This window comes from Phoenix dactylifera, chromosome 13 (genome assembly GCF_051530095.1).
Source record: "Phoenix dactylifera cultivar Ajwa chromosome 13, Ajwa_hap1_PhDact_Kaust_v1.1, whole genome shotgun sequence".
Taxonomy (NCBI): domain Eukaryota; kingdom Viridiplantae; phylum Streptophyta; class Magnoliopsida; order Arecales; family Arecaceae; genus Phoenix; species Phoenix dactylifera.
The window spans coordinates 17,733,946-17,806,034 of record NC_143202.1 but is presented as its reverse complement, the minus strand read 5'-3'; the positions used below and the strand labels follow the sequence as shown (position 1 = coordinate 17,806,034).

At 42.6% G+C, this 72,089-nt stretch overlaps 1 protein-coding gene across 8 annotated transcripts; it reads right to left on the bottom strand.

Annotated features, from left to right (window-relative positions):
* Nucleotides 1-22,870: 22,870 nt before the first annotated feature.
* On the bottom strand, nucleotides 22,871-68,241 carry LOC103707132 (putative magnesium transporter NIPA2). 8 transcript variants are annotated; one of them, XM_089926888.1, is made up of 10 exons: nucleotides 67,959-68,241; nucleotides 67,748-67,876; nucleotides 67,464-67,520; nucleotides 60,502-60,552; nucleotides 57,548-57,638; nucleotides 57,307-57,467; nucleotides 56,890-57,017; nucleotides 56,677-56,814; nucleotides 55,620-55,712; nucleotides 22,871-23,552 (listed from the first exon to the last, which is right to left on the bottom strand). In XM_089926888.1, the coding sequence occupies exons 2-10, from the start codon at nucleotides 67,872-67,874 to the stop codon at nucleotides 23,394-23,396; spliced, it is 1,005 nt and encodes a 334-aa protein (XP_089783014.1). In that variant the 5' UTR covers nucleotides 67,875-67,876; nucleotides 67,959-68,241; the 3' UTR covers nucleotides 22,871-23,393. The 8 variants fall into 8 exon arrangements, with proteins under 8 accessions (XP_089783014.1, XP_089783012.1, XP_089783015.1 ...); XM_089926886.1 differs by having other exon boundaries at nucleotides 67,748-67,913; nucleotides 68,018-68,241; XM_088709537.2 differs by lacking the exon at nucleotides 22,871-23,552 and adding an exon at nucleotides 45,380-55,545 and having other exon boundaries at nucleotides 67,748-67,913; nucleotides 68,018-68,241.
* Nucleotides 68,242-72,089: the final 3,848 nt, after the last annotated feature.

The following is a 72,089-nucleotide window of genomic DNA, read 5'->3' as shown; positions in this document are numbered from 1 at the left end:
TTGATATCAGGCACTATGGATATTGCTTCTAGTTGAAGTTAATTATTTTGGTGGCAAATTAAGATTCATCTATAAAAAATGTTTAAAGTTTGGACTAGAAAATATTTATTGAAATCTGTATGTGGATCATGCATGGAACTCGTATATAGAAGGAAAATATACTTGGGGATGAGACTTAAGAATTTTTATTTGGCCCTAACCCTTGAGACTTGAAACAATTAAGATTGATATTTTGATGGATCTCAATGTAAAATCATAGAGCTTATATCTTGGAGGAATTTCTTGTAAATCTTTGAACCAGATTATTTGATTTTTGTGAGTTAAATATTTATTAATCAAGGCTATGAGTTGATTGTGGATTTTGTATCACCATATGAGAAATGCAAGTGGGATTTAATGAGAGGCCCAAATAAGTTTAGCCTAAAAGAAAAGATTCGGAACGATTGAGTAAGCTCCTGAGTAAGTTAATCTAGAATCTTTTAATTATCAAAGCTTAGAATAAATATCAACTTGTATAATGGAATTGCCAAGGAAAAATAGAATTGGCTTAGTTCAAATTTGGATCTAGAATATGATTACTTGATCATATGATAGTATAAGTACGACAACTATCTCAAGGGTTAATCATGATCTAGTGTACTTGGAAAGCAAGGATAAAATTTTGTTTGGATATTAAAAAGAAAAAAAAATTGCTGATGATGTGGGATCAATAAGAAAGTTTGGAAAATATTGATCTGAGTTGTGCAGCAGAAATTTGATGAACTGAGTAAATTCAAACTGGTCAAAAATATTGACTGTGTTTTGGTAACATGTTATGATGAAAGACTATATTGTTCAATAATGAAAGATTTTGTTAATAAAGGAAGGTGAATACTATTGATTCTCAGATCAATCCTGATATGATTATGTTATTTCTTGAATAGACTTTGCTATTTTTGGGTATGCTAAGAAAATAATAATAATAATAATAATTTGAACGTATCATGACTCAGGTTAGTTGATTGTTGATCAAATATGGTCTAACTTGTTAAGTATCTGAATAAACCATGCATTATTTGCTCCCATCTTATAATTTATAAGTTTAAGTTAAAAGCTTTGTGGCATATTGAATCATGGTATCAATACTTTGCCTTTTTAGACCTGCTTTTGTGATTTGATGCAAATCATTTTTGAGATAAATCGTTGCTATCTAATGATCATTAGTACATGTTCATTTTGTGAATCATATTCTTAGCAATATAATGATTTAACTCTAAGGTTGGTCATTATCATTTGAGGGATCAGCACACTACCTTGATAAGTGTATGAGATCCATTTCATTTCAAGTTTTATCTTAAACGCAACTAATTTTAATCAATCCTACTGTGAATCGATCCTGATCCGATTTCGAGTGAACATGCATCAAGATGATAATTTCAATCTGAGATTTTAGTTAGTCACTTATCTAGTGTTAATCTTGCGAGTTTATATGAAGGTTTTGATAATTGATTCAAAGTTATCTATCACACTGATTTTGATCGAGGAGAATGAGATCTTGGATTTATATTACTCAATAGGCTGAGCATTTCTAAATTTGAAAGACATAGATCTCTTAAATTTCGAGGACGAAATTTTTTTTTAAGGGGGAGAGAATGTGAGATTCGGGCTGAAGTCGGCAGCCCCAACCGACTTCAGCCCCGTCTTCCTCTTTTGGAAGGGGCGTAGCAGGGGATCGCAGACGCGATCCCCTCCATCTTCTTCGGGCACAGAGGGGCATCCCGCGGCTGCACCGCGGTCATCCCGCGTCCACCTCGCGGCCGCACGCACGGCCGCTGATTTCGCCTCCTCCGCAATTCCCGCGGCGGAGAGCCGTTACAATGAGGCTATAAAACCCCCGTTCCTCCTCCTTCGGAGATCACCCGAGCCCTCCTCCCTCTCCTCCGTCTCCTCCTCTTCCTCTCCTCCCTCTCCTCCCCCGGCTCTTGCCTCTCGAGTGGTCGGTGCCGCCCGATCGCCGTCCGAATCCCCTCCGCAAGCCTTCCCCTGTTTTGGAGATTTGCTTCCTCTCGGTTCCAAGTGCCGCCGCCGCCGCTTGACTGCCGGATCGAGCCACCGGCAGCCGGGATCTTCCTCCCACCGCCTCTGCCACCGTCGGTAAGCCCTCTCTTGCCTTGATTCCATGCCAAATAGCATGTTTTCCTCCTTTGCATCGGCCCACACCGAGACCATTCTCGGTTCTTCTTCAACGCCGGCCGTCGCAGCAGCCACCGGCTGCCACCGTGGCCGGCTGACCGTCGACTGGACGACGGCCTCCGACCACCCAGGCCGGCCACCCCGCCGATCCTCTCTCTCTTCCATCTCTCCTTCTTCCCCTGTTCGTGGAGGGGGGTTTGGGGAAGGAAGAAAGCCCATTGTGGGCCGTGGGCACTTTGTTGGGCCGTTGGGCCCAGTCCCCTGCGGGCCCAACTTGGGCCCAGTCCAGTCCGGTTGGGCCCAGTAGGGCAGTACCCATGTGGGCCCAACTTGGGCCAGTTCAGACCCAAGCCTAGAACCTGAACCCGAAACCCAGAACCCGAAACCCGAACCCGTTTGGCCAATAAATGGAATTTTACAGTGAAGCCCTTGACAGTATATTATTTCACAAAAGGGACTCCTGTAATTTGTATTTGATCCCTATAGGAAAGATTTATTACATAAAGGTCCCCAACTATATTTATTTAGTCCCCTCACTCAAGTTTTATTATAGAATAGTACCCTGTAATTAAGTATTAGCCCCTGCAATGCATAAATAATCCATTAGAGACCAACTTTGGGGGCCCTATTGGGCTGGATCTATGCGGGCCAATTGGGCCGTGTCCGATATGGGCCCTATCGGGCCATGCCCATTATGGGCTAATTCTGAGCCCTGTTGGGCCATGTCCAATAGTATTACTTTTGGTTTTGCTTAGCTCTGAAATTTACAAAGAAATTAATTAAATGTTAACAGGTGAACCTGATCCGCCTACCTAAAGTAGGTATTAAGCGAGAAGAGGTAAGTAACTTAATACTTCAAGTGTGATTTCTAAATTATTTGATAAACTGATTATGTTTTTGACATATATTTTGTATTCAGTAAAATGGGTCAGGCATGTTAAATTTTATTTGAAAATTTTGTTATATGCTCTGAAATCCGCAAAATATAACTGGATAATTTAAGAAATCTATTTTTCTGTATATATGCATTCTCAGCATGGCTATGATCTGTTCTGTTCTGTTCTGGCCCCGCCAATGGGGATTATACGTTGGCCCTGTCGACTTGTAATCTGTGAGGAACCGGTTTCGACACCGTACCACCGGTGATTAGAATAGTGGTATTTGGACACCGTACCACCGGTGCTTAATAATAGTGGTGTTTGGCACCTTGTGCAACCCATGCCACTGGGTTACGTGGCCGTAGCCTATTATGTTGAGATTCTGGTATAAGAGTTTTTTTGAAAAATGATAATAAGTTTTGAAAACAACAAATGATGTTACTTATGATTTATTCCAGATATTATCCTGCATTTGATCTGATATGTTCTGACCCCACTTTGGGGTATTTTGTTGCTTACTGGGCTAGTGTAGCTCATTATTCTGTTTTCTTCATTTTTCAAATCCAGAGGCTTGATCGCACGGGATTGGGGAGTGCGTTAGATTTTACGACGATTTCTTCAGTTATTAGTCCTTTAGTTAGATTGATTAAAGTATTTGACTTACGTAAGCATTTGTTATTAGAAATTTTGTAAAACCGCTTTTGAACAATTTAAATAATTATGTCAGTTTTGAATATTTGTAACTGCTTTGATATGATCCGATGCCTTGCACGCCTGTGCGGCCCGCCGTGCGGGCGTGCGGCGTCTGCCGCGCCTCGGGCTCGGGGCGTGACAGATTTGGTGGTATCAGAGCTCAGGTTTCAAATTCCTAGGGATTGTGTTTGAAATAGTCAGATGGAGATTAAGTTTTAGGATCTTTAGGATTCGTCGGAAAGTTTGAGAGATGGGTAGACATTAGGCCATTAGACGAAGGTATTTATTTGCTTTTATTATTGATAAATTTGTGTTATTTTATCAGAATTTTGAAATGCTAAAATTAGAATGCAACCTAATTATGGTCGTTACCAAAGTGTGAATAAGCTACTATGAGAGTTTTCTTGGTGGAGCAATTTGTATTTCAAGTGTTGATTAATTAGATTTTGACTAAATTAAGTGAAGGAATATTAATCATGAGATATTATCGTGCAATGTAATTATTTTGGAAGTTTAACTTGATATCAGGCACTATGGATATTGCTTCTAGTTGAAGTTAATTATTTTGGTGGCAAATTAAGATTCATCTATAAAAAATGTTTAAAGTTTGGACTAGAAAATATTTATTGAAATCTGTATGTGGATCATGCATGGAACTCGTATATAGAAGGAAAATATACTTGGGGATGAGACTTAAGAATTTTTATTTGGCCCTAACCCTTGAGACTTGAAACAATTAAGATTGATATTTTGATGGATCTCAATGTAAAATCATAGAGCTTATATCTTGGAGGAATTTCTTGTAAATCTTTGAACCAGATTATTTGATTTTTGTGAGTTAAATATTTATTAATCAAGGCTATGAGTTGATTGTGGATTTTGTATCACCATATGAGAAATGCAAGTGGGATTTAATGAGAGGCCCAAATAAGTTTAGCCTAAAAGAAAAGATTCGGAACGATTGAGTAAGCTCCTGAGTAAGTTAATCTAGAATCTTTTAATTATCAAAGCTTAGAATAAATATCAACTTGTATAATGGAATTGCCAAGGAAAAATAGAATTGGCTTAGTTCAAATTTGGATCTAGAATATGATTACTTGATCATATGATAGTATAAGTACGACAACTATCTCAAGGGTTAATCATGATCTAGTGTACTTGGGAAGCAAGGATAAAATTTTGTTTGGATATTAAAAAGAAAAAAAAATTGCTGATGATGTGGGATCAATAAGAAAGTTTGGAAAATATTGATCTGAGTTGTGCAGCAGAAATTTGATGAACTGAGTAAATTCAAACTGGTCAAAAATATTGACTGTGTTTTGGTAACATGTTATGATGAAAGACTATATTGTTCAATAATGAAAGATTTTGTTAATAAAGGAAGGTGAATACTATTGATTCTCAGATCAATCCTGATATGATTATGTTATTTCTTGAATAGACTTTGCTATTTTTGGGTATGCTAAGAAAATAATAATAATAATAATAATTTGAACGTATCATGACTCAGGTTAGTTGATTGTTGATCAAATATGGTCTAACTTGTTAAGTATCTGAATAAACCATGCATTATTTGCTCCCATCTTATAATTTATAAGTTTAAGTTAAAAGCTTTGTGGCATATTGAATCATGGTATCAATACTTTGCCTTTTTAGACCTGCTTTTGTGATTTGATGCAAATCATTTTTGAGATAAATCGTTGCTATCTAATGATCATTAGTACATGTTCATTTTGTGAATCATATTCTTAGCAATATAATGATTTAACTCTAAGGTTGGTCATTATCATTTGAGGGATCAGCACACTACCTTGATAAGTGTATGAGATCCATTTCATTTCAAGTTTTATCTTAAACGCAACTAATTTTAATCAATCCTACTGTGAATCGATCCTGATCCGATTTCGAGTGAACATGCATCAAGATGATAATTTCAATCTGAGATTTTAGTTAGTCACTTATCTAGTGTTAATCTTGCGAGTTTATATGAAGGTTTTGATAATTGATTCAAAGTTATCTATCACACTGATTTTGATCGAGGAGAATGAGATCTTGGATTTATATTACTCAATAGGCTGAGCATTTCTAAATTTGAAAGACATAGATCTCTTAAATTTCGAGGACGAAATTTTTTTTTAAGGGGGAGAGAATGTGAGATTCGGGCTGAAGTCGGCAGCCCCAACCGACTTCAGCCCCGTCTTCCTCTTTTGGAAGGGGCGTAGCAGGGGATCGCAGACGCGATCCCCTCCATCTTCTTCGGGCACAGAGGGGCATCCCGCGGCTGCACCGCGGTCATCCCGCGTCCACCTCGCGGCCGCACGCACGGCCGCTGATTTCGCCTCCTCCGCAATTCCCGCGGCGGAGAGCCGTTACAATGAGGCTATAAAACCCCCGTTCCTCCTCCTTCGGAGATCACCCGAGCCCTCCTCCCTCTCCTCCGTCTCCTCCTCTTCCTCTCCTCCCTCTCCTCCCCCGGCTCTTGCCTCTCGAGTGGTCGGTGCCGCCCGATCGCCGTCCGAATCCCCTCCGCAAGCCTTCCCCTGTTTTGGAGATTTGCTTCCTCTCGGTTCCAAGTGCCGCCGCCGCCGCTTGACTGCCGGATCGAGCCACCGGCAGCCGGGATCTTCCTCCCACCGCCTCTGCCACCGTCGGTAAGCCCTCTCTTGCCTTGATTCCATGCCAAATAGCATGTTTTCCTCCTTTGCATCGGCCCACACCGAGACCATTCTCGGTTCTTCTTCAACGCCGGCCGTCGCAGCAGCCACCGGCTGCCACCGTGGCCGGCTGACCGTCGACTGGACGACGGCCTCCGACCACCCAGGCCGGCCACCCCGCCGATCCTCTCTCTCTTCCATCTCTCCTTCTTCCCCTGTTCGTGGAGGGGGGTTTGGGGAAGGAAGAAAGCCCATTGTGGGCCGTGGGCACTTTGTTGGGCCGTTGGGCCCAGTCCCCTGCGGGCCCAACTTGGGCCCAGTCCAGTCCGGTTGGGCCCAGTAGGGCAGTACCCATGTGGGCCCAACTTGGGCCAGTTCAGACCCAAGCCTAGAACCTGAACCCGAAACCCAGAACCCGAAACCCGAACCCGTTTGGCCAATAAATGGAATTTTACAGTGAAGCCCTTGACAGTATATTATTTCACAAAAGGGACTCCTGTAATTTGTATTTGATCCCTATAGGAAAGATTTATTACATAAAGGTCCCCAACTATATTTATTTAGTCCCCTCACTCAAGTTTTATTATAGAATAGTACCCTGTAATTAAGTATTAGCCCCTGCAATGCATAAATAATCCATTAGAGACCAACTTTGGGGGCCCTATTGGGCTGGATCTATGCGGGCCAATTGGGTCGTGTCCGATATGGGCCCTATCGGGCCATGCCCATTATGGGCTAATTCTGAGCCCTGTTGGGCCATGTCCAATAGTATTACTTTTGGTTTTGCTTAGCTCTGAAATTTACAAAGAAATTAATTAAATGTTAACAGGTGAACCTGATCCGCCTACCTAAAGTAGGTATTAAGCGAGAAGAGGTAAGTAACTTAATACTTCAAGTGTGATTTCTAAATTATTTGATAAACTGATTATGTTTTTGACATATATTTTGTATTCAGTAAAATGGGTCAGGCATGTTAAATTTTATTTGAAAATTTTGTTATATGCTCTGAAATCCGCAAAATATAACTGGATAATTTAAGAAATCTATTTTTCTGTATATATGCATTCTCAGCATGGCTATGATCTGTTCTGTTCTGTTCTGGCCCCGCCAATGGGGATTATACGTTGGCCCTGTCGACTTGTAATCTGTGAGGAACCGGTTTCGACACCGTACCACCGGTGATTAGAATAGTGGTATTTGGACACCGTACCACCGGTGCTTAATAATAGTGGTGTTTGGCACCTTGTGCAACCCATGCCACTGGGTTACGTGGCCGTAGCCTATTATGTTGAGATTCTGGTATAAGAGTTTTTTTGAAAAATGATAATAAGTTTTGAAAACAACAAATGATGTTACTTATGATTTATTCCAGATATTATCCTGCATTTGATCTGATATGTTCTGACCCCACTTTGGGGTATTTTGTTGCTTACTGGGCTAGTGTAGCTCATTATTCTGTTTTCTTCATTTTTCAGATCCAGAGGCTTGATCGCACGGGATTGGGGAGTGCGTTAGATTTTACGACGATTCCTTCAGTTATTAGTCCTTTAGTTAGATTGATTAAAGTATTTGACTTACGTAAGCATTTGTTATTAGAAATTTTGTAAAACCGCTTTTGAACAATTTAAATAATTATGTCAGTTTTGAATATTTGTAACTGCTTTGATATGATCCGATGCCTTGCACGCCTGTGCGGCCCGCCGTGCGGGCGTGCGGCGTCTGCCGCGCCTCGGGCTCGGGGCGTGACAGATTTGGGTGTGAGGCCCAATAGTCCCACACCGGAAAGACTCGTTCCAGAGCCTGGGCATATGAGGCGGGTGTCTCCTAATCCTGCAGACGCGTTTTGGGTGGAAAACAAAACCGGGGAGGGGTGAAGGACGCTTGCGTGAAGCTCCAGAACCGGACAATATCTGGCAGGGGAGCCCCGTGTTCCCCCCTCATGTGGCCCCCACGTGGGCACTGGGTGCCTCACGTGCCTCGCGCAGGCGGGGGCGTGACATTTGGTATCAGAGCCGAGGACGGCTCTTGTCCGATGGTGGGAAGGGTGTGAGGCCCAATAGTCCCACACCGGAAAGACTCGTTCCAGAGCCTGGGCATATGAGGCGGGTGTCTCCTAATCCTGCAGACGCGTTTTGGGTGGAAAACAAAACCGGGGAGGGGTGAAGGACGCTTGCGTGAAGCTCCAGAACCGGACAATATCTGGCAGGGGAGCCCCGTGTTCCCCCCTCATGTGGCCCCCACGTGGGCACTGGGTGCCTCACGTGCCTCGCGCAGGCGGGGGCGTGACAAAGTTAATTATTTTGGTAGCAATTTAAGATTCATCTATAAAAAGATGTTTAAAGCTTGGACTAGAAAATATTCATTGAAATCTGTATGTGGATCATGCATGGAGCTCGTATATAGAAGGAAAATATACTTGGGGATGAAACTTAAGAGTTCTTACTTGGCTCTACTTGAGACTTGAAACAATTAAGATTGATATTTTGATGGAAAGTCAATTAGTAAATCTTGAGAATATTGGTGGATTAAAATATTTTTGGGTTGGTCGAAAATAGGACTTGTTTGATTTGGAAAAGTTCTTGATGCTTTTCCTTGTTAAAAATAATATAAAAAAAGATTATTGGAAAGTATAATACTTTTGATTTTGATCGATATGGATATCATTGTGTTATTAGTAGATTCTCTAAGTCTAGTCGATTTACAAGATTCCGAAATGTTTGCAGTACTGCAAATAAAAATATTTTACTTATTTAAGGAGTTGATCTCAATGTAAAATCATAGAGCTTATATCTTGGTGGAATTTCTTGTAAATCTTTGAACCATATTATTAGATTCTTGTGAGTTAAAAATTTATAAATCAAGGCCATAAGTTGATTGTGGATTTTGTATCACCATATGAGAAATGCAAGTGGGATTTCATGAGAGGCCAAATGAGTTTAGCCTAAAAGAAAAGATTCAGGATGATTGAGTAAGCTCCTGAGTAAGTTAATCTAGAATCTTTTAATCGAAGCTTGGAATAAATATCAACTTGTATAATGGAATTGTCAAGGGAAACTAGAATTGGCTTAGTTCAAATTTGGATCTAGAATATGATTACTTGATTGTATGATGGTACAAATACGACAACTATCTCAAGGGTTAATAATGACCTAGTGTACTTGGAAAGCAAGGATAAAATTTTGCTTGGATATTATTAAAAATGAAAATAAAAATGTTGATGATCTGGGATCATTAAGAAATTTTGGAGAATATTGATCAGAGTTGCGCAGCGAAAGTATGATGGATTAAGTCAATCTAAACTGGTCAAAAATATTGACTGTGTTTTGGTAACATGTTATTATGAAAGATTATGTTGTTCAATAATGAAAGATTTTGTTGATTCTCAGGTCAATCATGATATGATTATGTTATCCCTTGGATAGAATTTGCTATTTTTGGGTATGCTAAGAAAATAATAATAATAATAATAATAATTTGAGCGTATCTTGACTCGGGTTAGTTGATTGTTGACCAAATATGGTCTAATTTGATAAGTATCTGAACAAACCATGCATTATTTGCTCCCATCTTATGATTCATGAGTTTAAGTTCAAAGCTTTGTGGCACATTGAATCATGGTATCAATACTTTGCCTTCTCAGACCTGCTTTTGTGATTTGATGCAAATCATTTTTGGGATAGACCGTTGCTAACTAATGATCATCAGTACATGTTCATTTTGTGAATTACATTCCTAGCCATATAATGATTTGACTTTAAGGTTGGTCATTATCCTTTGAGTGATCAGCACACTACCATGATAAGTGTATGAGAACTAGTTGAAAGATGATAATTTCAATTCTATTGTGAATCGATCCTGATCCGATCTCGAGTGAACATGCATCAAGATGATAATTTCAATCTGAGATTTTAGTTAGTCACTTATCTAGTGTTAATCTTGCGAGTTTATATGAAAGTTTTGATAATTGATTCAAGGTTATCTATCACACTGATTTTTAACGAGAAGAATACGATCCTGAATTTATATTACTCAATGGGCTGAGTATCTTTAAATTTGAAAGGCCTAGATCTCTCAAATTTCGAGGACGAAATTTTCTTAAGGGAGAGAGAATGTGAGATACTGGACTGAAGCCGGCAGCCCCAGCCGACTTCAGCCCAACACCCCTTTTGGAAGGGGCAGAACAGGAGATCGCAGACGCGATCCCCTCCGACATCTCCGGGCACGAGGACGCCGCTACACCGCGGCGGCACCACGGAGGGTCCGCGTCCACCCCGCGGCCGCAAGAGAGGCCATTGATCTCGCCCCACCGTCGTGAAAATCGCGGCGGGGAGCCGTTGAAATGGGGCGATAAAACCCCTATCTTCCTCTTTGTAAGAGCACCTCCGAGCCCTCCTCCCTCTCATCCTTCTCCTCCGCTTCCTCTCCCTTCTTCCTCTTCCTCTCCTCCCTCTGTTCTTGCCTCCCAAGTGACCGGCGAGCTCTCCCGGCCGAGTACCGTCCGAATCCCCTCACGGCCTTCCCCTGTTTCTGGATCTACCTCCTCTTCGGAAAGCACCGCCGCCACCGCCGCTTGACCACCGGATCGAGCACCGTCGGCCGAGATCTTCCTCCCACTGCCTCTGCCACCACCGGTAAGCCCTCTCTTGCCTTGATTCCATGCCAAATAGCATGTTTTTTTCTCCTCTGCATCGGCCCACACCGAGACCATTCTCGGTTCTTCCTCAACGCCAGCCGCCGCAGCAGCCACCGGCTGCCACCATGGCAGGCTGACCGTCGACTGGACGACGGCCTCCGACCACCCAGGTCGGCCACCCCGCCGGCCCTCTCTCTCTCTCTTCCGTCTCTCCTTCTTCCCCTGTCTGTGGCGGGGGGTTTTGGGGAAGGAGGCCCATCACGGACCAAACTGGGCCCGTTGGGCCCTATCCATTGCAGGCCCAACTTGGGCCCAGTCCAGTCCGGTTGAGCCCAGTTGGGCAGTACCTTTGTGGGCCCAACTTGGGCCCAGTTCAGATCCAAACCCGAAACAAAAAAAAAAAAAAAATTCGAAACCCAGTTCAGACCCGAAACCCGAAATTCAGAATCCAGTTCAGATCCGAAATCCGATCGGAAACCCAGTTCAACTCTGAACCCGAACCCGGAGCCCGAACCCAAAATCCGAACCCGAAACCCGAAATCCGAACCCAAAACCCGAAACCCGAAACCCAAAACCCGAAACCTGAAATCCGAAATCCAGAATCCGAAATCCGAAACCCAGTTCAGACCCGAAATTCGAAATCCAGAATCCGAAACTTGAAACCCAGAACCCGAAATTCGAACCCGTTTGGCCAATAAATGAAATTTTACAGTTAAGCCCTTGATAGTATACTATTGCACAAAAGAGCCTTCTGTAATTTATGTTTGATCCCTAAGAAAGATTTATTACATAAAGGTCCCCAACTATATTTATTTAGTCCATTCAAGCTTTATAGAATAGTATTCTGTAATTAAGTATTAGTCCCTGCAATAAATTTTATTGCATAAATGAACCAATTAGAAGCCAACCTTGGGGGCCCTATTTAGCTGGGTCTATGCGGGCCCATTGGGTCGTGTTCGATATGGGCCCTATTGGGCCATGCCCATTATGGGCCAACTCTGGGCCCTTTTGGGCTGTGTCCAATAGAATTATTTTTGGATTTTGCTTAGTTCTGAAATTAACAAGAAATTAATTAAATTTAAACAGATGAACCTGATCCGCCTATCTGAAGCAGGGGTTAAGCGAGAAGAGGTAAGTAATTTAATGCTTCAAAGTGCATTTCTCCAAATTATTTGGTAAAGTAATTTATTACTGGATTAAATTTTGAAATATGTTTTGTGTTTAGTAAAATAGGTCTGGCATATTTAATTTTATTTGAAAATTTTATTATATGCTCTGAATTCCGTGAAACATGCTTGTACAGTTTATGAAATCTATTTTTATATTTATGCATTCTCAGCATGGCTATGATCTATTCTGCTCTGGCCCCGCCAATGGGGATTATACGTTGGACCTGTCGACTTGTATTCTGTGAGGAACCGGTTTCGACACCGCGCCACCGGTGATTAGAATAGTGGTTTCTGGACACCGTTTCCACCGGTGACTAACAATAGTGGTTTCTGGCACTCTGTGCAACCCATGCCACTGGGTTACGTGGCCGTAGCCTATCATGTTGAGATTATGATATCAGAGTTTTATAAAAACAAAAATGATATTATTTATGATTTGTTTCAAACATTATCCTATATTTTGATCTGATATGCTCTGACCCCACTCTGGGGTATTTTGTTGCTTACTGGGCTAGTGTAGCTCATTATTCTGTTTTCTTCATTTTTCAGATCCAGAGGCTTGATCGCACGGGATTGGGGAGTGCGTTAGATTTTACGATGATTCCTTCAGTTATTAGCATTTTAGATTAGTCTGAACATTTGGATCATGTTGGCATATGTTATTTTGAAATTTTGTAAGACTGCTTTTGAACAATTTAAATAATTATGTTATCTTTGAAAAGCTGTATCTGCTTTGGTATGATCTGCTGCCTTGCACGCCTGTGCGGCCCGCCGTGCGGGCGTGCGGCGTCTGCCGCGCCTCGGGCTTGGGGCGTGACAGTTTTACCAAAAAAAAAAAAATGGACACAATCATGGGCCACAACGAAATCAATCAGGAATGAAACCAATCTGGATGTAGATGCTGTCTCTTAGCTCATTCTTGACGAGAAGACATGATGATGCAGCTCAGAATATTCAGGACTTCTATTGGATCTTATTTGGAGTTTGAAGAAGGCTCAGAATGTGGGCAAGTTGATATCTAATAAAACCAATAAATATTTAGAAATTAGGTTTTTCTTTTTAATTGGGAGGGGTTGTGGGGAGGTGTCAATCAACTGTCTAATTATAAGAATTCATTTTTGTTTTTTTTTTTACTTTTTTTTTAACAATAACAAACATAAAATAAGTCATATTTGTGACCAATGTTGTACAAGCTGGTTTCAGTTTCAATCATCTAGTTAGGGTTTTGGTTTCGGTCCCCCAAGTAGAGTCTCGATTTCAGCAATTTCGGTTTTTGTTTCAGTTCTCTCCAAGCTTCAGAAGTTTGGTAAGAAAAGTCAACCTAAAATGAAGAAAATCCGTGGAAGGTTATTTCACTTTATTGATTCTATATAGAGTTGTTTAGGGTAATGACTTGTAACTTGGGTAGATCAGGTTGAAACTAAAGTTACTAAATTGTTTCAAAGCTTGATGCATTAGATATGTTATGTTATTTTCTAATGTTTATAGTTACCTACACTTTCTCTAATTATTATAATTTTCCTACACTTTTCTTTGCTTTTATAATTTTTCACATTGACCCTAAATTTTACATTTAATTAAACTTTTCTCTAGCATATTTTATTTTATTTCATTTTAAAAATAAAAAACAATAAAAGATCCATCCAAATAAAAATCCTATTTTCTTCCTATTTTACTATATCATTTTATTCCAAAAGAAGTCTCCTTTGACTAAGAAAAAGTATAAGAATACATAACACTTTCTAATTAGTAAAGATACACACATTAAATTTGCATCTTGCCCTCTGTAATTATGAAACTTACCCAAAAAATAATTATGTCATTAAAGCCTTAGATAAATGTAATATTTTAATGATATTAACAAATTCTTGAAATCATTTGAATACATTTAATATGTAAACTTGTTAAACCTGAAAAAAAGAAAAATTGCGGCTGAAACTGTTGAAACTCAGCCAAAGCCAATCGAAACTTGCCGAAACCATCTGAAACTGATCGAAACTGCCCAAAACTGATCGAAACTGAATTTTTGTTGGACCATCTCAGCTGAAAAGGATCAGTTTGGCCGAAAGCTTGTTCTCTTCGAGTGAAACTCTAATGCTCAGATTTTGTCTTCCTTCAATTGTTCTCTCATTTGTTAACTTCTGTTTCATAAAAGTTGAAAAAGATCAAATATGGAATCTCATGTAAGTTTTCACAATCTAAAACCCATCCCTTGTTTTCCACAAAATCTTTTCCTTCCAAGAAACTTTACATGCCCCATTCATGCCTATATTAAAAGTTTTAGCATTTTAAACAACCATTGCCATCAAGTCTTGTGCCAACTCGTAGTTATTTTGGGGGTAGCTTTAAGAATCCTAATTTGGCACCATTCCTTTTAAGAGCTACTTGTGGTATCATCACAAGCTATTCTAAGTCTATTCTCATGATTTTCTTCAATGAGAGTTATGTGTTTCCCTCCTTTTTGTAATATGGAATTAAGAACATCGTACTGGCTTCTTTAGATCTTTGTTGCTCATGCCTGTAACATTTAAGTTGGTTGTTCTGCACTTTTTCTGTCCTAAATCTGGATTGGAAAAAAAATGGTGGCTTGATAATAGGCTAACATTCTATTAAGTCCTATATGCTCTAATAAATAGTCCCATTAGTTGCTTTCCTTGCCCGAGGTTGATCAGAAGATGCCAGCCCTCATTTCAAGCTGTGTCATGAAAAGAAAGTTAAGATTGGACAAGTAGAAGTTTTTCAAGGTGTTCTGAAGCTTTGCCCAACTAGTTGTGTAATCTGAAGAGTTGGTGAGGCGATGATATGTTCCTAAATGTTGCATTCTTGTTGCCAGAAACTAAATTGATAATATTTACAAGCATATATATGAAGGCTGATCACCTTTAATCAGAATGTATCTGCTCTATATAAATGCAATGCGAGTTCAATTTTATCTAACCAATGTAGTTAAGCCTTGAGCCCTTGTAGATGTTTGAATTGGACTTGTATCACTTGGAACACCTGAGGGGTGAGCATTGGTGGCCTCTAGAGTGTGGAGTAAAAAAGTCTACAAACACTTTCCTCGGCATAAGGTTTGTTCATTGCCCCCCACCCTCCCAAAATATCATCTACTGTACTTGATTTTCCTCTAATATTTCTATGTTGTATGATTAGTAATTGTTAAATATAGCTTCTACATGTAATTAGGATAATAAGCCATAAAACGTGATTCATTATCCATGTTTGGGTTGAGGAAGTCTTGAAGTTATCTTGCAAGATAAGACCGGTGTAGGTTTCAGTAACTTTAAGTTGCTCCCAAGTGAAGAAACATTATTTTTTGGTTGATTTTAACTAATGTAAGGTCTAATTTGCATTTCATAGGTTTAAGTGATGTAGGCAAGGCTGCAAAACTAGTGCCAAGAACTGTACAAATATATTATTGGTTCAGTAAGTATGGTCAGTATGGTCGATACGGTATGGCACCACTCTGTACCAACAATGCTCTCGATACTTTTTTTTCACTTCACTGCTCGAAAGCTGGTACATGACAGTTCTACTTGACTCAGAATGGTACATACTAATTTAGCTCATATACCGAGCCAAATCTCATTGTTGGTACCTTATCAATAAGGTATAGTAAGGTTAGTACGAGGTGATCCGAGTAGGTCTGGTAGACCTTTAGATGTAGGTCTACAAAATACTATCCCCAGTGCCGCTGTGTTTTATTTTGAATAAGAAGCTACGCAGATGGATCACTAGTCTAAGGAATACAGCAAATGTACAAGAACTTGATGCTGTATATTTTTCTGATGGAATAGATACATGAATATCATGGATGGGATTATGCTGATTCCATGAATAATAGAGGTATGGATATACATTTAATGACCCTTCTAATTTTATGTTGTGGTTGAAGAATAATAATACAGAATATTATATCTTATGAATATGTGTGATAGAGGATTTTATATTGGTGTATATCAATATATAACTGATTGTAAAATGTTCTGTCTTTGATGGGAAGACTTGTTATTAAAGGATAAGGCTTATTTTTTAAGATTCAAGGCATATATCATGTATGTACATATTCCACTGACATGTTGTGCAAGCATTTTATGCCAGAGGCTGTTTCTCTAAATTGAAGTATTATTGCATGTGTGGACTTTCCCATATTTTGTTTCAATAACATTGTCAATGGAGAGAGGGATTGTTAGCATAGGTATCCTGTAAAAACTTAATTGACCTATTTTCTGACATTGACTTGTCAGTATCTAGAGCTTCATCAAAATCTGAAGCTTGTTCATTCCGCAGAGGTTAGAATTTAAAAATTTGAACATACTGCAGGTGTTTAGTTCAAGAGTTTCTCAAAGGTCACAAGATGTGTGGACAAATCAAGCCCATATCTGAAATTGTAAATAGTTAAAAGTAATTTATCTAGTGTTTCCTCCTTAAACTGTTAGGAAACCATCAATCACGCAATTCCTTCCAAGAAAAAAACCCACCAATCTGTTAAATGCCGTTGAAAATGCAGAGTTATTGGAAATCAATAAGGAAGATATAAAGCCGTTGGAAACCAGATTTGCTGGAAACAATCATGCAATACTATCAATTATGCAATTTCTTTCAAGAAAGAAACCACCAATCTGTCAAATGCTGTTAAAGATGCAGAGTTATTGGAAACCAATAAAAAAGATATAGAGCCGTTGGAAACCAATAAAGAAGATGCAGAGTTGTTGGAGAAGCCATGGAGGAGAGTTGCACGAAATTGTGCGGAAGAGTAGGTCTTTGTGGATTGGATGCTAGTATTTTTTGAGAGCGTTAGCAATAGGTGTGCTCTGATATCATGAAAAATTTAGCTAATAGTTTTTTGGGTGAAACTCTTCTTAATTTGAGAGGTGATTGTATTTGACTATAGATAGAAAACCTTACAACAAAAGAATGGGAAGGAAAATAATTACAAAGATTATAACAACTCAATTGGAACATTAGAGAGATTCCTTCTTTATTTCCAACAACTCTGCATCTTTCTTATTGGTTTCCAACGGCTCTATATCTTCCTTATTGGTCTCCAATAATTCTGTTTCTTCAACAGCATTTGACAGAGCATTTGACAGATTAATGGTTTCCTTTCTTGGAGGGAATTGCATGATTGATGGTAATTGCATAATTGTTTCCAACAACTCTGCATCTTTCTTATTGGTTTCCAACGGCTCTATATCTTCCTTATTGATTTTCAATAACTCTGCATCTTCAACAACATTTGACAGATTGGTGGTTTTCTTTCTTGGAGGAAATTGCATGATTGATGGTTTCCTAACTTGCCTCAATAGTTAGCACACATGATTGCCATCGTTGTGGTTTGCTTCAGGAGTAAACACCCTAATTTCCTGCTAAGGAGTCCACTGTTGGGATGTGTCTTGAGTTGAATTATTTTTCTCATATTATTTTTATGAGAAGACCCAGAAAATTATTATAATCATATGATTAAAATAAACATACTACAGACAATGAAGTAATTATTATAATAATCTAATGATACTTTTATTAGAGTAGATTACAAAAAATTTTCTGAGATTAGAGATCAATTATGCTCACACCTAGTAGTTTGTAAAACTTATGCTTACCTTTCTAAAGTTTATTTTTATCTAACATTTTAACTCATAATTTAATTAATCAAACTATGAGCTTTAAATAGGATCCAAATATTATATTAGAAATTTTTTTTACAATGACCAAAATAATTTTAAGTGACATAATAGTCATCCAAGAACATAAGAAAATGCGTGTATACTCCTTCCTACTCAAGGATAATTTCGACTTGTTATATAAAAAATTAGTCAACATGAGGTGATAGAGCAAGTGAGACCGAGAACACTGGACATGGACCTAAACGGTTTTATTAACATTATTAGTTTAACTAAGTGTAAACATGGATTTTACAAACTATTAGGTGTAAGTGTAATAAACGTAAATCTTAAAAAAAATTTATAATTTATTTTTTTATTATTATAAAAATAGTATGATAATGTTTATAATATAATAGAAAATGTAAGCGGTTTGCTATTTTTTAAGATAATCTTACTAGATTATTTGTAAGGATTCTAAATCTCTTTCAGCATCGGACGGTCAAAAAGCTGAAATTGCATTTACAGTTCTCAGTTACAAACAACCAAACAGAAATATCAATTACAATTCCAGTTGCAGCAATTGGAATTACAGCCAGTATTTCAATTCATAAAATTAAATTGTAGAGAAATAAACGGCTCCCAATTTGAAGGCATAGTTGAGTTTGTGCATAAATAATTTGATTCTCCTTACCTGCAAGAGGTGCTTAATGCTGCAGCCATGATGCTGATATCAAGAGACATGAGAAAACATAGAAAATTAGAAACTTTTTTTGGTTCTTTTGCTTTTCTTGAAAAGTGTATGAAGTACTGTCATGCCAATTACCAGTACTTGAACTAATCCAGTTACCAAAACGACATGCCAGATCTCCGACAATGTCTGCAATCGCTGATGCCCGTGTTGATATCTGATCTCTGCTGGTGCTTAATTGGTGTATGAGGCGAATAGCTTGAATCATAAACTACAGGAAGGCAGTGATTGTGGTAGTCATGTAATACCTATAAACCACCACAAATTTTAAGCTTAATAGACAACATACATATTTCTTCTTAAGTTGTGTTGCTGGAAACTGGACCCGGGGGTGACCGCAAACCGAGGAGGAGGAGCTCCGGCAGGGGGTGCGGCGGTGGACAGCTTTCTCCGGGGGATCTGCAAGAAGCCGGTGGCCGAAAGTTCCGGCGCCGGCCCTCCGATGCTTAAGTCAGAAGGGTTTTTTTGGTGGAGCCAGCAGAGAGGTTACATAAAAGAAAAAAAAATCTCTCTCTTGAAGGAAGAAGTCCCCTCCTTTTTATAAGAGGAGTGTATGGGTTACCTGTGACGTGACTGTGCGAATTAATGAGTTACCGTAATGATTGGACGTGATCGTGTGAATTAATAAGTTACCATGGACAGCTCGAGATTTTGGGCTGGCTAGAGGTCTGTTGAGATCGTGCGCATTTAATCATTGACAGTCGCTGGGGCGGAGATCGCGAGATTGGGCCTCGGATGAGGAGGAGGGAGACTTGATTTTCGGTGGAGTGGAGGGGTCTGCTTCTTCCTTTGACTGGATCTCCTTTGGGCTTGAGGTCGATCGGGCTCAGCTTAACCGAGATCAAGGCTGCAAGCTCTGAGGCCTGGCGCGCTGAGGTTGGACGTCTTGAGGTCGGGCGCCTTGAGGTCAGGCGCCATGAGGGTTGCCGCCGTCGCGCTCGCCATCAAGTGCCGGCGATGTATCCACGTGCTTTGAGCAATCCATTTTTCCTCCAACAAGTTGTTTAAGGGCTCTCATCACACCCTACCATCAACTGTTAATATATGGAAGGTGTAATTACCTGAGATCTTGGTCATGATCAAAGTTTGTGGCAGATGGGCATAAAGAGCCAGCCGATTGCCCTCATTGGTAGCAAAATCTGCTTCGCAAATTCTTCAATTTGTGTTCAGTAGACAGGAGGCATGGCTGCGACATTCTCCGTTGGATTCTTGACGTCGACAGCCGCCGACAAGGCTGCCACAGGCTTGATTAGTATGGAGAGTGCTAGACTATGGTCATTCATCATGAATGCCATCTTTTATCTAGTGAGTTTGATCTGGGAGAATGTGGTTTTGGGTTTTGTCAAGAAAGAATAAGAATCAATAGGATTTGGCTCTGAGTACTGCCAAGAACCAAGAAACAAGAAGATTTTATATTTTAGATTGCTGGCCTACATTGTTTGCAGTACAACCATGTGTTGTCGACCGAGTTAAATACCCGAACCGGTGAGCAGATCAAAGAAGAAGGTGAAGACCTGTGTATATACCTCAACTCACATAAGATCATAAAGTAAGTAGTTCTCTATTTTTAGTAGATGAGGCCATAGGCTGCACAATTGGATGGCCATCACTGTATCCTTTCATGGGTTTCAATTTTTAGAAGAGAATTTTGCAAGAAAATAAACATCCTGTTTTCCATTTTGCAGATGCAGTATTATTTTTTGTTTTTACAGTAGTTTCTAATATTTGGGACAGAGTTCCCCCTCGCTTTTCAAATAAAAAAAATTACTTGTGTTATTAGCTATTATATTAGAAACAACAGCCATTATTTATACCTGAAACTCCTTTTATAATAAATCTTTTACTTCGGCTATCCAGAAAAATAATTGCCATTTTTTCCAAAATCAAGCATTTAAGAGGTGTTTGTGTATTTTTAAATAGAATTATGATTGTCATAGTAGTTGTTATTACCTTGTTACAAGAAGAATAATAAATGAAAAGCGTAATGACAAATTTATAAAGTTAGTGCACGGAAACACATTGGTTCCAGATTATAGTACAATTTTTGATATTAATACCACAAATGTTTATGAAATATCACTACTAAATAAAATGTTTTACTATGTAAACAAGGATTAAAAGGTAAAACAATAACTTCGGTATTTTGTTGAAAAATAACAATACTTTTGATTGGAATGTCCACAATCCATTTGACGGAACAATATAATGTAATAGCCACTATTAACTTGCTCTGTTGTTATCAGTAGTCTCGAGACACATATGATGTAAATGAGAGAGCATTTTTAGCTATGGTTCTCTAGACACTTAAAATTTTTTTCTAGTAGTTATATAATTTGATGAACACACTTCAACTTTTGATAGATACATTTTTATTTATCGTGAGACAAATAGAGCAGCAAATTGGGTTGCGTTTTTTTTGTTGCGGATCACTCTGGTGAGATGTTGTGGAAGGATGGTGCAGCATTGCTGCCTTCTTTTCGGGACATTCTACTTTCTAACTCTTCGAGATGTATTCATATTAGGGTTGTGTGATTATGTATACATGAGGAGAGTGAAAAAAAAAAGGGACATTTCTTGTTCATTTCCTCTTAAGAGTAAAAACTCAACAAATTGAAATGCATTCAGCAAACATAGAAGTAATTATAGAGAAGATGATAGTGGGTGGAAGTGTTCTTACTTACTAAAGATAATGTGTACATGAAGGAGAGTGGTGGGAGTGCCAAGAGTCACCTGACCTCTAGATTTAATATATATGTTCACAATAATGATGCATTTGGAACCAACTGGTGTTAGATGGTCTGATCTGTGCTTTGAAAGGTCCTAGGCGGTAAGACATTTTGGGTTGATGGGCATTCAACTACTACTGCAATCCATTGGTTGGAGCCCTGTCATTCTACTATATCTAGTTTTCCTCCATAATATTTGGTTAAGACCACTCAATTGCCAAACTTCTTTGTCTCATTCATTTTAAGGCCAGTGATCCAGCTTGCTAGTTTGTCAAATTATAAAACACAATCTTAGCCTGTTGGCATCCTTGCATCCTTCTCTATTTAAGAGGGCCTTCAGCGTTGGAATCTCTTGGTGGCGTTACCACTTTATTTATTTTTTAAAAAAAAACATACTACCCTCCTAAATGTGGACAAATAACTTTCCGAGAGAGTTAGCTAATTGATGTTGGCTTATTTAGTTGGCACAAGTGGCAAAGACCACTTGTGCGAGCTATTTTCCAATGCCATGGTACGCCCAGTAGCATCACTCTTAAAAAAATAAAATATAATATAATAAAAGAGTTTTTATTTTTTACTCTTTTTTTTTTGGATTTGGGTCCTTGTTATAATTTTATTATTATTATTATTTGGAGACAATGGGACACGTTTCAAGTTTGAAAACAGAGAAGAAAGGGCAATGGCCTTGGCGGACGAGTAAGAAATGGAAGGCCAGGTTTGTTTCTTTTAAAAAAGCCTACCATTAGAGAGAGACTGTTCTATGGGGCTCTCGCCATTAGGATTGACCTTCAAACAGCTTTCCTTTGATACTTGATAGGACATGCTCCCCAAGCCAGCAAGATGTCTACGGGAGGAGGGTCAAATTGTATTTTGAACTAACTAGCCTGGTCCAGATGTGGTGGTGGTCTATATTGAGCAATACTTTCCAAGTGATACACTTCACTTTTCTTTTTTTTAAAAAAAAGGAGAAAATTCAAATGACTTTGTGGTTTTCAGCTGAAGGGTCTTGTTTCTCAGGAATTACTACGTAATTCCTGAGAAACAAGACCCTTCAGTGGAAAACCAAAATTATATTATAAGTGTATACTATTAAATAGTTCTTGTTACTACTAAATTCTCTCATTTACTATGCTGCAAACAGGTTCTCCAAAAGAAGCTGGGATGCTCTGCGGTGCATGTTTTGCACTATACGGGGTTGCACTACTCTCAATAGGTAGCATGTTATCCCTTCATGGAGATGGATAGCTGTTTGGCATCCTACCACTATGATCCATCTCCATAATAGAATGATCTAACAGCTATCGAGAGCTGTACAACCCCCTACAATGCAAAACACACAGTGTAGAAAATCCAAACTTCTCTAAAAGCCAAAGCTAAGTACCATAGGTTCATAGACATTGTCTAATTAGATGGAGCTGGACTTGATAAAACAAATGGATAAATAATATGAACTATGACTTCTAGTAAAAAGGGATGCATCACTTGGGGTCTCTTTTGTTAATACACATAAGATGGTACTTCAGAATGTTCTCAGATGGTTATCAATGCATCCCAAGGGCAGCCTTTCAATTATCCACCTGTATACAATCAATGGATCTTGGAAAGAAAATGTAGTACTTGAATTGATTCATGATAATTAACGATGTGGATGGACTAATGAAGCCGCTCTTCTATGATGCAAATGGGAAGTAAGCATTCATCCTTACAGCAAAAAGAAAGAAAGAAAGAAAGAAAGAAGAAGGTCATATGTACATCAATTTTTCTTCTTTTCAGTAGAACAGAATTGTTTATCCATTATAGCAAAGCATGTGATCAGTAAAAGCTCTCCTCAAGGAATCTGAGTTTTGCCTCATGGTTCTTGAAAACAACAAAAGCATGTCAAGATCCTTGAAGAAAGTCTGGCCTCAAAGTGCATCTACAAGCCAATATGAACCCCATCATTATTTTGAATGTAGACATCTGAGTTTCTTACTATTTTCAAGATCGAAGTCCATGCAGAGAGTTGTATATACTGGTAGGCATGAGTATCGGGACGCCAAAGATCCCAAAGAATAACCCCAAAAGGTAAGACTTGGTGAATAGCAACAATCTTAGAAGCATGATGGCACAGATGTTTACTGGTTTTGAAGTTCAGATTCAGCCAACCTAGTTGGCTCCGTGGTGACAGAGCTGCCCATATCCTTCGTCTTATGAAGGAGGAAAGTACCTGACAGAATAGTAACAAAACCACACAGCTCCGATGCAATCTGTGTTCCATTCTGTGAGTCCCAGTCCTGGATTCAAGCTAAAATAGTTAGATATGAACCTTGAATAGATGGTTCATGAATTTTACAAGGCATCAATCAGTAAGAATTTGATCTTGTTACCATGTTTACCAACATGACCAACTCAACTTGGAATATTTAGGTTATAGCATAAATGACAGATATAAAGGAAAAACTAAAGATGTCATACCCAAAGTTGTTGTTAGGGGAACTGACGCAGGAAACAATATGACAGCAAGAAATGGGAAATGATAATTGAGAAAAGAACCTAATGCAAGAATTGGGAAATGTGATCAAGTAAACAAAATATCTTATTACCATGTAAGAGACATATAAAAATCATAGCAAAATGACCTAGAAACTGATTTTTAAGTGGATCGTCGTCACTAGTCTTTCATGTTGAGGTCAATTTGGTAAATAGCTACAAATTTGAGTTAAGGATATTTGTAAAGAACTCCTATTTTGAGACTATTTCATCTCTTCCTATCAAAAAACAAATAGAAGGGTGTATTGTATCAAGAAATGGAGTGATTATATCAAGATTGTTAAGGAGAATTTTTAATTCAGTTTTTCTCCTTCCCATTTCGCTTCATGTCAAAACATTTGGGATTGAAACTTGTAAGGGCCTGTTTGGGAGCTTCCTGCACGATCCAGCAGGATAGCCCAGGAATGGAACATGGGGGACCAAGAGGGTGGAAGTTGGAGCACAGGAGAGCAAGAGCCTTGTGTAATTTTTATTTTCTTCTTCCTATGCAATATATTTAAATGATTTCCTTTTTTCGCCAAGAAAAAAAAATCATTCATTTATTAAAGAACTTAAAAAAGTGTACAGAGAACGAAAGGGAGTTATAAAGGATAGAGGGAGTGAGGAGACATAGTGGCTAGAGAGGGAAAGTTGACAATAAATTGATAAACCAGGTATAACATAAGCAGTGGGACAACTTCTCCCATGTAGAAAGAATGTAATGCCCATCTTTGTTGCAAATGAGAACAGACCAAATCTTTGAGAAAGAGCTAATTGAATTAGCGGTTGAAATCCTTCTAGGAAAACTCTGGAAATTCTTTCCTTATAAAAGGTCCAATGAGATTAATGACTAGTTGATCCCAAATTGATCTCAACTTAGCTTTCATCCTTTTCACATGCTAAATGGTCTAAAGGGATGTGCACTCTTGATGTGGGGAGAGCAGAAAAGAATTTCCTCCAAATAACTTTAATAAAAGAATTTTCTCCTAGAGCTGGCATCATATGTTATTAAAATTCTTTTTGCAACAAAAAGAATTCTTGAATATATCAAATCTAGCCAGGGCATAAGCCTCAAAGCAAGGTTTAAAATACCATGGACAGGGTCGTCCTAATTTTTCTATGAAACAGAATGCCCTGCATACAAACACTTGGCATTGTGAGTGTCCCATCAAGGTCCATTTGCTGACTCGTCCTGTCCAAATGCTCAAGACGATTTCCTATTACGATACTTGAGATGGTGGGATGCCCTGTCGTCCCACCAGTATTTAAAACCTTGCCTCGAAGAATCAAAGATGACATACTAATAACTCGAAGAAACAATTGTAAATCACCTAATCAAATGATCACCAAACAATATTGTTGATTTTGATTAAAATGTCTTTTAATAGACTGTCTATATGACTTGATGGATTTGATAGGTATTACCGATGCAAAAAATGTTGTATGAGAGGAGTCAGTTAAAGGGAAAAGGTAAAGGAAGTTAGATATGGAGATAACTAACAAGAAAAAAGGAAATAAAAAACGGTTTTATGAGTGATTGTCTAGATGACCTAGCAGTCACATCGCATTTTAGAGACTGACAAGAGGCATTGATGCAAATAAAGCTACATATAAGACGTTTCTCTTGAAAAGCACAGCCTAAAAAAATTAGATGAGGATAACTACCAGGATATCATATACAGAAACCACCATTAAGGGGTAGTTATTGCTAGAATTAACTACCCAAAGTTAGTATGCATGAACAAAGCTACCAGGGAGTTTCTTTAAAGATACTTGAGGGAGCTATCAAAAGGGGATCCTCACACCAAACTAAAGACAAGATATGACTTCAGATTTCAACACAAGCAAGAAGTTCTAAGCAAGTTTTGTTGAACTAATATCAGGACCTGTATCGGTCAGTTGCTAGAACAGTACAGTACGGATCCGTATCATGCTGTTCCAAAGGTGAATTGTTATTTTTTTTTTGCTGTTTTTGAACTAAAATTAACAAACCATCTGCCGACTTCATTGTAGCAAGTTGACAAACTATCTACCAACTTTAGTTCAAAAATGGTAGAAATAATAAAGGATCCCATGTTTCGAATTGTTTCCAAATAGGGGATCACTATTCGAAACGAAACAAGAAGGGCTCGAAAGCCCTCTCTCCCTCTTTCCAAGTGATGGGAATCTCTCTTGACCTCTCTCTCCCCCTCCCTTCCTCCCTCTCCCTCCCTTCCTCTCTCTCCTTCTCCCTCTCCTCCTCTGTCACCACATTTCTTAAACCAAGAGAAGGAACCATGCCGGTTTGTCCCCGGTATGGTTCGATATGTCCCGAACCAGGCAGTTCGGGATGATACTGCCCTTCTTGGTTCTAAGCATCGATGTTTTATCCTTCTAAGCACTTTGTCATTTGAGTCATTTTGAAATTTTTTAATATTTAAGGTAGCATCTTATAGGTTGTATGTAATAACCCCCCAAAAAAAAAATTTCCATATAAAGAAGGATAGAATAGTCCTTAAAATTGATATAAGGGGTAAAATTGGAAGGAATCAAAAGTTAATGGCATAACAGTAGATGCGTTGAAGTGTTAGGGGCAAAATAAAAATTTAATAATTTTAAACAAAGGGTGAACAGTGCTTGATGTGATTTAAATGGGGGGTTTGTGCTGTGGTGGTGGGATTTAAACAGAGAGAGAGACACAGAGAGAAGGAAAGGGAGTTGTCTCAGGCGGTGAAGAAATTAAAAAAAAAAAAGAAGAAAAAGAAGAAAGAGGAAGGGGATTTGAGGTGGAAGGGAGCCCCGGTTGCCCTGCCAGCTGAAGAAAAAAGCGTAGGTCTCCTTCCCCTTCATGCAAAGACCCCAGTTTTCAGAAGAAAAAAGGTAAATACCCCATCCCTAACTAGTATTCTAGATAATTTAGGCTATAGAAAGGGTAGATAACAGTTTTAGAGGAGGTTAAAAGAGGAGTCAGATTTCGACAAGGTTTTTCGGGACTACGGAAAACCTGTGTCGAAGTTCTAACTTCAGTGAATTGTTTCGGAGGTCAATCGGCCTCCGATGGTGATACATGTCACCATTCTGGAAACCCCTATGAGTGTAGAATATTATGTATAAATTTCATAAAAATTGGAGTTTGGAAAGTGGGTCGAATCCAGGGTGAAGTAACCGGATGTCAGTCCGGGTTACTGTTCATCCGAGATGAAGAGGGTGAGAAAAATGATGGGAGTCGCCTCAAAATGCGCCGGAGTCGACTCGAGGTCAACTGGAGTCGACTCGGGGCAGATTGGGGTCGACTCGAGCTCAGCGGAGTCGATTCGGGAAGTCGGAGACGGCTCGGGATTCAGAAAAATTTTAGAAAGAGAAAAGATTCAATTTTTATCGCACCTTGTCCCAACAGCAATGGCCCAAGGTGTGAGTGAGATGCTCCTGCATCAAAATACACATAAATAGCAAGTTAATTAATAGAAAAAAGGAAGATTTAGTGAAGGGGGGAGTTGAGTCAACTAAAGCTTTATATGTTATGATTGATACATAGATAATAGGCCCTTGATACAAGACTAAGAGCATGATTAATGTATGTTTCAGTTAGGCAAGAAGTTAGGGAGCAAGAAGAAGAAGCCCCCTACTGAGCAAGAAGAAGAAGCCCCCTACTGCCTACCGTAAAGTTTTGGAGGTGTATCAGGACCGTGCCGGATTGGCAGGTGAGTGGGAGTCATGTACTTTGCACCATAAGCATTCTTAATTTATTTTCATGAATGTCGCCAAGTATTAATTGATTCCACTTGAGCATATTGATTGATATTATAGTAGATTACTCTATAATCTTGTTTCTCCATGCTTGATTATTTTGTATATGCATTTGAGGGAACATTGAGAGGAATTACAAGGGGTAGAAGAGTAGTCAAATTGGTTCCGAATTGTGAAATGACTTCTGTTACGGGGGAACTTAGCCACCATGCCCCACGTGACCGGCACGCGCGCCCAGGAAGACTACGGCTGCCCCTTGATCAGCAATCCGACCCCGAGTCGGCAATCTCTCGACAACAACAGACTGTTCCTCTGAGGCACGCCGCGGCCCCCTGCTCCACTACTCCCTGCAACGGCCGTATCCGGCGCTGCCCCACGATCCCCTGTAACAGCCGTACAAAGCGGAGCTCCACTATGCCCTGCCATGGCTGTACCCAGCGCTGCCCCACGACGCCCTGTAACGGCCATGTCAGTGGCAGCCCCATCGTGCCACACGATGACGAATCCCCGGAAAAACCCCCCAGCCTGATATATATGAGGCTGGGGGGGAAGGGGGAGGGTAAGATATATCTTCCAGAGTATCATCTCACCTGCTACCTTCTCTTTCTCCTTCTCCTTCGATCTCCTCTGACTTGATCGTCGGAGGGCCCCCACTACCCCGGTGGTGGTGCGAGGCTTGCTTGCAGGTTTCACGGCGGAGGGCGGAGCGCAACCAAAGCAACTCAAAGGGAACCCCGTTCACACCGCTGTGCCAATCGTTCTCGGTTTGGACCACCAGCAACAGTTGGCGCTAGAAGGAGGGCCGGATCTCAGAGCGATCGTAATGGCACGGCGAGGTGGTCGTGGAGCTTCCAATGCTTCTGGTCGCGGGGCCTCTCGCGCCTCCGGCCGGGAGGCCGCTGCATCTCCAACACACTCTCAGCAACACTCCACCACCCCACCGCCCATTCAGACGGTCGAAGCCGCCCAGTTCGACCAGCTAGCCCAGCAGGTTCGCACCCTCGCGGAGGCGGTGCAGAATCTGTAGGGTGCGATGTCCCGGGCGCCGCAGCGGGCTCAGGAGCCACTGCTCCCTGAGCGCTCGCCTGTCCTCCTCAACCCGCGCTCCTTCCTCTCCTATGGGGAGGAGCGCCGGCGCGAGGAGGATTCTCGAGCACGGTCTATTCTGCCGGGACCTTCCTATCGGAGCTGCGCGGGGTACGAGAGGCGGGCCCGGGCGCGTTCCCAGACCCCCCAGTCCTCGAGGAACCCGCGCTCCAGTCGGTCCCCCACTCGCCGCTCCTTGTCTCCCACCCACCGGTCGCGCTCCCTGGACCGGCGGGTGGACGATCTCCACCGACAACTCCAGGTCCTGAAGGGCCATTCCAAAGATTCCTTCGCCGACTTAGAGATCTCCTCCCAGCCGGCGCTTGCCTCGAGGATCCTGCGGACCCCGAATCCCCCGGGGTTCAAAATGCCGGCGATCGAGCCCTATGACGGGGCGGCAGACCCGCGGGATCACGTCGAGAGTTTCAGGACCCTTATGCTCCTCCACGGAGCATCAGATCTCCTTCTCTGCAAGGCCTTCCCGGCAACCCTCCGTGGCCCGGCGAGGGCGTGGTTCGCCGGGCTGGAGGCTGACTCAATCCGGTCTTTCGACCAGTTCACTCGCCTCTTCATCACTCATTTCGCCGTCAGTAGCCGGCGGCGACTGGTCTCCGACTCCCTCTTTGACGTCCGGCAAAACGAGGGAGAAAGCCTGCGGGATTATCTTACCCGCTTCAACAGGGCTACGCTGGAGGTCCGGAACCTGAGTTAGGAGGTAGCTCTTTCAGCCCTGAAGCGTGGCTTCCGGAAGGGCAGGCTCACCTTCTCCCTGGACAAACGCCTGCCGCGGAGCTTCCCAGAGCTGTTGTCCCGGGCGAACCAGTATGCGGACGCCGAGGAGGCGGCCGCCCACCGGATCAAGGAGGCTGCCGAGATCCCTCCAAAGCTTGGGAAGAAAAGGCGGAAAGAGGCACGCCAGAGGAGGAGCCCGACGCCCCAGCGTCGGCGCAGAAGCCCGTCGCCGGCGAAGAACCACGGCGCCCCATGCCCTCATTCTCCGCCCCGACGTTTCAACCGGTACACCCCTCTCCTGACTCCCCGGGCCCAGATCCTTATGGAGATCAAGGGGCGGGAGGACCTCCCGGCCCCGAGACAGATACGAAGGATCCCTGGAAAGAGGCCCTCCCGGGCGTACTGTGAGTACCACCGAGACCACGGCCACGACACAGAGGACTGCTTCCAGCTTCGGGACGAGATCGAGGCTCTTATCCGTCGGGGGCGTCTCGGTCGATATGTGAGCGACCGACGTCCCCCCGCAGACCCGCGTCCGGCCGACTCGGCTCCTCCGGAGCCTCGGGAGCAGAATCGACCCGTTGCGGGCGTGATCCACACTATCACTGGGGGCTGCTCTCGGCCCGTGAGGAACGCAGGGGGCTCGACGGAAGCGTCAGGGACGGCCGTCGTAAAGAGGCAGAGGGTCGGCAATGTAATCACCTTTTCTGATGAGGATGTAAAGGGGGTTCAGACTCCCCACGATGATGCCATGGTGATCTCCCTCACTATGGCAAACTATGATGTAAGGCGTGTTCTTGTGGATAGTGGAAGCTCAGCTGATATTTTGTTTTACGAGGCCTTCCAAAAGATGAGCTTGTCCAGACAGTTGTTGCACAAAATGTCCACCCCCCTCGTAGGATTCACCGGTGACGCTGTCCCGGCGGAAGGTGTCGTTGAGCTGCCTGTGACTGCGGGCGTCGCACCCGCAGAAGCCATGGTGCGACTCGGGTTCTTGGTCGTCCGTGTTCCCTCGGCCTACAACGCTATCCTCGGGCGACCCGGGCTGAACGCCCTTCGCGCGGTGGTCTCCACGTACCACTTGCTCATGCGGTTCCCCACGGCGGTCGGGATCGGAGAGGTCCGAGGTGACCAACCGACCGCACGGCAATGTTTTCTAGCAACCCTCAAAGAGAAGAAGCCCGTGGAAGCCCTAAGCGTCGAGTCCCTTGATGCCAGAGACGAGGTGGCCTTGCGGCAGGGGGAGCCGGCCGAGGGTGTGGTCGAAGTCCCCCTCGAGGAAGGCCGCCCCGACCGGGCGGTCCGGGTCGGCGCCAATCTCGATCCGGGAGCTCGGGCCCGGTTGGTGGAATTCCTCCGAGCCAATACCGATGTATTTGCCTGGTCGGCGGCCGATGTACCTGGGATCGACCCGGAGGTCATTTCTCACGCCCTCAACGTCGACCCGACCCACCGACCAATAAAGCAGAAGAAGAGACACTGTGCCCCAGATCGGATCCGGGTGGTCGACCAGGAGGTAGACAAGCTCTTGGAGGCAGGATTCATAAGGGAGGTAAGCTACCCCGAGTGGCTGGCAAATGTTGTACTTGTCCGGAAGGCGAGCGGGAAGTGGAGGATGTGCGTCGACTATACCGACCTGAACAAGGCGTGCCCTAAGGATAGCTTTCCGCTTCCGCGAATAGACCAACTGGTCGACGCGACTTCCGGATATCAGCTGCTGTCTTTCATGGACGCCTTCTCCGGTTACAACCAGATAATGATGGCCCCACAGGACGAGGAGAAAACTGCCTTTATAACAGACCGGGGGCTGTACTGCTACAAGGTAATGCCCTTCGGTCTGAAGAATGCTGGCGCTACTTACCAGCGCCTCGTCAACAAAATCTTCAAAGAGCAAATCGGCCGGAACATGGAGGTGTACGTGGACGATATGCTGGTGAAGAGCCGCCATGCAGACCAGCACATCGCGGATTTGGAGGAGACTTTCACCACCTTGCGGAAGTTTCGCATGAAGCTGAACCCAGCGAAGTGCGCCTTCGGCGCTTCGGCCGGGAGGTTCCTCGGTTTCATTGTCAACCAGCGGGGTATCGAAGCCAATCCGGACAAAATCAAGGCCATCCAAGGTATGTCCCCTCCGACCAAAGTAAAGGAGGTTCAGGAGCTCGCTGGAAGGGTCGCCGCGCTTGGACGATTTGTGGCAAAATCGGCCGAACGCTGCCAACCATTCTTCAAGGTGTTAAAACGCCCGAAAGACTTCCTCTGGACGGCCGAATGTCAAGCAGCATTCGACCAGCTCAAGGAATACCTGGCGTCTCCTTCCCTACTGTCCAAGCCGCAAGAAGGGGAGATGCTCTACCTCTATCTGGCGGTCTCCCCAACCGCGGTCAGTGCGGTGCTGGTTCGAAAAGAGGCAAAGCTCCAGAAGCCCGTGTACTACATCAGCCGGGTCCTACGGGATGCCGAGACGCGGTATACGAAGGCTGAGAAGATCGCCTTCGCGCTGCTGACCGCGACCAGGAGACTCCGCCCCTATTTCCAGGCCCATTCTGTCACCCTCTTAACTGATCAACCACTACGACAGATCCTCAGCAACCCCGGGAATGCGGGACGGCTGGTGAAGTGGGCAATAGAACTCGGTGAGTTCGACATCCGCTACCAGCCTCGACCCGCCATCAAGGCCCAGGTGCTCGCGGATTTCCTCGCTGAGTGCACGGTGCAGGAGGCGGAACCTAGACCGCCGGAAACGCCCAGCCTCGACCTCCCGACCTGGACGCTTCACATCGATGGGTCGTCGAACCCCGAGGGTGGAGGAGCCAGGCTGGTCCTTACCAGTCCTGATGGAGTGATAGCCGAGTATGCCTTGAGATTTGGATTTCCAGTGACCAACAACGAGGCGGAGTACGAGGCCCTAGTCACGGGACTCAAACTCACCAGGGAGCTCGGCATCCGGCGTTTGAAGGTCTTCACCGACTCCCAGCTGGTGGTCGGGCAGGTCCGTGGGGAGTTCGAGGCCCGGAGCCCGACCATGCAGAACTACGTCCGGAAGGTGCAAGCACTCATTCCCGATCTCGGCAGTGTCGACATCCAGCAGGTCCCCAGAAGCGAAAATGCTAGGGCCGACAGGTTGTCCCGCTTGGTGAGCGCAGAGGCGCACAACTTGTCGAGGGCAATCTACCTGGAGACCCTGGAGGCCCCGAGCATCGGCGAGGCTGGAGCGGTGATGGCGATTGATCCGGAGCCGTCTTGGATGGACCCGCTCGTCGCCTACCTCGCCGAAGGGATCCTCCCTGAAGACGAAGATCAAGCTCGGCGACTTGTCAAGAAGTCCGCCCACTACGTACTCTATGAAGGGAGGCTGTATCGGGCCTCGTTTACCGCCCCCCTCTTAAGGTGCCTCCGCCCCTCGGAGGCGGCCTACGTCCTCGGCGAAGTCCACGAGGGCGTTTGCGGATCGCACTTGGGGGCTAGGTCCTTGGCGCACAAGATCATGAGGCAAGGCTATTATTGGCCTACCTTGTTGGAGGACTCAAAGGATCATGTACGGAAATGCGACGCCTGCCAGCGCCACGCCAACGTCCAGAGAGTCCCTTCTGTCCCCTTGGCACCAATCACCGCACCCTGGCCCTTCGCACAGTGGGGAATGGATATCCTCGGACCATTCCCCGTCGCTTCAGCCCAGCGGAAATTCTTGATTGTTGCAATCGACTACTTCACCAAGTGGGTGGAGGCAGAGCCGCTGGCCACTATCACGGAGGCGCAAGTCCGGAAGTTCGTGAAGAAAAACATCATTGTCCGATTTGGGGTACCCCGAGTCCTCATCTCGGATAATGGTCGACAGTTCGACAACAAGCATTTCCGTGATTTCTGCGAGGAGTTCGGGATCGAGCATCGGTTCACATCTGTGTCGCATCCCCAAACCAACGGTGAGGCCGAGGTCACAAATCGGACAATCCTCCAAGGAATTAAGGCGCGAATCGGTCGGACGGGGCAAGCTTGGGTCGAAGAACTCGAGAATGTCCTTTGGGCGTATCGGACCACGCATCGGACCCCTACCGGAGAGACACCTTTCAGCCTAACCTATGGCACGGAAGCGGTTGTTCCCGTGGAGCTCGGACTCCCCTCGCCCCGGGTGGCCGCGCACCGACCCGAGGCCAATTCGGAGCAACTCCGAGGGAACCTGGACCTCTTGGAAGAAGCAAGAGAAATGGCGCAGGTTCGGATGGCGATGTATCAGCGGAGGGTGGCCCGATATTATAACTCCAAGGTCCGACCGAAACTTTTCAGAATCGGAGATCTGGTGCTAAGGCGAGCCAAAGCATCTCAACCCGCGGAAGGTGGGAAGCTGGCGCCAAATTGGGAAGGCCCGTATAGGGTTCGCTGGGTAAACCGACCTGGCTCCTACCAGTTGGAGGCCCTAGATGGTCGAGAAATTCCGAGGAGCTGGAATTCCGCTAACCTGCGGGCGTATTACCAGTAGAACGACAAAGCCAGGAAGACAGTTCGAAAAATGTACAATTCTTTTCATTTCAATAATTCCTGGTTACAATGGTGTGTTCGTGTGATTACAAAGAATTCCCAGAGGGGAATTGGGGAGTAAAGAAAACAAGGAAGAGGTGGAGACTCCGTGGAGCTGAAGATCTGGGATCCCGAACCCTCCATCCGAAGCAGCTGCAATCCCACCGGGCGTGGGTGCTTCCCCCCGGAGGCGCCATCGACGCCTCACGAAAAAGATGAGGAGCCGCCGCAGAAGAAGTTCCCGCTGCCTCCAGAGGAACGCCACCTCCAAGGGATATTCCGGTCCTCCCCAGGAGAAGGGGAGGGAAGGAATACAAGGGAGAAGAGCGCGAGGAGGCGCGATCCCGGATGAAGCATCTGGCGCAGAGCTCAATCGGGAGGCGGGGCTGAAAGGAGGGGGGATGTGATCCCGGATGAAACGCCTAAAGCGGAGTTCCGCCGGGGAGAACCTCCTTGTTGATCCCAGATGAAACGGCTAGTTGGCGGAAGTCGCGAGGGGCGCGCCTCCCGTTCCTCCGGTAGGGGTTTCCCAGCCACACGCCGGAGAGGAGGTCCACGATCCATGGCAACCTGAATAGCTCCGGCTTGGGAGGCTCCACCGCACCTGCACTTATATTTATAGCCAAACTGTGGCCCCCCGGTCGTTCGATGCGGGTGGCTCCAATAAAGGCGGGCGCACCGAATCCGGAGCCGTTCCAGCTCTCGAGGCGTATCCTCCCACGATCTCCTAAGCGTCGTTCTCCTTAATTGCATTCTTCATGCAGGACACTCCGGGCGGTGTGTATCCCACGGCCCACGTATCTCCGCTCGCGCCCAGGCCGCATCCGCCTCGAAGAGCGCGCGTATCGCGGCCGCTTAACTGACACTCCTTGCAAGCAGCAACTGGCGATCCGATTTCCCAGGTAACGCCTCAATTAGCATTTAATACCCTTCTGGTGTTCCCCAGGCGACGCTTGGAGAATAGGAGAAACACGATCGTAGCTGGCCACGGAGAAATCCCGTCGAGCGGCAAGCGACAGGCGCGTGGCCAACGAGCGGAATTTCCCGAGACTCGGCCCTCGGATGCCAGGCTAACCCGATGATCATCCCGGGAGCAGACTAGCCTGAAGCCCCGACCGGTCACCTCGGCTTGCGCCAGCCTTGGCCGACCAACGAGCGGAATTTTCCGAGGCTCAGCCCTCGGATGCCAGGCTAACCCGATGATCATCCCGGGAGCAGACTAGCCTGAAGCCCCGACCGGTCGCCTCGGCTTGCGCCAGCCTTGGCCGACCAACGAGCGGAATTTTCCGAGGCTCGGCCCTCGGATGCCAGGCTAACCCGATGATCATCCCGGGAGCAGACTAGCCTGAAGCCCCGACCGGTCACCTCGGCTTGCGCCAGCCTTGGCAGACCAACGAGCGGAATTTTCCGAGGCTCGGCCCTCGGATGCCAGGCTAACCCGATGATCATCCCGGGAGCAGACTAGCCTGAAGCCCCGACCGGTCGCCTCGGCTTGCGCCAGCCTTGGCCGACCAATGAGCGGAATTCCCCGAGGCTCAGCCCTCGGATGCCAGGCTAACCCGATGATCATCCCGGGAGCAGACTAGCCTGAAGCCCCGACCGGTCGCCTCGGCTTGCGCCAGCCTTGGCCGACCAACGAGCGGAATTTTCCGAGGCTCGGCCCTCGGATGCCAGGCTAACCCGATGATCATCCCGGAAGCAGACTAGCCTGAAGCCCCGACCGGTCGCCTCGGCTTGCGCCAGCATTGGCCGACCAACGAGCGGAATTTTCCGAGGCTCAGCCCTCGGATGCCAGGCTAACCCGATGATCATCCCGGGAGCAGACTAGCCTGAAGCCCCGACCGGTCGCCTCGGCTTGCGCTAGCCTTGGCCGACCAACGAGCGGAATTTCCCGAGGCTCGGCCCTCGGATGCCAGGCTAACCCGATGATCATCCCGGGAGCAGACTAGCCTGAAGCCCCGACCGGTCACCTCGGCTTGCGCCAGCCTTGGCAGACCAACGAGCGGAATTTCTCGAGGCTCGGCCCTCGGATGCCAGGCTAACCCGATGATCATCCCGAGAGCAGACTAGCCTAAAGCCCCGACCGGTCGCCTCGGCTTGCGCCAGCCTTGGCCGACCAATGAGCGGAATTCCCCGAGGCTCAGCCCTCGGATGCCAGGCTAACCCGATGATCATCCCGGGAGCAGACTAGCCTGAAGCCCCGACCGGTCGCCTCGGCTTGCGCCAGCCTTGGCCGACCAATGAGCGGAATTTTCCGAGGCTCGGCCCTCGGATGCCAGGCTAACCCGATGATCATCCCGGGAGCAGACTAGCCTGAAGCCCCGACCGGTCGCCTCGGCTTGCGCCAGCCTTGGCCGACCAACGAGCGGAATTTCCCGAGGCTCGGCCCTCGGATGCCAGGCTAACCCGATGATCATCCCGAGAGCAGACTAGCCTGAAGCCCCGACCGGTCACCTCGGCTTGCGCCAGCCTTGGCCGACCAACGAGCGGAATTTCCCGAGGCTCGGCCCTCGGATGCCAGGCTAACCCGATGATCATCCCGGGAGCAGACTAGCCTGAAGCCCCGACCGGTCGCCTCGGCTTGCGCCGGCCTTGGCCGACCAACGAGCGGAATTTCTCGAGGCTCGGCCCTCGGATGCCAGGCTAACCCGATGATCATCCCGGGAGCAGACTAGCCTGAAGCCCCGACCGGTCACCTCGGCTTGCGCCAGCCTTGGCCGACCAACGAGCGGAATTTCCCGAGGCTCGGCCCTCGGATGCCAGGCTAACCCGATGATCATCCCGGGAGCAGACTAGCCTGAAGCCCCGACCGGTCGCCTCGGCTTGCGCCAGCCTTGGCCGACCAATGAGCGGAATTCCCCGAGGCTCGGCCCTCGGATGCCAGGCTAACCCGATGACCATCCCGGGGGCAAACTAGCCTGAAGCCCCGACCGGTCGCCTCGGCTTGCGCCAGCCTTGGCCGACCAACGAGCGGAATTTCCTGAGGCCTAACCCTCGGATGCCTGGCCTAGCGCCGGAAGAATTTCCTGAGGCCTAACCCTCGGATGCCTGGCCTAGTGCCGGATGAATTTCCTGAGGCCTGACCCTCGGATGTCTGGCCTAGTGCCGGAAGAATTTCCTGAGGCCTAATCCTCGGATGCCTGGCCTAGCGCCGGAAGAATTTTCTGAGGCCTAATCCTCGGATGCCTGGCCTAGCGCCGGAAGAATTTCCTGAGGCCTAACCCTCGGATGCCTGGCCTAGCGCCGGATGAATTTCCTGAGGCCTAACCCTCGGATGCCTGGCCTAGCGCCGGAAGAATTTCCTGAGGCCTAATCCTCGGATGCCTGGCCTAGCGCCGGAAGAATTTCCTGAGGCCTAACCCTCGGATGCCTGGCCTAGCGCCGGATGAATTTCCTGAGGCCTAACCCTCGGATGCCTGGCCTAGCGCCGGAAGAATTTCCTGAGGCCTAACCCTCGGATGCCTGGCCTAGCGCCGGATGAATTTTCTGAGGCCTAACCCTCGGATGCCTGGCCTAGCGCCGGAGGAACTTCAAGAGTCAGGAGTCGGCGAGGCGCTACCGAGAGTTAAAAAGAGGAAGGATGAAAGTGAAATGAGGAAACACTCTGTTTGCATTAACTTTCGTTGCACCAGGGCCGAGACCCATACAACATGGCAAAACGCCAACATACAAAAAAAAGAAGTGGTGGCGGGCTCACGGTCGGCGGGGACCGAGCTCAGACCGACGTTCACCAAGGCATCCTCGGAAATAAGGCGGGCCACCGGGGGAAGCTGGCCCTCGGCAACCAGCCCCCTCAAGACGGCAACGCCATCGGACTCCTCCCTCGACAACCTCGATAAGCCGATCGGGGACTTCATCGGCGTCTCCCAGGTTGTCCCGATTCCCCAAGAGGGATCTACGTCAATGAAAAAGAAACGCTCCTTCCAGCCGTGAATGGAGGAAGGAGCATCCTTGACGAGGCCGCACCCTCGCCGCGCCGCGAAGCACCACCACCCTCTGTCCCGGGGGTGGCCGTTCAGGCCGTAGCATTCCCAAAAGACATTCAGGGTGGCGGAAACCTCATGCATGCGGCAGAGAACCTGGAAGGCCGTCAGGGTGCGCCATGAGTTCGGCACCAGTTGCGTCGGCGCCACTCTTAAACCTCGAAGCACCTGCACGACTAAGTCCGAGGGGGGAAAGCGGAACCCAGCCCGAAGGATGTCCTCATTGATGGCGACCTTCTCTGGAGGAGGATGGGACATCCTCTCCTCAGGCCCCGGGAGCGTAATGTAGCAGGCTTCGGGAAGGTGGTACCGGGCCACGAACCTATCTAGGTCTTCAGGGACCAGCTCCGACTGAATGTGGTCCGCCCTTACTTCGTCCATCCCTAATGGCCAGTGAACCTACGGTCAGGACGGAGTCAAGAGGGGGGAAGGCACCGGAACGACTGGAGTACACTAACACGAAAGGAGAAAGTACGGAGAGCCCTAAATTGAAGAGTGGGGCAACTCACCGGAAAGGAAGGAAGAACGGCTCCGAGAGCGTCAAAGGAGGAGCGAACGAACAGTTCGGCGGCAACGGCAGCGGCACAAGGGAGAAACTTGAAGATGCCTGTGAAGAGAAAGGCGGACGGGGGAGGGCCCCCGGTTAAATAGGCGGAAAGGCGGGTGACGCCTCGGTGACGCCAGAGGACGCCTGGCTGCCGAAAGTTTGTTCGCGCCCCAAAGGCGAATCGACGCCATTAAGGAAGGATGTCCGCCGAAATCCGCAGACCGCCAGATCAGCGACAACTGCCATACGCCATAAAGAAGGCGGGAAGCTCGGAGCGCGCGCGCCTTTCCGAGGGATGGCGGCAATCTCGAAGCATCACTCCCTTCACCCGTTCCCCTCCTGGTTCCAGGCTCGGGAGTGGGGGGCTACTGTTACGGGAGAACTTAGCCACCATGCCCCACGTGACCGGCACGCGCGCCCAGGAAGACTACGGCTGCCCCTTGATCCAGCAATCCGACCTCGGGTCGGATATCTTCGGCTCCGTAGCCCGACCCCGAGTCGGCTGCCCCTTGATCCAGCAATCCGACCTCGGGTCGGATATCTTCGGCTCCGCAGCCCGACCCCGAGTCGGCTGCCCCTTGATCCAGCAATCCGACCTCGGGTCGGATATCTTCGGCTCCGCAGCCCGACCCCGAGTCGGCTGCCCCTTGATCCAGCAATCCGACCTCGGGTCGGATATCTTCGGCTCCGCAGCCCGACCCCGAGTCGGCTGCCCCTTGATCCAGCAATCCGACCCCGAGTCGGCAATCTCTCGACAACAACAGACTGTTCCTCTGAGGCACGTCGCGGCCCCCTGCTCCACTACTCCCTGCAACGGCCGTATCCGGCGCTGCCCCACGATCCCCTGTAACAGCCGTACAAAGCGGAGCTCCACTATGCCCTGCCATGGCTGTACCCAGCGCTGCCCCACGACGCCCTGTAACGGCCATGTCAGTGGCAGCCCCATCGTGCCACACGATGACGAATCCCCGAAAAAACCCCCCAGCCTGATATATATGAGGCTGGGGGGGAAGGGGGAGGGTAAGATATATCTTCCAGAGTATCATCTCACCTGCTACCTTCTCTTTCTCCTTCTCCTTCGATCTCCTCTGACTTGATCGTCGGAGGGCCCCCACTACCCCGGTGGTGGTGCGAGGCTTGCTTGCAGGTTTCACGGCGGAGGGCGGAGCGCAACCAAAGCAACTCAAAGGGAACCCCGTTCACACCGCTGTGCCAATCGTTCTCGGTTTGGACCACCAGCAACAACTTCTTTTATAAATTGATTTCATTTCCTCTATTCAAAGACTTGTAGAGCATTTTCAGTGGTATATTGAGTTGCATTGCACTCCCTTGACCCCTCACTCCTAACCCTGATGTTAGTTTATGATTGGGTCGTGGTCGAGTGAGTGGTAGTCTTGATCATACTTCTTTTTAGTAGAGTATTGGGAGGGTGCATTATGACACTTATGCATGGCTTGGCAGTATCTATAGGACACCTATAGTCGATGGGGTTAGACATCGGCCTGTGTGCACATAGTAGCCTTCTGGGTGGACGGAGCCCAGTTCCTTCCTGGGGGGTCACGACCCTAGACGTAGGATCGGCCGGTCCTGCGACTTATATATCTGCTTGCTGCTGGGCATAGTAAGACCCTGCGAGGTGCAGTATGGCTTCCCGCGGATGTAGCATTCCCGCGAGGTGCTAATAGTATTCAGATGTGAGGTGATTCTCAAGGGTTTCTATGGATTTCTGTTCTGGATACTGGCCAGCATTTACATTATCAGTATGGTATCTTATCCTGCATATGCATGTGACAGTAGGGAGTTGTTGTTGTTCGCCTGAGGCGTAAGACCCACCTTCCGACAGCTGCCTAGTAATGACTTCGCATATTGACACCCTGATTTGCATATTTCAGTGTTATAACCTGTTGAGCATATTCATGATGTATCATTCATTTTTATTTGATTATTCTATATATGCTCCAGATGAGTTAATTGTGATTGTGGTGATACTGTGATGATTTACTCCATATTTCTTATGTTGAGTTTTATGCACCCTATTATCGATGACTGCTCATATGCTCTTGAGATTTCACCTTGAGCCATGATTATTCTTGTCTCATGTGCATAGTACTCTCTACTCCACTCATTGAATATTCATATACTCACTCCCCAGTTTGATATTTTTGTTGCAGGGCAGATGTCGTTTAGAGAGGAGCAGGATTAGAGATTACCTGTTGGTTGTACCGCTCCATAGTATAATGTAGATAGAGGTTTATACATTTTGGTGTAATATAAACCTTCTGTTGTACATAATGTATAGTTACAGTCATAGATATTATTGTGGATATGGGTTGACCATGGATGGATTGGGAAGCAGGTGTATATATATATATGTGCAGAACAGTTATGTGCCTGTGATGATGTATTGCGATATCTTGTCCAGGTTTATATTGTAGCAGGTTATGTGATTGCTGCTCTGACACGTAGAGTTGTTGTATGTATTGATATAGTAAATATAGAAAAAAAAGGTGATTATTTTGTGCATATATCATGCCAAAATTTTCAGAAATTTATTGATGATTATGATAAGTAGGGTTCTACGTGGTGGCTGGTGGCCTTATGCCTACCCGCACCCTAGGACCGTCGCGGCCGTCCGCCGGAAGCGGGGTGGGGGTCGTGACAGCTTGGTATCAGAGCAAAGGTTAAGAAGAGTCCTGTCAGAGCAATAGAGTGAGTCAGGATTAAGTATAGGATTATACTATGGAGCATAGAATTTTTCTGTATGTTATTTTTATGAGGAATTTACAATTCAGTATATATATTTGGGAATGAGACTTAAGAGTTCTTTTTTTTTGGCTCTACTTGAGACAAAATTTTATATCATTTCAGTTTACAATCAAGATTTGTATTTTGATAGAAAATCAATTAATAAATTTGGAGAATATTGATCAGAGTTGTGCAGCGAAAGTATAGTGGATCGAGTCAATTTAAATTGGTCAAAAATATTGACTGTGATGGGAGATTAGATTTTTCAATAATGAAGACTTTTGTTAATAAGAGAAGGTGAATATTGTTGATTCTCAGATTAATCATGATATAACTATGTTATCCCTCTGATGGTTTTTGCTATTTTTGCTATGCTAAGAAATAATTTATGTAAACTCATCATAAATTCTTGACTGCTAGGTAGTCGTAAGCAACATGGAGGATGAAAGGGAAATAAGGGTACCTTCTCCGGACCCTGACAGCCAATCAATTTCACAAACCACTCCACACTCCGTAGCAACCCAGGCAGACCTGGCAGGAGTGTACCAGTTAATGGCACAACTGCTTTAGCAACAGCAGCAGATGCAGTTGGCTGCCCAACCTGTACAGCCGATGGATTCCTATTACGAGAGGTTCCGTAGGCTGAATCCACTGATGTTTGATGGTGGATCCAATCTCATGACAGCTGAGACCTGGATCCGAAAAATGGAGAAGATGTATCAGTTACTCTAATTTTCCGAGGAGGTAAAAGTCAAATTAGCTATCTCTATGCTAAAGGGGAGTGCTGAGTTTTGGTGGACTACTATGGAGACAGCATATGAGGTCAACGGAATGGCCTGGAGAGATTTTAAGAGGGTATTTTATACTCAGTACATTTTGGACTCAGTCAGGCAAATGAAGCAAAATGAGTTTCTATCGCTGACTCAGTCCGAGCATATGACTGTCTTGGATTATGCCAATAGGTTCAATGAGCTGGGTCGATTTTGCCCCCGGTTCATGGAGGACGATACGAGTAGAGCCAACCGGTTCGAACAGGGGCTTAGATACGAGATCAGGTCCCGGACGTCTTTACAGTTAATTACCAGCTATAAGGATATTTTGGACAGAGCCTTGAAAGTGGAGGCTGAATTGAAAAGATCTGATGAGAAAGGGCTGATCTGATGAGATCCAGATCAGCTGGAAGTCAGAGTAGCAGGCCATGGAATTTCAGGGGCACTCCAATTCAAAAGAAGCCCAGGGCCCGCACTTACTCTAGCAGATCCCATAGTGGGCCCTATATGAGGAGAGCGGGGGCATGTTATAGTTGTGGGCGGACTGGACACCTGGCACGTGATTGCCCATACAAGAGGAGGAATGAGCTCAGACCTCCTGTACCTGGTGACCAGAGGCCAAGAAGCAATGCTCGAGTTTTGCACTGACCCACCAAGATGCCAGTGCCAATGACCGGGTGGTGACAGGTATATTACCAGTCAGCTTTGTTGATGCCTCTATTTTGTTCGATTCTGGCTCTATGCATTCCTTTATTTCAGTTAGTTTTTCTAGATAATTACACTGCATACTTGAGAAACTAGAAGAACCATTGTATGTTCCTACACCCTTATAGAAAACAGTAATTGTTGACATTAGTGCAAAAATTGCATAATTCAAATAGGGGTAGGAGAGTTAGCGACAAATCTTATATAACTTGACATGCAAGACTTTGACATCATTTTGGGAATAGGCTGGATGTCTCAGTACCACACTCATATTGACTGCTACAGTAAAAGAGTGATATTCTAGATACCTGAAGAACCAGGGTTCTTTCAAAGCGATGCACCCGTGTAATGTAATTCATCATTACATTTAATTTCTGCCCTGAAAGCTAGGAAGGCATTAAGAAAGGAGTATAAGACTTATTTAGCCTGTGTAATGGATACTTGAAAGGAGACCAAATTGGAGGATATTCCAGTAATGAATGAATACCTTGATGTTTTTCCCGAAGATCTTCCTGGTTTGCCACCAGAGAGAGAGATTGAATTTGCAATTGATTTGATTCCCAATACTACACCAATCTTCAAAAACCCCCTATAGAATGGCTCCAACTAAAATAAAAGAATTAAAGGAACAGTTGCAAGATCTGCTTGATAAAGACTTCATTCGACTTAGTGTGTCACCTTGGGGAGCTCTAGTATTGTTTGTAAAGAAGAAAGATGGAAGTTTGAGATTATGTATTGGTTATCGAGGATTGGACAAGGTAACAATGAAGAACAAATATCTTCGGCCCCGGATTGATGAATCTTGTAAGGTGTATACTGATCATAAAAGTCTAAAATACCTTTTTACCCAGGAGGAACTCTATATGAGACAGAGAAGACGGTTGGAATTAATCAAAAAAAATTTATGACTTGTCTATACACTACTCGACCTCCGGAAAAAACTAATGTTGAGGTAGATACACCGAGCAGAAAAGCTTCTGGTAGTATTGCTGCTTTACTCACCTCCGAGAAAAGCTAATGTTGTGGTAGATACACCGAGCAGAAAAGTTTCTGGTAGTCTTGCTGCTCTATGCATCTCCGAGAAGGAAATCTTGGAAGATTTGAGGAGAGCAGAAATCGAGGTATGTTGGCATGATCTTAATGCGCATTTGGCAAACCTATGTGTTCAACCTACCTTGATAGAGAGGATTAGGATTGTTCAAGTAGATGACCTTCAATTGCAAAAGATTAGAAGTGACATTGGGCCAGGTTCTTAGTCAGAGTTCAGACTTCATGAGGATGGATCATTGAGACTCAGGAACTGAATTTGTATTCCAAATGACTCTGATTTAAGAAGAGAAATTATGAGAGAAGCTCGTAATACTAGATATACAGTACATCCTTGGAGTACTAAGATGTATAAAGATTTAAATATGTATATATATATATTCAGACCTTTCTTATGGAGAACTTCCTGTAGCTATTCTTGATACTCAGATCAGGAAGCTGAGAAATAAAGAAATATGTATGGTGAAGGTTCAATGGCACCGGCACAATGTTGATGAGTGCACTTGGGAGTCGGAGCAGAATATGAAGAGCAGATACCTTCACCTCTTTGAGTAATCAGGTAATTTACTCTTTTAAATTCGAGGATGAATTATATATAAGGGGGGAGGATGTAATAACCCCAATTTTTTTTCTATATAAAGAAGGATAGAATAGTCCTTAAAATTGATATAAGGGATAAAATTGGAAGGAATCAAAAGTTAATGGCATAACAGTACATGCGTTGAAGTGTTAGGGGCAAAATGGAAATTTAATAATTTTAAACAAAGGGTGAACAGTGCTTGATGTGATTTAAATGGGGGGTTTTTGCTGTGGCGGTGGGATTTAAACAAAGAGAGACACAGAGAGAAGGAAAGGGAGTGGTCTCAGGCAGTGAAGAAAGAAAAAAAGAAGAAGAAGAAGAAGAAGAAAAAGAAGAAAGAGGAAGGAGATTTGAGGTGGAAGGGAGCTCCGGTTGCGCTGCCAGCTGAAGGAAAAAACGTAGGTCTCCTTCCCCTTTATACAAAGACCCCAGTTTTCAGAAGAAAAAAGATAAATACCCCATCCCTACCTAGTATTCTAGAGAATTTAGGCTATAGAAAGGGTAGATGACAGTTTTAGAGGAGGTTAAAAGAGGAGTCGGATTTCGACAAGATTTTTCCTAAACTGCGGAAACCTATGTCGAAGTCCTAACTTCAGTGAATTGTTTCGGGGGTCAATCAGCCTCCGATGATGATGCATGTCACCATTCTGGAAACCCCTATGAGTGTAGAGTATTAGGTATAAGTTTCATAAAAATTGAAGTTTGAAAAGTGGATCGAATCCAGGGTGAAGTAACCGGATGTCAGTCCGGGTTACTGTTTATCCGGAATGAAGAGGATGAGAAAAATAATGGGAGTCGCCTCAAAATGCGCCGGAGTCGACTCGAGGTCAACCGGAGTCGACTCGGGGCAGACTGGGATCGACTCGAGCTCAGCGGAGTTGACTCGGGAAGTTCGAGAAGGCTCGGGATTCAGGAAAATTTTAGAAAGAGAAAGGATTCAATTTTTTATCGCACCTTGTCCCAACAGCAATGGCCCAAGATGTGAGTGAGATGCTCCTGCATCAAAATACACATAAATAGCAAGTTAATTAATAGAAAAAAGGAAGATTTAGTGAAGGGGGGAGTTGAGTCAACTAAAGCTTTATATGTTATGATTGATACATAGATAATAGACCCTTGATACAAGACTAAGAGCATGATTAATGTATGTTTCAGTTAGGCAAGAAGTTAGGAAGCAAGAAGAACAAGCCCCCTACTGCCTACCGTAAAGTTTTGGAGGTGTATCAGGACCGTGCCGGATTGGCAGGTGAGTGGGAGTCATGTACTTTGCACCATAAGCATTCTTAATTTATTTTCATGAATGTCGCCAAGTGTTAATTGATTCCACTTGAGCATATTGATTGATATTATAGTAGATTACTCTATAATCTTGTTTCTCCATGCTTGATTATTTTGTACATGCATTTGAGGGAACATTGAGAGAAATTACAAGGGGTAGAAGAGTAGTCAAATTGGTTTCGAATTGTGAAATGACTTCTTTTGTAAATTGATTTCATTTCCTCTATTTCAAAGACTTGTAGAGCATTTTCAGTGGTATATTGAGTTGCATTGCACTCCCTTGACCCCTCACTCCTAACCCTGATGTTAGTTTATGATTGGGTCGTGGTCGAGTGAGTGGTAGTCTTGATCATACTTCTTTTAAGTAGAGTATTGGGAGGGTGCATTATGACACTTATGCATGGCTTGGCAGTATCTATAGGACACCTATAGTCGATGGGGTTAGACATCGGCCTGTGTGCACATAGTAGCCTTCTGGGTGGGCAGAGCCCAGTCCCTTCCTAGGGGGGACACGGCCCTAGACGTAGGATCGGCCGGTCCTGCGACTTATATATCTGCTTGCCGCCGGGCATAGTAAGACCCCGCGAGGTGCAGTATGGCTTTCTGCGGATGTAGCATTCCCGCGAGGTGCCAATAGTATTCAGATGTGAGGTGATTCTCACGGGTTTCTATGGATTTATGTTCTGGATACTGGCCAGCATTTACATTATCAGTATGGTGTCTTATCCTGCATATGCATGTGACAGTAGGAAGTTGTTGTGGTTCGCTTGGGGCGTAAGACCCACCTCCCGACAGCTGTCTAGTAATGACTTCGCATATTGACACCCTGATTTGCATATTTCAGTTTTATAATATGTTGAGCATATTCATGATGTATCATTCATATTTATTTGATTATTCTATATATGCTTTAGATGAGTTGATTGTGATTGTGGTGATACTGTGATGATTTACTCCATATTTCTTATGTTGAGTTTTGTGCACCCTGTTATCGATAACTGCTCATATGCTCTTGAGATTTCACCTCGAGCCATGATTATTCTTGTCTCATGTGCATAGTACTCTCTACTCCACTCACTGAGTATTCATATACTCACTCCCCAGTTTGATATTTTTGTTGCAGGGCAGATGTCGTTTAGAGAGGAGCAGAGTTAGAGATTGCCTGCTGGTTGTACCGCTCCATAGTATAATGTAGATAGAGGTTTATACATTTTGGTATAATATAAATTTTCTGTTGTACATAGTGTATAGTTACAGTCATAGATCCTATTGTGGATATGGGTTGACCATGGATGGATTGGGAAGCAGGTATATATATATATATGTGCAGAACAGTTGTGTGCCTGTGATGATGTATTACGATATCTTATCTAGGTTTATATTATAGCAGGTTATGTGATTGCTGCTCTGACAGGTAGAGCTGTTATATGTATTGATATATCCTGACAGGTAAATATAGAAAAAAAAGGTGATTATTTTGTGCATATATCATGCCAAAATTTTAAGAAATTTATTGATGATTATGATAAGTAGGGTTCTACGTGGTGGCTGGTGGTCTTATGCCTACCCGCACCCTAGGACCGTCGCGGCCGCCTGCCGGAAGCGAGGTGGGGGTCGTGACATTGTAGTCATTTATATTTTCTATTCTTTTGAATGGTGTATGTCCAAGGTCAGAGGAACTGGTACCAAGCACCATATCGATTTTTCAGTGGCACGAGTTGGTACGGGCCATTCCGAGCCTGTACCGATAGAGGGCACAGTATCGTGGAAGAGAGAAAAAGAGAGAGAGAAGGGAGAGAGAGAGGGAGGGAGGGAGGCTAGCGGAGGCCCCAGCAAGCAAGGTTGCGATCAATTCTCCTATTTTAAACGAAACATGGGTCCGGCCACAGCTTAAAATTTTTTGCAATGTTTAAGTGAAGTTGGCAAATTGCAAAGCCGGCCCCCCATGGCCTCCGCTGGTATCCCAACCTTTCCCTCTCCCTCCCTCCCCCGCTCGCTCTCTCTTTCCTTCTCCTTCTTTCAGCTCCGGTATCGGATCTTATTTTCATTGCTGGAAGTCTGGAACCATACCCGTGAGCCACCGGTATGGCTCAGAATGGTTAAAACCGCTCGGTTCAGGACGGTTCCTCCAACCTTACTATATGTAAGTTATACTCTTTGAAATCTTTGTAAATCTTTTCGTAGTTACAATATTTCAATATTTCAATGCATAACATGCCCTTATGGTTCCATACTTCCATGAATAGTTGAATATGGCATAATTGATCTCAAATCATTATTTTGCCCAAGATTCGCCATCTCGGCACTAGACTCCATACCGGTACCATCCTATTACAATGTTGGTACATAGTATGGTACAAGATACGAGGCATGCCGAGTATCAATATGGTGCAAGACGCGAAGCAGACTGAGTAGCAATATAGTACAAGACTGCGTACTGGTTCGATACCAGTATAATACAATATACCCAATATGGCAAACCTTGGTTGCTTTTTAGAATCACGCAATAACCATATGGAATATCACAAGGAATGGCTCAATCAAATCACGGTATTTAAATGCATGGCAAATTTGAAGTCATCTATATTGAGGAAAAAAGAACCCAAAAAGAATTGACCATCAATCTTAAGGAAAATAAATGTGCAAAGAATATCCTAATCTTGTTAAGTTTAATTGAATCAGGGCTTGATCAATGTTAAAATGAAATGGGGAAAGAAAGTTTCACCAGTCGAAAGTTGCAGTACCCATATTATGTGAACTTGGTTTATTAGCATTATCAAGAAGGAAAGAAAATATTTTTTGAGAAGGAACAAGACTTATGAGGCTGAAAGATAGTGATCAAGTGATCAAACTGCAAAATTTCAGTTTCACATTTAATTGGTGAGTATCCATAACGTATTCCGAATTGCCATTGTGTTTCTTAAGGACTAATGCTCTCCTATGCAGTCCTCTTGCAAGAAGAAGTTGATCAAGAAAAAATAGCTAATAACTACAGGCTTATTCTTCTAGAATATATTAGAATGATTCCCAGGCCTACAAACTACTAGCTCCAACTTTTCGTCACATGCAGCACAAAATAAAGCATAGATTCTGTCCAAGAATTTTCTTCATTGTGGATCTATAGAAAAGAAACCATCCATATGAGTAGTTGAATGGTAGTTTATCAAACAACAAGATGGGAGATGTAGAATTGTTATGTAAATCTGCATGGTGGAAGAACAAGGGAGAACCCAAATGAGTGTATGGTAGGACTTTCATGATGTTATGTAAATCTACATCGTGGAAGGACAAGGGAGAGCCCAAATGAGTGTATAGCAGGACTTTCATGATGAATCCTTGTTGGTAACTAAAGCTTCATAAATTATCCCTAAACTTTTGTTCGTTATGTGTTTCGGGAAGTGAAATAAATAAAATATAAACAAATTGAAAAAAGAGGGAGAAGAAGCCCAAACATAGTGAGTGGATGTGTTGGCTAATAAAAGATAAATGAAGAAGAGGGTGGCCATGATGGCAAAAGAGAGGCCCAGATATGGTGACTTCTTGCACTAGTCAATTAGTGGACAAAGAGGGCTTCCAATTTGTTCGTAAATAATTTGGAAATCAGATTTGGAATAACAATCTTTTGAAATGATCTTGATCGACTGACCAACTAACAATCAAGCCTTCAAATTCACACATTCGAGGTACACCGTCATGGTACCGAGCCCCCTTACCGGTGCCACACTATCACTGTGTCGGTACAGTATGGTATTGAGCCCCTTACCAGTGCCTTCGAATTCCTCCTCTCCTCCTCTGGTCGTCCGCAAGCCTCGCTAGGTAAAGCCCTGTTTCGAACGAAACAAAGGCTCGGCCAAAAGAGAGAGGGGGAGGGAGAGAGGGGGAGGGGGCTCAGAAGCACTCCTCTCCTTCGGTCATCCGTAAGGGCCACTAGGTAGAGTTCCTGTTTCAAACGAAACAAGGGCTTGGTCCCATCTATTTAATTTTTTTGCTGTTCTTTAAGTGAAGTTGGGTTGTACAATAGGCACAGGACATTCCATCTTCTTCTATAGATTTCCTGATACTATTCCATAAATATATCAATTGAGATTTTATAGTCCATCATCTAAAATCTTAAATAATTTTAAATAATTTACATAAATTAATGATTTAAAATGAAATGTAATTGTTCAATAGGCAAGATTTGATTTTCTGATTTTAATAGTACTGACAAGATCTTGGAACATTAAAAAATTTTGAATTTTATGATTTAAGAGTCAAGATCCTCTCGATTTTGGCTCTAACCGTTATACAAATCTCTAGCGGTTAAAGGTTGAGTTGTCCTTTGAGGTTATGCTAGACCTAGCTGGAGCCCTTTGGAAACTGGATCGAGGTGTCCCACTTGGGTTTCTAGATGGATGGGAACATGAAAGCGCATACCATAGAGAAAATCTACATCATTCACTCTTCACACATGTCCTTCCGGTGAAAAGTGTGCTGACTTCATTCAAAGATCAGAAAAAAAGTTAAAACATGGGGCCAAGCCCCTGTTAACGAAATAGGGGATCCGTCCAACGGCCCTTGTAGACAATCGGAAGAGGAGAGGAGGGCTTCCGAGCTCCCTATCTCTCCCTCTCCCGGCATCTCTCTGTCTCCCCCTCTCTCCCTCTTTTCCTCTCTTTCCTTCTCCCTCTCCCCCTCCCTTGCTAGTTACTCAATGTGAAGGCTGGAACCATCCTGATTTGCCACTGCTAAGGCTCGATATACCCTGAACTAGATGGTTTAGGATGGTTCCGCCGACGCTGGATATAGTACTCCTAGAATAGTGAGGTCAGAGGAGTCCATCGACATCCTCTATTTTAGACTTTGCAAATCAGAGAAGTGTACAGATTGGGTTTATCCTTAAATTAGGTTTCTCCAATAATGGGTAGTCATCAATTGCCTAGCACCAAACTTCCTTTATATGCAGATGAGAAAGCAATTACTAATCCCAAAATCCAAAAACAAGAAAAAGAACTAAATATCGAAATATAAAAAATTGAGTGATAAACAACTTGGAAGGAGAAGAATAAAAGAAGACTAAAACTTTCTCTAGAGAAGGCCACAAAAAGTTCACCAAAGGTTTGGTATTGGGAAAATTGATATAAATTCACCTAACAAAGACATCAAGATATGATTGAAGGCTTCGAGAAGCTCTGTATGCCAACATGAATTAGTGAGGGAATCTTAGGGCCGCAATGCACCAAAACCTAGCACTTGTAAGAGCTGAAACTCTGTAAAGATTCACAAGACTCAAAGGGGGAAATATGCTGGAGACCACATAAAATTGATGTCCAAGGTCTTGGTTGTGTCAAAGGAAAAGTAGTAAAATCATAAACAAATCAATTTGGCTTGCAAAGGGATCAACCATTAATAAAGTTGTTGATGCTCCCTCATTTGTAAAGCATGGACATAGCTTGGATATGACATAATGGATAATGCAGATATTATTGATATTAAAAATCTTGGAAAAATAGGATATTTTATGAGTACGACCAGGATATGACCATAAATAAATATATTGTTATTGTATATATAAAAAATAAAATATAATCAGTTACAACAATAACATAGTCAACATCATTGTTTTGAAACTTAATCCGGTCATACGAGTTTATCTACCCATCTTGCCACCCACCAGTTATTTCTGGTTGGTTCTAACGAAAACCAGGGAAATTGAAAATCCATTTGATTTACTCACCCAGGTGATTCAATTGCATCAATTCCTGGTCTAATAGGTGTCAACTACCTAGTTCAACACTTAAAAGTTAAAACCGGAAAAACTATACACATATATATAAGATCTGATTTTCTAAGACTAGTCCCTTTCAGCCTAAATAGCAATGGATTTTTCCAATCTCAAACCCCATCTCCCTTCTCATTTTTCACTGCAACTATTAATGCTAGGATTGCCAAATTTCTAGTTTATCTTTGCCACAATGGCCATCATTGATATCTAGAATCAAGGAAATAGTCCATATGCACAATCTCTCCTCTGTAACTCATTGGATTAGTGTTGAAGCTTCATGTATTTTGACATGTATTATCTCTATCCTATATGAAAAGAGCAAGTCAATATTGCCTACGACCAATGAGATAAGGGATTGGAATTGAGAATGTGATAAGAAAGGGTGTAAGATTGAAATTGGAAACTCATTCCAACAAAGAAAATGGGTGGATTTGGGATATGGATATTTCTCACCCCTTTTAACCTTATCCATGTGATCGATTTGGTCTACTTGTGGTAAAATAGTAGACTTGTGACATAGACATTGAAAGGGGTCAAAATCAGCCAATACTCTAGAAAATAACATTGTCTACATGCTCCAGCATTTAGTCAACACTCAAATTTATAAACCATAATTCATACTCCATGTAATGACATCGACATCAGGCAAGAAAACACATCACCCACATTTCTAGAGGTCTCTATGTGCATCTTGGATGTATCTGGAAGTAATCAGAGAATCCTTGTTAATTTAAGAAAAGGATGCTTAAAATAAATTTCTGAGACATATTCATATGTGTCCAACAAGTATTAGGGTCCAATACATATCAACTACGGACATCAAATGTAATTTGAAGAATTCATGCATCCCAGTCTCTCATATTCTTGAAACCTAAGTACACTAGATAATAAATGAATTAGCTCAACTCCTCTAGTGGTTTCAATTATAAAGATTGGCTAAAACACTGACCTAGTTAAAGTTTCATCATATCATCAGAATCATGCAATGCCTATTGGAGATGAAAGTAGGATGAATGCCTTTTGAAATTATGCAAATCTCTATTGCTTTCTTTGGATTCCAATGTCTTGTTTGACATCAGAGCAGCAATAGGTCACCAATTTAGGCAATGGACTCTAATGACTAACTGCAGAAAAAATGTACGAGCATGAAGAGGAGATATGATTCGATCAGTGGTGGACAATAACAATAGATTAGCGGATCGCTCATAGTTCCTTGTAAATGGTGGTGAATTTTGTGGTACATGAGGGTTTAATGCAAGGATTGCCGAACTAGACCAAACCGTTCAGTTCGGCCCATACCAAGCCGACCCACTGAGAAACCAGGTCGGTTCGGCCAATGGAGTCGATTCAGGCTCCGAACCGGCCGAAAAAAGTTCGAACCATACTGTACCGGATGAAGCTGGCCAGAATCGTTCGAAACTGGCCAGTTCTCCTCGAACTCGGTGCAAACCGTTCGGTTCCCACTGAGTCGACCTGGTTCTGAACCAGGCCCTCTCCCCTATCCTTTCTATGCTCATTAAATGATGTTGTTTGCAAGTGGCAGAGAGCTTTCTACCTTTTTTCCTTCCAGCTAATCAGTCACAAGCTCCACAACTCCTTATCTGAGACATCCTCCTAGAGATATAATCGAGAGATGCTTAGACAAGGCCACTACGTGACCAAGTCAACTCTGTCACGAGGGCGACATATATCGTCTCAACATAGCCAAGCAAAGAGGGACACAAAGGGTAAGCAGGCAGCGAGTGGCACGAAAGGTAAGAAGGCAGCTGTCCAGCATACCAAAAAAGAAAAACAAAAGGCACCTGCAACACCAATAGAGAGTGTCGAGAAGGAGTCAGTTCACTCAGATTTAAAGACCAGGAGCAGCAGCTCTGGTAGTCATAAATTTGCTAGCCAAGGAGGAAGTGGAGGACATGAGACCACTATTTCAGACACAGCCACAGGATGGTCTTCGATTCACCGGTGAGTCTCAGTTTACGCATGTTATACAGAATAGAGACCATGGTGCACGATCTAGTGGAGTCCACCAGGATCCGATTGTATATATAACACAGGCTTCTCAAGATCATTCAGGAGAATAAGATGCAGCTACAGATGACCTTGCACGTGGAGTAGGATATATAGACGTATCAAGTTCCAAGTTATATACTAGATCATATTATCCGTAGCCACAAGCAACCTCTGACCCATATGAATACAGATATGAATATGGTACGTCTGAGGCATCTTGCGATGGCTACTACCCTACGCAGTCCGGAGCATCTTATGGGTCGGATTTTGCTACAGGATTATTCAGATGGGCCCCTTCACAACCATTTTATCAGTCAGTTTATCAGCTAGAGGACATCTCAGAGCTAGAGCTTCAGCGAGAGATCCGAGAGTGCTTATAACCCGGAGCGCATTTCTTATGGTATGAACATATAAGACTACAATGCCGCTTAGTTAGAAAAGTGGACTGATATGCCTCCTTACTATGCTAATGATCTAAATATCTATGAGAGGCATCGCTACTCGATGAGATTTTAGATATCGGTATGTATGTTGTACTTTAAATATTCATTATTATTGTATTATTTTATATTTTTTACCTCACTACTTGATTTGAGGATATTTTATATTGCTTCTTGTAGTATGCAACATCTCACGAAGCATTTTATGATTTGTATCATTTTAAAACAATAAGATGCTTCATTTAGATTAAACCGAGATCATAAAAACATCAAAAAAATATCAAAAAAATATTAAATTAGACTTAAGATCATTGAAAAAGTTTAAAAAGATTGATTATTAATTAAATCAACTTGAAAAATTCAAAAAAAAAGATGTGCCGGTTCCGTACTAGCATGCCCTACCGTACCATGTGTCGGTATGGTACCGATTTGGTACCATACTAACCCATCCGCCGATCAGTATGGGTCCTGGTACCGGTTCAGCAGACCTTGGTTTAATATCAAATACTTAAAGCTATAAAGGAATTACATCAAATTTAGACCTTTACACTAAGCATCCAAACTCAAAAGAATAATACACAGAAGGAAAACACAGCATATACATGTGCAATGATTTTGACAGCCATAGGCTGCTTATCTTTAAAATGAATGAAATTAGATAATATTGGAAGTTTCCCTAGAAGACATTACCTTTTGTTTGAATTTTTTAATTCTCAAAAAGACCTAATAAAAGTGGGTTGAACAAATTTGACATTTGGCCACAGTTAGCAGGTATTCCATAGGTCACAATTGGAAACATTGCCATGTATATGAAAACACTAAGGACACCCAAATTAAAAGTTTACTAGTTGTACAAACATTATATTATACATTAACAAAAGAAATTAAATTTAGACAAAATCTTCAGATTTTTAAGTTTCAATACCTAGTCGCATACTAGTACCTTGTCAGGCAGTATGATACTATATAGTAAACACCTGTACCAATACCATAAACACATGATATGCTGTTGGAGTCGGAGAATGTGTTAATACAGGGGTGTATGGCACTGCATACCATACCAGCGCCACACTAGATACCTTTCCCCATACTGCCAATATGGTTTGGTATGCAAAATACTGCTTCAAACTTCAACAGTAGTCCACTAGTGAGACAAACTTACAATCAAAGAGAATGAATTAAGCATGTCCAAATATCACTAAGCAAATTGCTAAAGACAGCACATGATTTGATTTGTAACAATGGAGCTTCCATCCACTCACATAGGAATAAATTACTAGACAGCAATAATTACTAATAGCACCAGAAAATTTCATAGGCAATGAGGACTTTTTCAGGAAGTATCCTTCCAACATAAAGACATGTTTATTAATAAAAGAAAAGGGTAATTTACATGAACCTAAAAATTCACCAACTGCTATGTTTTTTAGAGAACCTAGGGAAAAAAAAGATATTCAAAGAACTTTCTCCAACTGTTCTCATATCAGAATAAGCTCAATGATTAAGCAAGCACATATATGGTTAAGTTTTACATGCTGCATAGAAGATTAAAGATGGTTGCAAGTTGCAACTAATTTGAAGTTTCTTCGAAGAAGGTTCTCATGTAGATATGATAAAGAAGTGCTAAGCATAAATTCATATTACAGACCAGTATATAACCAAGGGCAGTAGATAAGATAAAATAATGACTGAAGATGAAACACTCTTCTTTTCTTCTTTTTTCTCCGACATAAAAATGGCAACAGCTATCAACATTAAGATGCGGTACTCTTAACTCCAGCTTTCACTAATAAAGCTCCCATGTTCTCATATGGATAACTAAAAGATTGAGCACTACAAAATATGTGAAAAAGTAACAACTCTATTGAGATAAAAATTAAATTTAAAATTTCAATCTAGCATATTACCTTGAACATGATCATGCTGGCAAAGATAGTTAAAGTAGTGAACATCACATAGTAGACAGGAGAAACCACAGCAGTATTAAATATGTCCAATGCCTGCATAATTGAAGGAAGCAATGTCATTATTAATTATTAACTAATAACTTCACAGCAAAATGGTAACTTCATGACTGGTATAAATTTACATCATAACTAGGCACTAAGAAGTCCTCTTATAGTAATACACAAGATCTACACATGATCAGCTAACAGCTTAGTAGCACCTTGTTTGGAACTTACCATGCATCTCTCTTCTATAAAGTGTACTAATCCTGTGCATGTACAATGATATTCATGTATGTATTTTATCTTTTAGAGCACAAAAGGTCATTGGTTACCTATAGGGTTTCATACTTATCCTGAGTCCTAACTATGAAGATGATATGTTGTTGTCTAAAGCAACAACACTCTCAAATTTTGTACATTATAAAGCTCTAATTTGGTATCTCATGATGGAACCAGTCATAATTTTCGAATATCACCTTACATTTTCATTAGGAAAGGAACCATTTTACCCCTCCAGTAAGTAGCAAATACATGTCAAGTTTCTAAGAAGAACAGAAGTGGCATGGTGATGTGACGATTTTCTCAGAGACTTTACACATTAAATAAGCATAAGAAGGGAAAGATTTTTATGCTCTGAGAAAATGCAGATATAGGAAAACTATCGCACAATGCATCATCGCACAATGCATCCTGTAGTTGACCTCACTATAGCCCAAACAAATAGAAAGGTATGGCAATGGAATAGAAACTATCTGATTGTCGAAGCAACTTGGAACAAGACAATGTGAAATCATCCTCTGCCAAATTACAAGAAATACCCAAGGCACTTTAATCTCTGAATCCTCATAGAGTAAGTTATTATGCTTCAAAAAACTTACAGGAATGGCCAAGTAATGCTCGGAAGTCAGAACCACAATGAGAATTAAAATCATTAGAGTTTGAATAATCAAAGTCAACGTCATATGCCTCATTGTACTCATTAAAAAGAATTCTCCAACATGCATATTACAATTACCTTGTTTAGGTAGTTCAACTGCAAGAGACAACATATAACTACAACTGCAGCAAAAAGCCAAGTTTGAGCATAGATAAATTGATTTTTTCCTTCAAATGTTAGCTTTATGCCAATGCCCAATGCTTTCACACTCATCACCTGTTAAAATGAACATTCGAAATCAAGAGAGCATGAAGTTTACCTAGATTATATTTGGTAAGCTTTTTAACATACCGTAAGAGAACCCATCAGTGAGCAAATTCCAATATATACTACCATATGTGTGTCGCCATAACGTGGAGCTAACTGGATGATTAGGAAAATAACCAAGAAAACAACCACGCAGGTGTAGGCAATGAAACCTGTAGATCAAAGATTATTAGTTTGAAATGACTAGAAAGACTAATGATGTGCAATAGCATAATGCAATTGCATCACGAAAGAAACTTATCAAGAAGATATTTTGGCTGACCATGTTTCTCTTCAAAAAGAAAAAAGTCATGAGATATTTTAAGTTCACCTCTCCAAGAAGGCACAAGTTGATTCAAAGGTTGTCAACTTGTCATACAACATGTCATTTTCAGCACAGAAAACAAAATAAATATGGATGATTCCCAGGGGGATCAAATTTTTGTTTGCCAAATAACCTACCTGGTTCAGTAGCAAGGCTCCACACTTGCTTCACTGATGCAATATCTTTCTCTTTTGGGGCATGCAAAACAATAGTCGTCGAACCCATAACACAAAGAATGCAGCCAAGGATACCAAAAATGTGCAATTTCTCATCCAAAACAAAATGCGCTAGCACTGCACTGCATGAATGAGAAATTTAGTAACACAATATGTCAGGTAATTCTCTGCTTTGAATTCTAAGCACCATCCAGTATCACACCTGACAATAATGCTCAGAGCTCCCAAAGGAGTTACAAGTATTGCTGGAGCAAATGCATAGGCAGCAAAATTAGCTATCTCACCACCAATCACTATAAAATAAAAGAGACAGAATTAATATAAATAATTAAAACTTTTCAGGAAGAATTTTGTGAAAGTAAGGAGTTCAAGAAGGAGAAATGTTGAATCTTAAAGGTTCATTCGATTGTTAGAGACCAAGAAAAAAAATAATGAAAGGTAGCAATCATCATGTTTCAACAGATTTAAAATTATTGTTTGCTGACAACAACATCCTCCAAACAAGCAGCACTGCAGTTGGAATTTATTCAAATACAGAAAGAAGCAGTGATAGGTGAAATTGACATTCTTAATGACTTACACTTTTATGATTGAAGTTGCAAAGAAATGGTAAATCGCCATCATCTGTATAATTTTGAGGCAATTGCACATGAAATCTGTAAGCTGAATTTGGAAATTTGTTGGCAAAATCACCTATGAACTTAGCAAATAGGTGGTGGTGTGAACCCATTTGTTTAGTATTGCACAGACTAGTGTTGGGAACATTTGGTGCACCTGGGTGGAAGCATGGATGGCTGTGAATTTTCCTCATTAGAAACATTTAATTATTCATGTAACTTGATAAGGGGGTGACTTTTCTTGCATCTCTTCCTTATATTAAAAACTTAACTAAATGGGCTACAGCCGCTGTACTAATTACATATGGAGGTAGCTGTAGAGGTGGGAAAAGCAAAAGAATTTGTTATGCTGGGCCTGCTACCATAAATTCTTCTTATCATGGACAATCCTCCATGCCTCACGTTGTCAGATTCAAGGCTTTTGCATTATATACAGTAGATTCTACATATTAAAAGGGCTCACACCAAGTACTACATAAATACACCACAAGAAGGGTCCATATTACAGAATCTATAGACACAGAGTATAGAAATTGAAGGATGGCCAAGAGATGAAACTTTGCTATATACAAATTCATAGATGAAGATATAGGAGCAAGGAAATTAGGCTGCAAAATCCAAAGTTCAATTTGCTGGTAGTTCTGTTTAAACCTCAAATTACACTCAGTCTGCACTCAGGAGATTGTAATCATTAAAGGATTTGCCCAGGGAGAGTATAGTTGACCTGAAGAAAAAGCAACTATCTAGTCTCAGGAATTGAAAGGATTTGCTGGAGAGAATTAACTTCAAAGACTGCAATTTAACAAACTTTGGCATTCCTTGTATTAGCATAATTTGAGCAATCAACAAGAGAAACAAAAGAGATTAAATGCAAGAATGGTCAATATTGAGATAAGGTAAAGGAGAAGTGCAACAAGGAATTTGTAATGGTTGAATAGAAGAAGGAAAAGGTATAAGAACAAGAAGATAAAACCAACTAATTTTATTTTGTAGAAAAAAATGGCCCTTCTATAAGCAAGGTTTAATATAACAATGGTCTGCCAAACTAGCCTGTACCATCCAATACGGAGTGTACCATACTATACTAGGAGAAAACCGGTATAAAACTTCATTTTGAGTCAGCACAAGCCCCATACCGTCCCGTACCGAGGCATACCGACTTGTACCGGGTGTACCGAGGTGTATCGAGGTGTATCAAGGTGCGTACCGGCCTATATCTAGGTGTATTGAGGTAAAAATTGAGAAAAATTGTTAGAGAGCTATTTCATTATAGGGTGCATACCGTACCATACCAATCGTATCGTACCAAACCATTAAGGCACCAATACGGTACCCAATACCAAAATTGCAGACCTTGAGTATAATACTAAGAACAATATGTGACAAATGAAAGAATAGTAGACAATTAAGGACTGGTATGATGACTCCAAGCAAGGCAATATCATCAATGGAGGCAACCTAGCGGCCTGTGTCATGGACTCACAGCCCAAAAATTTTAAGTTGTTGGGAGGAGGACTGGCCTAGCCTAATAAACTCATGTGGCACCTTTTTAATTAGTCAATGTAAGACTATGACAATCTCCCCCACTCAATCTCGTGATGTCCCTATCATGACTGGCTCTTACTCGAGAGAGAGGGCCCACCCATGGCCTAGATCCTCCTCGACCCTATCTGGTCCTCCTCAACCCTGGTACCCCCTAGTGAGGAGCCCACATGACTAATAAAGGTTGTGACACACAATGGACCTAGCTCTGATACCCCCATCATGGATTCACAGCTCAAAAGCTTAAGTTGTTGGGAGGAGAACTGGCCCAGGCTAATAAACTATGTGGCACCTCTTTTATTAGTCAATGTGGGACTATGACAATCTTTCTTATCTAACCTTGTGACACCCTCATTACGGTTAGCTCCTACACGAGAGAGGAGGTCCCACCCATGGCCTGGGTCCTACTCAACCTATTGGGTCCTCCACAACCCTGGTAAACCTTAGTGAGGGGCCCACATGACTAATAAAAGTGGTGACATAGAATAGGCCTAGCTCTGATACCACTTGTTATGGACTCACAACCCAAAAGCTTAAGCTATTGGGAGGAGGACTAGCCTAGGCTAATAAACCCATATGGCACCCCTTTTGTTAGTCAGTGTGGGACTATGACACTAGACAGTCACCGCTAGGTGCTTAGAAGCCCCATCACCGAGGCACCTACCACTTTTAGAGGCCCTAGGAGAAATTGTATCTTAGATGCCTAGGTTGGCACCTAGTATGTCTCTAAGCACCCAAGGGTCTCTCATATGACCTTAGCTGATGAGTTAAAGGCAGCCTAGTAATTTAATTCTATATATTTTAAATGATGATAAATTGTTTCCTTCCTTTTAAACAATTTTATCCTCCCAAGAATTCATTTTAAGGAGAAAAAAAATAGTGTTAAAATAGAGGATGGGAGTTTATATTTCATCTACCACATAAAAACAAACTATTCTTTAAGTAAATACACTCTTTAAATAATACACTAGATGGAGAGTCAAGTCTAAACACCTACTAGCATGAGTACACAACCATCCATTACGTACTCCTCTCTTGAACCAATCACCTGTATCCAATGTTGTTAAGATCAGGATCAACTCATATCGTAGAGTGGATTGGATCAGATCAGACTATGGATTAGATCACAAATCATAAATTAGTTTATATTTTTTTCATAATTTTTAAATATATAAAAAATAAAATATTAATATATGAGTCAAATATAGCATATGAAGGAAGAATGGAAAACCATGCATACAAGAAATCTAGTTTCCACCAAAATAAGCCCACATATAGCATGTCTAATGAAATAAACATTGTGTCTGGTGGTTCAGGACATTGACAAACTACCTATCAATTCAATATCATTTTACTTAGAATGTCATATGAAACAAATAAGGATAAGATTTTAATTTATGCATGTAAAAGATATGCAAATCTGCCTCTTATTTTGAACTCCATAAACTCTAATAACAATGCTGCTTTACTACTCGAGACTTATTAGTAATTAGTAATAAGTAATTTAAAATGCCAAATACACAAATATATTTAGAAAATGGACTAACACAATTTAATATCTAAACAGCATAATCAAATCAGATCTTATGACCCAAGGGACTGTATAATTCATAATATGGATCCAAATCCTATTTTCCTAATCAATCCTAATCCAAAGATGAGATCCAGATCATTTAGGGTCAATTTGATCTAGATAATGAGATCCCGATTTTGAATTGTAATATTTTAACAACAACGTCGCACCTAATGAAACATCAATACAACTTTCCTTGTTGAATGTTTGATAGATTGATGGTATGTTTAGGCATATTTTCATGGAATAATCATATTATCTAGGTGGACATGCATTGTATTCTCCCATGATATTAATTGTTAAAGCTCCCTCTTGAGTTTTTGACTACTATTGTCTAATAACTTAGGAATCTATATGATAGAATATATTATTTATATTAATTAATTAACTATATTACTGCTTCCCTGCTTAAATATTATCCTTTCAAGCAGGTCAGTGCCTAAAATTGTCTAGGTAATTAATAACTATTGTTGCCTAATATAGAATAGGACTACCAGAATTGAGTTACCTTGTAGATGAAAAATTATAATTGATTCTTGCTCTTTTAACAAGAGACATCAACAAAAGAGTAATTGGAGGTGCAAGGTAAAGAAAAGAGTGTACAAGAAAGATAAGAATAAATATTGTTGGAGGCTTCTTGGCACCTAATCGCTCTCTAAAATAAGGTTGCTGAACCAGGCAGTTTGGTCCATACTAAACCAAATCAATCGAGAACTAGAATGGCTCGACTGATCTGAATGGTTCAACCTTAACAAAACCCCGATCCACCCTAGGCTCGAAGTCTCGAGAAAATCTCTCTTGATCTCTCTCTCTCCTAGGGTTCCGATCTCCACAACGATCCAACTGCTCTCCCTCCCTCTCTCTATCTCCCCACCTCCCTCCTTCCTCCCTCTCTCTCACTTCTAGGGTTCCAATCTCTACCCGTCACCTGTGCACCGCATCTCAATCTATCAATGAAGGCCCTATCATCCCCCTTCTAGTTGCCTTCCATTGCCGAAAAGCCACTCTCCACAATGAACCAAAGCCCTCTCCCCCTGTGGCCGCCACTCTCCTCAAACCACGATGGTACCGGCCGCCCTCCCTCCCTCCCCCTCTCTCTATCCCTCTCTCTTTCTCTGTCTTCTTCTCCCTCTCCCCCTTCCTCTCCCTGATTCGGTGTATTCCAGAACGGCACGAGAAGGACCTATACCATACCGAACTAGTCACTGACTAGTACAACCATCAGTGTCAGCTCGGCCAACCTTCCCTCTCCCTCTCCCTCTCCATATCCCTCTCTCTTTCTCTCTCTCCTTCTCCCTCTCCCTCTTCCTCTTCCTAATTCAGTACCAGAACGGCACAAGAAGGACATGTACCATACCAAACCAGTGACCGACTAGTACGACCATCAGTACCAGCTCGGCCAACCTTACTCTAAAAATTCCATTAGAGAGAGGCTTTAGGGAGATCATTATCTCAGCCCCCAGCCATTTAGGTTGAGTAACCTTTGATTTCCTTGTTCTCTAGCAAGATTGTTGGATTTTGGGCCTTTCTCGGCCATGTATAGTTTAGGTAGGAATCCTATTGTTTTTTGTTGTGTCTGTACCAACGATCTTGGACTTTCTTTGGCTTCAATTGGAAGTGATTGTCCATGATTTCCCCCATCAGAATTCTCAAGTAATTCCCTTGCCCAAAGCAACCAAGTAGTGCAATAATCTATGCTCGAGGAGGCATGACGAATGTGACTTGATCGGTTATTGTAATGCATGGAGGGTTTCTTGGAGTTGGCACCGCAGATTCATTGAAGAAGGTAGCATGGCTACTAGCGGTGAGACTAAATGCTTTAGTAAGTAGGTGAAGGAAGAATACTTGACCTTCAAGAAAAGAAGGCGGGGACCTCGGGCCCTCGCAAAGTCAAGGGTCTAACCGGGAACTAGAAAAGCACCTAGATGTACATTCTCAAGCCCTAGCATGAAATTCTTACTTAATTCATCACAGTTCCACAAGTTGCGAGTAAAAGCGAAAGAATTCCGAATCTTAGAAAGAAGAGGGAATTTATCTAAGCCTAAGCAACCTGCCAAAAACCAAACTTGAATGTCTCTATCTCTACAGCCAAAAGCCTTCCTCTCATCTCCAAAGCACCACCTACCGTCCTCATGTAAGGAAAGGAATTGCTTGCTGCAACTGTTGATTTCATAACTAAGCTGTCTGCATGCTTTAGTCTGAAGCTGAGACTACAGTAAAGTTTTTGGATCTCCTTCTTAATAGAAGGTAGATGTCAATCAATGTGCAAGACATCAATATCTCACTCTCATGAATTTGTTTGAAGCAAATCTTGTCTTCATCTCTGGCACTAGTAATCAATGGAGAGCTTGAAGCAAAAGGAATGCTTTGGGGTGCAAAATGTTGACATCTTGCACCATGGTTGCCTTCTTTCATATTTTCTATTTTTGATTAGATAACTATATGCATTATTTAGGCTTAGCCCGAGGTTCTAACATTGTATGCCCTTATGTGCATGTGTGGGGATCTTTAGGCGCTCCTATACTGACAGTTTGGCTCGATGAGGCTAAAATGATAAGGAAGGCCCATGTTGTCGTTTTCATGTATCACAAAGGAAAAAATATGAAAATACAAATGAAGAAGAGAAAAAATGATAGATAAGAGAAGAATGGGCTCTTTGATGTGTAGTGGAGAGGAACAAGACATCAAATCTATCCAACAATTATCATTTCTTGTTGTTATACAATCATAATTTAAACAACAAACCACTCATCCAGAACCTTAATTTTAACTCTCAAAATGACCTTAATAGTAGTTCACCACCCACGTTGCCTAGAATGAGAAAGGAGATGGCATGTGGATCCATAAAGATACCTGAGACAAATAGGGAATTCGTCCACGTGTCTCTATTTCTTTTCTCTCTTTTTCCTTGTGGCTAGACCAATAAGAGACACAGACTTTTAACCTTATGATGATGTGGGACCTTACATGGGCACATGATACATTTTTATAAGCCTTTCAATCTAGAGATTTTATAGCTTAATCTCTACCATATAAATAAAATACACTCCAAAATAGAAAAAATAAAAGACTTAAAACAGCAATTAAAGGCTTAAAAGTTGAAAATAAATCTGCATCTATGCAACCAAGCATGCTAAAAATATGCTAACATCGGTCACTTCTATTGTGCTTCAGCTCATCCTATAGAAATAAGCTTGTTTTCCATATCTGCTTCGACTAGGATAGGGCCCAAAAATCCATCACCTTCCCTTAAAATAGTCCTTCGGACGAGCCCTTACCACTGCTTTTTATTGTTATTGCTTCAGAATTTGTTGGATGCATGATCACTTGCATATAGTTTGAAAGGATAAAAAATCTCCTCTTTTCCCTGTACTGTCTCCTTTTTATAGAATATTAGAATTGAGATATGAAACTATTCTCAAATCTGCCACAAAAACCTAACCTCAATCATCACTTGTTCCTAGAAGCTTCTCCCTGTTTCACTTCAGCATATTACACCGTGAGTTGTTTTAAGTTATCCTTCCATAGTGACTTTTATAGATGTCAATTAGTTTAAAGTAGGCACCAGATTCTCCATATCCCAAGGCCTAAGAATGTTCTACAGCTTAGGTATATGGCAGGAATAAATAAATTAAATTCAGATGTGATCAACTTTAGTCTCTCCTACTCCATTTTAAAAGCATGTGCATGGCTGCATCATATGGAGATCAGGAGCAATACCAAGTCCTATCTGATACATTCATGAAGCGCCCTTCTTTACTTCTATGATTTTTCTAACCCTTTTTTTTTAGAAAGGTTAAACCCAATTGTGAAATTAGCTGTTTCAATTACTAAAACTCATTCATTATAAAGCAGTTGCTGGATGAGATATATAAGGCAGCTTAAAGTATTTATTCATAAGTCTTGATATCAAGTACTCCTAAAGCAGCCCAGGTTAGCATGATGGGCATCATGAGTTCTTGCCTTTGTCTTTCAAATTGAAGAAACCATCTTAAAACTTATGAATAATGTCTTTCATGCTTCGAGGCAGTTCATCCTTGTTTTCTTAATAATAGATTGTTTTAAATAGAACATTCTTCTCATGTATATGTAATCTTAAAAATTCGGGATGTCATAAACTCTGCTAAATGACCTTGGTATTTCTTTGGATAATAGGATGGGCTGGCCATGGATTTCTAAAGGTGAGAAGAATGTTGAACTATTCCTGGATGGTATGTTCATTGTAAAGGCTTCTGCCCTAATAATATAGGAAAACTGAAGGAAACTATGGAAAAACCAGTGCACCTCTCATAGCCTATTAAGGACTATGATGAGGGTGTAGAAGGTGATGGCCACTCACAGAATCACTTGTACTACCTTGAGTCTCCCTAATGTATCAAAAGACATTCATGATTAAACGTGGCATCTCAAGTGTTAGGAACCGAGCAGTCTTATGGGATGTTCAACCAGTGGCCTTCACTCGTAAGGCTCCATGTAGAAAAAATATGGAGTCATGAATATATTGAAGAGGATGGCAATACTATGTGCAATCAGCAGTGACAACTGAAAATCCTATTTATGATATTGATATTTCAATATCTATTCAGGCCAACAAAGCTCTGTACTAGTAGTATCAACATTTGTTATTTCCTATGCAGCAGCCAGAGCATCTTTAAACTTGAAGAGGCCAGAACCATTTAGCAATTTGGAAGCAGCTGTACAGGAAGCATATGTTCAATGATGAATTGGTGGGATGCAAATGCAAAGTCATCTGCAAGGCCAACTAATTGTAGAAGCCAAGGCTGTTTAAAGTGTACTTCGAGACCATTTTCTCGGAAGCAAATGATGGGAGACAACAAGCACAATGTTGAAGAACGGAACATCTGCGAGAGAATTAGTAAGGATGTATTTTCCTGAACCTTCTCTTGTCTCCAAGTATTTGTACGCGTATACCCACTACTGCATGGGACAAACGCTACTGTGGTGGTAGTTAAAACCTATAAAACTACACCCATTGCTTACAAGTAGTCACTTGTACAGTGCAGCTCAAATTGCATAGGAATCACTAAGCATGCCTTGAGATTTAATGTGTGTAACCTGTTCAATTAAATGTTACCTCCATAAGCACCTGTTGGAAGGAATTCTTTTGTCAAAAAGAACAAGATCATGAACGTACCCTCAATCAGATAGCCAAATAGACATGGTTAAGTGTTGCTCGAAGACTTAACATTGGTGTATCATAAGCCAACAATCAAAAGGGTAGTCAGAAGTCTTCTATGTGAGTGCTAGCAAGAACCCTCTTGTTCATTCATTAACTCAGATAATTACTTATGAGGTAGATCATGGAGAATAATCGGTAGTGATGCTTTCTAATATTTTTCTTTTAGTTTTTTTACAGATGCTTATATTTGGATATGAAATTGCAGAAAACAGTTTGTATTTCTTGTTTTAAAGAACATTGATGCAACACAAATTCAAAAGAAACATCATACTTAGATGCACTTTTAGGTGGGGCATGATTTACATCAGGCTTCAGCCATATAAACAGACTGGAGGGGTTTCCTAAAGTAAAGTGAAATTCCTAAAGAATCAAATCAATAGCTTGCAAGCTCAATTTGTCTAATGGCCCAAAGGGGGGTAAATCTTTTTTTCTCATGGTTCTAGATAAAAGAGTAAATCAAGCATCAAAATAGTTGCAAACAGTTAAATTACCTTACGTTTATTCATCATTCAAACAATTTGGCACCCAAGATAAATCTATGAAGAAGCACTATGACCAAACCATCCCTGAGAAACTAGTCTTGTAAATTTAAGTGCCACTAAAAAATGACAAGTGGTGAATTTCACACAACATATGAGAACCTTATGTGGTATCCTAATCTTTAGAATAAACTGAGCTTCCAGAGGCATGAAAAGTTTTGCACCTCCCAGTGTCCCATCAGATAATGAAGAATAGAAATATAATCTGGCTTGACTATGAACAAAAATTTGCAAGAGTTATTCCTCATGAGAGAGAGAAAGTATCCATCCCATCAAAGGGGATGATCTTATAAGACACATCAAATAAGCCATCCAAAAGCCACCAATCTAAGTTATTCAAACCTGTGTCATCAACATAACAACCTCCAAAAACATAGCAAATAATGTAGATATCCTTATTGCAACTAAAACAAGAAAAATGTAGACTATTTTGTGTAACTATAACTTTATTGTCATCTCATACACTCACTTAGGACTGGGAGGCATTTAATTCGCTGGAATCTCAGCCACAACTAATACACGAAACAATATAAGCTTCAATCCAAATGCACATAACAGAACAAGAAAGAAACGAAGGGTCCATAACACAACCATCTTATATTGCCAAGTGTGGTGGAGAGCGGTCAAGTTCCAAAAAAAATACTTACTAGTGATCATTCCAAACCACCATAGAGGTTCATACAAGTATGAGTACCCTCCAGATCCTGAAAAACAACAAATTGCAGTTCAGAACAACCGTACATCTCGCCGAATCTCTCGTTCTTCAAGCTCATTGCAACAGACCACACTTCATAAAAATCAAATTTTTAACCTCCATATGGATTCGTATCCCGTATCAGACCACCAAAAATACACGTCTAGATCAACAACAGAGATATGGAAAAAAAACAAAGAAATTTAAAAAATAAACGGCCAAGAAAAGAGACCCAACCTGCTCTGACTCCAGTAGCCCCGGCCTTCTTCAACCCTTTCTTCTTAAAAATAAAGCTCGATCCAATAAAAGCACTCGAGGAGAGGGCCAAGACCAAGCCCCGAATGTTGTCGAGAGACATCACCATGGCTGAAAAATCCAAGCTAAATCCTCCGAAACCCAATCCCTAAACGCCAAACCAAAAAGAAAACAAAATAAGAAAGCAACCAACCAAAAATAGCAACCCATATCTCTTCTCAGTTTCTTTCCACATTAAACGCGAGCCAAGACCTCGGATTGCTCAGATTCGGAGCGTTCTCAAGTTTTCAATGAGAAGGCCGGACTCGAGAGAAGGATCGTCAGAAAGCGATGGAGGCGACGGCGGCGGGCTGAGGATATCCGAGCTCGGCGACGAGGAGGAGATAGGGAGGAAGAGGAGGCAACGGCATTGCCGTTACATGGGGGGCGAGTCCCGGGCGTACACGATTTAAGACGATGGGCCTCCGCGTCCCCCGGTCCCATCACCGTGCTAAATACACGACACAGCTGCTACGGGGGGTAGGGGGGAATCAGCTAATTTCCTTGACCGTTGGATCTAAATTTCACCGATCAGATTGGATTATACAGTGGTTTACCATGTGTGGTCTCGACACCATATTGTGTTTCCGGAAATGGGAGCATGGAGAAGCTGGTTCTGGGGAGGCTTGGGAGTTGCTTTCGTTATCGTGGTCCATGCCTCGTTGACGAGATTTAGTAGACAAATCAGGGAGAGAGTGGGTGGATTTTGCTGAGAAGGATGATAGGTAAGTTGTACTATTGGGACATCTGAACGCAGTGTCAATAAGAAATTTTGAAACAGCTAATCTGTTGGGAATTATGGAGGAAGATTTTATTAGAGGATTCGGTTTCAATTACGGTCCAGATGTGCCCATTCGGTTTTGGGATTTTTTATTTTTTTTTCATAGGGCTACTTTAAATTGGCATGGACAAGGGAATTGATTGCGATGGCATCCGCTCACACAAATTTCTTGTGAGACTTTGGAGGGTCATGTGAGTAACAATACTTTTGGAGATAAAAGTGTAGTAAATTGACCAGAGTCTACTTAAACTTGGTCATGATTCCATATGGATAATATCGTAGAGTCAAATCTTCATTACTGATACTGCAACTAAATTCAAGAGTCATCCAAGGTGATGCCTGTAATTGGAGTTATGATTGCTTAATTGGCTTTTTTTTAATTGATAAGAGTGGGTGTGAAGAACACTATCTCCGCTTAAAGAAAAAGAGAGAAAACTTGATGTTTAATTGGTTTCAACCACACAGCTCTTCATTGATTAAATGCACATATATAATATTGTTTATAACAGAGTTTGTTATCTAAACAAACTCTACAACAAGTGTTGTTATGTTAACAATTATTTGTTAGCACTACAATCAGTTTCAGATCTTCCAGCTGGACTGATATCCTTTGACTTGGTATTCTCCCCAGAACTCATCTTCTCCTCAATACGCCCCTGCAATCTGAACGGGAGTAAGCGGACGTTAAGATTAGCGCACAACATATTGAACCGAGTAATGGATAGAGGCTTTGTGAGAGCATCAGCTAGTTGATCTTTGCTCGAGAGAAAGCGAACATGTAGTTGATTTTTGGCAACTCTATCACAAACAAAATGAAAGTCAATCTCTATATGCTTTGTTCTAGCATGAAAAACTGGATTAGAGCAAAGATAGGTTGCTCTGATGTTATCACACCAAAGTGTGGGAGTTTTGGACCCCAAGAAACCAAGTTCATGAAGTAGAGATTGAATCCATCGCAATTCGGTAGTGGCATTTGCAACAGAACGATATTCAGCTTCTGTGCTGCTACGTGCAACCGTGTTTTGTTTCTTGGAACTCCAGAAGATTAAGTTCTTACCAAGAAAAATACAGTAGGCACTTGTGGAGCATCTATCATCGGTGTCGCCAGCCCAGTCCGCATCGGAGAAGGCATGTAAATTTGGTGACAAGTCTTTGGCAATGAGAAGGCTATGAGATATGGTGTGCTTCAAATAACGCAAGATGCATTTCACAGCCTGCCAATGAGGAAGTAGTGGGTTGTGCATGAATTGACATACCCGATTAACTGAGAAAGCAATATCAGGACGAGTGAAGGCTAAGTACTGTAGTCCACCAACAACACTTCGATATAATGTTGGATTGTCAAACTATACTCCACTATAAGCTGATAGAGAGCAAGTAGTGGACATTGGTGATGGAGATGGCTTAGCTTTGTCCATATGACTTCGACAAAGAAGATCGGCAATATACTTTCTTTGTGTAAGGAACAGTCCTTCAGAAACATGAAGTGCTTCAATGCCTAAGAAATAGTTTAGCTGTCCAAGATCCTTAACAGCAAAGTCAGCATTGAGAAGCCATATAATAGAATTAACACTAGTAGCATTTGAACCAGTGACTATGATATCATCCACATAAATTAGGAAAAATATTACTAGTGACTGTTGCTGCAAGATAAATAGTGAAGAATCAGCTTTTGAAGCAATAAAGCCAAGTGCCAAGAGACGATTACTCAACCTGGAAAACCAAGCCCGAGGGGCTTGTTTAAGACCATATAATGCCTTGTGCAATCGACACACATGATTGGGAAATTGTGGATGTCGAAAACCAGGTGGTTGATCCATATGTACTTCCCCGTTGAGAAAATCATGGAGGAAAGCATTTTGAATGTCTATTTGACAGAGGCACCAGTTGTTAGAAATAGCAATTGAAAGTACAGTACGAATTGTCATTGGCTTCACAACTGGGCTATAAGTCTCTGAGTAGTCGACACCGTGTTGCTGGTGATAACCTTTGGCCACAAGTCGAGCCTTATACCTATCAATGGATCCATCGGCACGACGCTTGACACGAAAAACCCAACGGCAGCCCACTATATTCATGTTAGATGTCGGAGGCACAAGAGACCATGTTCCATTTCGGAGCAAAGCATCAAACTCTGAATTCATAGCTTCTCGCCAGTTAATATTCTTCATAGCATCAGTATAACATGTAGGCTCAACATCAGCATATTCAACAATTAATGCTTTTGGGAGAGGATATTTAATGGTATCATCAGTAGCAACTTTGGGCTTGAAAATTTGATTTTGAGACCTGGTGGTCATTGCATGAGTACGATTAGTAGGAACAAGAGCACTTATAGAGGTATTAGATAGCATATTGGCACTGAACTCATTTGCTGGAGTAGTTGGAGAAGAGTTAGTCGTAGGAGCAGCTATGGATTCACATGATCTTTCTGGAGAATCACACATCATGTCAGACTGGTGAGGAAGAGAAGTACTAGGTACAGAACATTGAAGTGGCATGGATGAGTTTGACACCTGCAAAGAAGGATTAGTATTTGCAAGAGGAGAAATAGGTGAGTGGGTGATAATATGCCTATTTGGATTTGAATGAGGTGGCTGAGTAACAGAGGAAGAGTGCCATGTTGATCGGAAGGGAAAACGATGCTCATCAAACACCACGTTACGAGACACATAGATTCGACCATTAGAGGGATCAAGACATTTGTAACCATGGTGATCCAGACTATAACCTAGAAACACACAAGTCTTGGATCTATAATCAAGTTTATGATGATTATAAGGACGAAGACATGGCCAACATGCACAACCAAATATACGCAGGAATTTATATTTTGGTTGCTGAGGGAAAAGCAATTCATAAGGTGACGTATTTTGTAATATTGGAGTAGGAAGTCTGTTAATCAAATAAGTTGCAGTTAAGAAAGCGTCCTCCCAAAAAGATTTTGGCATGAATGACTGAGAAAGAAGAGATAATCCCATTTCGACAATATGACGATGGCGTCGCTTAACAGACCCATTTTGTTGATGGGTGTGAGGACAAGCCAAGCGATGAACAATGCCGGTGTTTTTGAAAAATTGATTAAGGTGACGATATTTACCACCCCAATCACTTTGTATGGCACGAATTTTACGATTAAATTGTCGCTCAACAAAAGTTTGAAAATGATGAAAAACAGACTCAACATCAGACTTTAATTTGATGGGAAATAGCCAAATGAATTTACTAAAATCATCCACAAAAGATACATAGTAACGATTACCATTAGTTGAAAGTACAGATGAAGGACCCCATACATCTGTAAAAATCAAATCTAAAGGTCATCGAGACTTCGACTTAGATGACGGAAATAGAAGATTATGACTTTTAGCTAATTGACAGTCAGAACAAATATGTTGTCTTTTATTGGAAGAAACTGGGAGTTGGTGATGAGAAACAACTTTTGAGACTGTTTGAAAAGCAGGATGACCAAGCCTCCTATGCCAATCTTCAACGGATGCACAA

What these genes read in the sequence shown, in the direction of transcription:
- LOC103707132 (XM_089926888.1), bottom strand. Translation starts at nt 67,874, where the DNA reads ATGGTGATGTCTCTCGACAACATTCGGGGCTTGGTCTTGGCCCTCTCC. An exon ending in GGCTACTGGAGTCAGAGCAG is followed by an intron (nt 67,521 to 67,747) that starts GTTGGGTCTCTT and finishes GTTGTTTTTCAG; the next exon opens with GATCTGGAGGGTACTCATAC. An exon ending in ATGGTTGTGTACTCATGCTA is followed by an intron (nt 57,639 to 60,501) that starts GTAGGTGTTTAG and finishes TTTATTTTATAG; the next exon opens with TGATTGGTGGTGAGATAGCT.